The sequence below is a fragment of the Bubalus bubalis genome, chromosome 16 (assembly GCF_019923935.1).
Source record: "Bubalus bubalis isolate 160015118507 breed Murrah chromosome 16, NDDB_SH_1, whole genome shotgun sequence".
Classification (NCBI taxonomy): domain Eukaryota; kingdom Metazoa; phylum Chordata; class Mammalia; order Artiodactyla; family Bovidae; genus Bubalus; species Bubalus bubalis.
In genome coordinates, this window is record NC_059172.1 from 27,498,827 (window position 1) to 27,564,023 (window position 65,197).

Genomic DNA, 65,197 nt, shown 5'->3' on the forward strand with positions numbered 1-65,197 from the left:
AAGTTCTATTTTAATGCCTAGAAACCTGAAACAAACAAGATCCCTTCTGTTTTTGCTTATTTAACAAAAGGAAGCTCATAATAGATCTTGCTGGTGGTTCTCCCATTTGTCATTCTAAAATGAGAAGTTATATGGTATCTAAGGATATTCAGCTAAGGAACTTGATCCTCACGCTCAATTTCCCTTCTAACTACATATTCACTTTAAAAGTTCTACTTGTTTACTGCAAGTGTGTGATGCCATTAGTCTGTTTTAATATTAAATGATGATCTCTGCTGGACTCTGAAATTTGCCTCTTAAAGTTGCAAGTCACCATTTTTCAAAATTGTTAAGTGTAAGTAGGATGAATGAATAAAATTTTAACGACTGTCAAATTTAGCTGTAAAGAATTTTGAGAATCTGATAGAATGAAATATAAATTTCAGTTTTTATTTAGATGGGAAAATGTGTTTTGGAGGTAGATAAATATTTCAACTTTTTAAAAAATAGTCTTGGAAATTTTTCTTTTAGTTTCCCTTTTTAATCAGTAAAACATAGATTATAACAATGAAAGAAACCCCTAGAATTCACATAATTTAATTTGTTGAGTGTATACTATGGGACAGAAACTTATAGGTACTAAGAGTAACATAGAGAACAAAATAGAAAAAGTTCTTTATGGAGCTTATATTCTACTAGGGGGATATTGACACTTAAAATATTATATGATATATTAGTAGGAGATACATTTTATGGAGAATAAAGAAAGTAGAGATTGAATATGTAGCTGTTTACAGTGTAAGAAGGTTGTCTGGTCCAGGAAGGTAACATTTGAGCAGGCTTGAAAAGGTAATTTAGTTACTTAAATTAGTCTAATTATCTAATTATTATTAAATATGATATAGCATTTTCAAATAGGTAGCTAAGAACAGAGACAATAATAATGTGTCCAATATTACAAGATGGCTGAGTGAGAGGCTGGAGAAAGAGACTTGGTCCTTGTTGCAGATTAAGGATGGAATGTAAAAGTAGGAAGTCAAGAAACACCTGGAGTAACAGGCAAATTTGGCCTTGGAATACGCAATGAAGCAGGGCAAAGACTAACAGAGTTTTGCCAAGAAAATGCACTGGTCATAACAAACACCCTCTTCCAACAACACAAGAGAAGACTCTACACATGGACATCACCAGATGGTCAACACAGAAATCAGATTGATTATATTCTTTGCAGCCAAAGATGGAGAAGCTCTATATAGTCAGCAAAAACAAGACCAGGAGCTGACTGTGGCTCAGACCATGAACTCCTTATTGCCAAATTCAGACTTAAATTGAAGAAAGTAGGGAAAACCACTAGACCATTCAGGTATGACCTAAATCAAATCCCTTATGATTATACAGTGGAAGTGAGAAATAGATTTAAGAGCCTAGATCTGATAGATAGAGTGCCTGATGAACTATGGAATGAGGTTCATGACATTGTACAGGAGACAGGGATCAAGACCATCCCCATGGAAAAGAAATGCAAAAAAGCAAAATGGCTGTCTGGGGAGGCCTTACAAATAGCTGTGAAAAGAGGAGAAGCGAAAAGCAAAGGAGAAAAGGAAAGATATAAACATCTGAATGCAGAGTTCCAAAGAATAGCAAGAAGAGATAAGAAAGCCTTCTTCAGCGATCAATGCAAAGAAATAGAGGAAAACAACAGAATGGGAAAGACTAGAGATCTCTTCAAGAAAATCAGAGATACCAAAGGAAAATTTCATGCAAAGATGGGCTCGATAAAGGACAGAAATGGTATGGACCTAACAGAAGCAGAAGATATTAAGAAGAGGTGGCAAGAATACACAGAAGAACTGTACAAAAAAGATCTTCATGACCCAGATAATCACGATGGTGTGATCACTGACCTAGAGCCAGACATCCTGGAATGTGAAGTCAAGTGGGCCTTAGAAAGCATCACTATGAACAAAGCTAGTGGAGGTGATGGAATTCCAGTTGAGCTATTTCAAATCCTGAAAGATGATGCTGTGAAAGTGCTGCACTCAATATGCCAGCAAATTTGGAAAACTCAGCAGTGGCCACAAGACTGGAAAAGGTCAGTTTTCATTCCAATCCCAAAGAAAGGCAATGCCAAAGAATGCTCAAACTACCTCACAATTGCACTCATCTCACACGCTAGTAAAGTAATGCTCAAAATTCTCCAAGCCAGGCTTCAGCAATATGTGAACCGTGAACTTCCTGATGTTCAAGCTGGTTTTAGAAAAGGCAGAGAAACCAGAGATCAAATTGCCAACATCCGCTGGATCATGGAAAAAGCAAGAGAGTTCCAGAAAAACATCTATTTCTGCTTTATTGACTATGCCAAAGCCTTTGACTGTGTGGATCACAATAAACTGTGGACAATTTTTCAAGAGATGGGAATACCAGACCACCTGATCCGCCTCTTGAGAAATTTGTATGCAGGTCAGGAAGCAACAGTTAGAACTGGACATGGAACAACAGACTGGTTCCAAATAGGAAAAGGAGTACGTCAAGGCTGTATATTGTCACCCTGTTTATTTAACTTATATGCAGAGTACAGCATGGGAAATGCTGGACTGGAAGAAACACAAGCTGGAATCAAGATTGCCGGGAGAAATATCAATAACCTCAGATATGCAGATGACACCACCCTTATGGCAGAAAGTGAAGAGGAACTAAAAAGCCTCTTGATGAAAGTGAAAGTGGAGAGTGAAAAAGTTGGCTTAAAGCTCAACATTCAGAAAACGAAGATCATGGCATCCGGTCCCATCACTTCATGGGAAATAGATGGGGAAACAGTGGAAACAGTGTCAGACTATTTTTCTGGGCTCCAAAATCACTGCAGATGGTGATTGCAGCCATGAAATTAAAAGACGCTTACTCCTTGGAAGGAAAGTTATGACCAACCTAGATAGCATATTCAAAAGCAGAGACATTACTTTGCCAACAAAGGTTCGTCTAGTCAAGGCTATGGTTTTTCCAGTGGTCATGTATGGATGTGAGAGTTGGACTGTGAAGAAGGCTGAGCACCGAAGGATTGATGCTTTTGAACTGTGGTGTTGGAGAAGACTCTTGAGAATCCCTTGGACTGCAAGGAGATCCAACCAGTCCATTCTGAAGGAGATCAGTCCTGGGATTTCTTTGGAAGGAATGATGTTCAAGCTGAAACTCCAGTACTTTGGCCACCTCATGCGAAGAGTTGACTCATTGGAAAAGACTCTGATGCTGGGAGGGATTGGGGGCAGGAGGAGAAGGGGACGACAGAGGATGAGATGGCTGGATGGCATCACTGACTCGATGGACGTGAGTCTGAGTGAACTCCGGGAGTTGGTGATGGACAGGGAGGCCCAGTGTGCTGCGATTCATGGGGTCGCAAAGAGTCGGACACGAATGAGGGACTATCTGATCTGATCTGATCCACTATAGTACAATATCAAAATGGCCAAGTCTCGTTCATGTCTGTTTTCCTCCTTTCTCTCCTAGGCTAACATTAACCTTGTGTGCATAGCCTGCTGTTAAGAATATTGCAGCATTTGTGTCTTGTCCTTGGATGTCCTGTCCTTCCAGTTCTTTACTCCTTTCCCCATTCCCCACCTTGGTTAACATTCAACGTCCTCCAACTCTTTTCCATTATAAGTGCTCTATGCCAGGTGCAAAACAATTTCATAGCACAGAACTATTAATGATCACAACTTCAAATATAACCTACTAGGCAAGGGGGTAATTGAATAGTTGGGCTTTGTTAAGGGAGTGTGTGTGTGTGTGTGTGTGTGTGTGCATGTGGGTGAAGGGTGGCAGTGTTTAGTATTTACATTCTAATAAAGGTCTTAGTTTTACACTAAAGAAATAAAATAGAGATGGTGCCCTTGGAGGCCTCTGTAAGAGGATACAGGAAATACTGTGGTTTCTTTCGGTCAAAGCAGCACATTTTCCTTTGTTCTCCCCCCATGTTAATATTTCTGACATAGGGATGTACTTTCTAACTGATATAATCACTGAATGTGTTGGCTTTTTGTTTTCCCCCAAAAGTTATGAATAAACAAGTGTTCTATACTATAATCAATATGAACCTTGCATAGAGTGAGTTTTAATGGGATAGAGGGAGAGGGTTTGAAGACTGAAGGCTATCAAAGGAAGAAAGTGTAAAGAAATAGAAAATAACTAAGAATTAAATCAATATATTAATGTTGTGCCTTATAATCAGTAAAAGTTGAAAGTGAGGACTGCCAATACTGTTTCTTGACAAAGGTTAACTGAAATCACTCATCAATTCTTTATCTACAAGCTTCTGGTATTTAACCTTGGAAATGTATTGATATAATAGTGTTTTGAATTAATATTCACAAGGCTTGTACAAATTGTCCTCATGTCTTATGGATTGAACATTAACACTTAGATGTTAATATTAAAGCATAGAATAGCCAAAACTCTGAAAGCTGGAGCTCTGATTTTCTGCTGAGACAGCTACCAACAAAAACCTGTTATATAATTAGAATATCTCATGATAAAAATTAGTAAAACTCAATGTTAAGGCAAAAAAATTAAAGAACTATTTTTTTTCATTAATGCTGATATCGACTCTGTAAATTTAGAGGAGGGAATAAAGAAACAGGGCATGGGCAAATCTGGCAGAGCTTTTTCAGATTTATTCTCAACTAAAAGCATATTTCAGTCATCAAAACTTTGTGTGGTTGACTTCAAATCCATGGATCAAAGTAGGGAGTAAAAACAGTATCCAAACTAAGCAACTAATCAAGGAGTCAGTCAGCTACTCAGATGTCAAAAGCACAATTAGAGGTTCCTCTGTTTAATAGGAAGTATTTCTGGCCTTGGACATAATTTTTGTTTTTTTCTTTTGCTTTTTGGATGAGTTCTTTACTTTCTACAATTGTTGTTATTCAGTCACTAAGCTGTGTCTAGCACTTTGAGACCCCATGGACTGCAATACACCAAGCTTCCCTCTCTTTCACTATCTCATGGAGTTTGCTCAAATTCATGTCCACTGAGTAGTTATGCTATCCAACCAACTCATCCTCTGTTGCCACCTTTTTCTCCTGCCCTCAATCTTTCCCAGCATGAGGGTATTCTCCAATGAGTCAGCTCTTCACATCAGGTAGCTAGAGTATTGGAGCTTCAGCTTCAGCATCAGTTCTTTCTACATATGGATTGGGCACCCTGGACCAGATCTTGTGCCTCTGCCTTCAAAGAGTTGGTCATCTACAACCACTGAGTGACTCCTACAGATACATACATACAGAGTCTTTAAAACAGGTGAGGATATTTGCAGAGTAAAAAATGAGTACCAAGGGACCCTGCTTCCTACAGGAGTTGGGAGAGAGGGCAGTAGGAAGTATGAGTCAGAGAAGGCTCCACAGAGCAAGGTAAATATGAACTCGATCTTGTGGAACCGACTGGTTTTGTAGGGGTGGAGTGGGGGAAAACCATTGAGAAGGCAGGAGAAGCATGAATAATGTGGAGAAATTACCCCACAGAGGCTTGCTGGGGGCACTTTGGATCAATCAACAGAGTCTAAGAGCAGAATCAAGAATCTCTAACTGTTTCATAGATAAGTTCATTTGTAATATTTTTGCACATAAAAGTGTTATCATATGATATTTGTCTTTCTCTGTCTGATTTACTTCATTTAGTATGATAATCTCCAGATCCATCCAAGTTGCTGCAAATGGCATTATTTCACTCTTTTAATGAGTCAGTAATATTCCATTGTATATATTAATATATACCACATCTTTATCCATTCATCCATGGATGGATATTTAGATTGCTTCCATGTCCTGGCTATTACAAATAGTGCTGCAATGAACACTGGGGTTCATATATCTTCTGGAATTATGGTTTTCTCCAGATATATGCCCAGAAGTAGTATTAAAGGGTCACATGGTAACTCTACTTTGATCTTTTAAGGAAAGTCTATACTATTCTCCATAGTGGTTACACCAATTTACATTTCCACAACAGTGAAGGAGGGTTCCCTTTTCTCCACACCCTTTCCAGTATTTATTGTTTGTAGACTTTTTGGTGATGGCCATTCTGCCTGGTGTGAGGTAACATCTCATTGTAGTTTTGATTTGCATTTCTCTAATAGTTAGCACTGTTGAGCATCTTTTCATGTGCTTTTTGGCTGTATGTCTTCTTTGGAGAAATGTCTAGTTAATATCACAGCTCACTTATGTTTCACCAACTTGAGCAAAGGTCTCCTGACTCCTTGTTCTTTGCTCCTTTTCCTCCACACCCACTGCCTCAGGAAGTCACAGATACACACCTTCACTCTCCCTTACTTGGAAGAAAGACACCAGTGATGGTTATGTTGGCATTTTACAGATTCTGTTTAACTCATTAAAAATGCTGAGGTGGTGAACTTGAATCACTCCTATGTTTCCCAGTAATATTTAACCTTAAGTTAAAAGAAAACCTAGGAGATTAAAGAACATGTTATCTGGCAAGTGCATTTCACCCTCGGTGGTTATTAATTTCAGAATACATCTGAGTTCCTTCTCTGCAGCATATGCTTTAGCAAAGGAACAGAGAGCTCCAGGCCAGGGTCAGATTTCAAGTTCTTATCTGTTGATACCCATACCACTACCAGAGTCCTCTTTGCTGTCGACTTCTGAGATCTTTCCCAGGTGCAACTTGGTATCTGAAGTGTTACCCCAGTGCCTCTGGTCATCATTCTCTTCACACAACCTCGGCCTCCTCTCACAGAAAAGCATATACTGTACTGAACTTCGCTTTTGGAAAGACATCAGGTTGAGAGCAACTCTCTGGTGCCTATACTTCTCAGCATGGAGGTGAAGAACTTTGCAGTTTGGGATTATGTTGTCTTTGCAGCCCTCTTTATCATTTCCTCTGGAATTGGGGTGTTCTATGCGATTAAGGAGAGAAAAAAAGCAACTTCGAGGGAGTTTCTGGTCGGTGGCCGGAAAATGAAATTTGGCCCAGTGGCACTATCCCTGACAGCCAGCTTCATGTCCGCGGTCACTGTCCTGGGGACCCCTGCTGACGTCTACCGCTTTGGAGCATCCTTCGTCCTCTTCTTCATCTCGTACGCGTTAGTCATTATCCTCACATCAGAGCTCTTTCTTCCTGTGTTCTACAGATCTGGCATCACCAGCACGTATGAGGTAAAACAACTACTTGCTTCTTTTTCACTTTGGGAAGAGTTGCTGTTTCCTCTCCACTTGAACAGGTCTTTTTATGATTGCTTTTTCCCTCTATAACACATCTTATGTGTATTATGTCTTAATTATAACACATGGTGGTTGAAAAACACTTATTTGCAGGATAATTACAAATCATGGCGAAAATTTATTACAGTGTTATTGGGGAAAGCTTAAGCTTTGGACACGGACATACCTGTATGCAGAGACAGCCACAGACATCTACACCTTCCATCTGTAGAGTGAAAGGAACAAAGTCAAGCTGTGAGGCTATTTCAATGATTAAATGAGAATTTGTTGGTAAACATCTAAAGCATTGCCTAACTCATAGGAGATTCTCAATGAAAGAGAACTGAACTTGTCACTTGTTTTAATTTATTCTGAAAAGCACAAAGAACATTGTGTATTGTCACTTTTTGGCTGAGAAAACTGAGATACAGATAGATGACTTAAGATTGTACAGTAGATTGTGCACTTTTAGTAAAGTGGTTCAGTTACTTAAACCAGTTGCAAGTATGTAAATGAGGAGATTTGAGACCATACAGATAGAGGACACACAGGGATTTAGTTGAATTTAATTTACCCTTCACATTTGCCCATTACAAATTTTTTAAATTGTTGTACCCTGATACAAAGAAACTCAGATTATGTAAAGTATATATTTTGGAATAGCCTCTTTCTTTGTAAGAATTGGCAGTGTCAGGGGTGGGGAACAGGGCAGAAAGGATAATTAGAGAGTTTGGGACCAACATGTACACACTGCTATATTTAAAATGGTTAACCATCTGTACAGCAGAGGGAACCCTGCTCTATGTTATGTGGCAGCCTGGAGGGGAGGGGAGTTTGGGGAGAATGGATACATGTATATGTATGGCTCAATCCCTTTGCTGTCCACCTGAAACTGTCACAACATTGTTAGTTGGCTATACTCCAATATAAAATAAAAAGTTTAAGAGAGAGAGAGGAAAGCATTGGCAGTGTGGCATATGAGTTAAAGGCATGAGCTCTAGACTCAAAAGAGTCTAGAGTTACTTGGTTTTGATTACTAGCCCTGCCACTTAACTAGCTGCATAGCTTTGGGGAAATGACTCACTTCTGTATCTGATTTTAACACACATAAAATAAGAATAATAAAAGGGTCTATCTTAAAGAATATCTGTGAGGAGTAAATGAGGCAATTTATTATAGGCAAATACTCTTAACAGAGCCTGGCAAATGGTAAATACAGAGGAAGAGTTTGTATTATTATAATTATTATTCTTGTTGTTGCTACTGTCTCCAAATTTATAGTCTCACTATAGAGGCTTTAATTTATGTTTATTTGTTCATCCTCCATTTCTTGCTACCTATCTATGGATATTCTTACCAGGTTTTTTAAAGTAGAAAGGACTGAAAGGGGAGAGTTTATTTCCCCATCTCTTGAATCCGGGATGGCCTTGCGACTTGCTTTGGCCAATAGAATGTGGCAGAAGTGATGTGTGAATTTGGAGCCGAAGTCCCTTGGGCTTTTAACTGCTGCCTTTGCCTTCTTGGAATGCTGTCCTGATACAGCTATCTCAGGAAGTGGATCTAGCTGGTCTCATTTCTGGAAGATGAATGGACACATAGAGGAGAACAGAGGCAGCCTGGCTAGCAGCCAACACCAATCACCAGACTTGTGAGTGAAGCCATCTTGGACTTTCTCCCCCAGCTTATCTTCCCATTGATTGCAGCCCCATGAGAACCTTGGACAAACAAGTAGAGCAATCGCCCACCCAGTCCTAAAAACTGAGAAATAAGCCAATGACTTTTGGGGCTGGCAATAACCAACTGATTTAAATGCTTTAATATGCAGAGAGATTTCAAGACTAATCTATGAATCTGGGCTACGTTGTCACTATTCTCTCCCATGTCAAAGCATAAGGAATTGTTCTCACCCTCAAGTTGTAACTCAGGCTCAGCTCATTTGCAATAGTGTGCATTTTCATTATCTCCACTCACGCAGTTTATAATTAGTCTCACCATATTGTCTCCACTTCAGTTAGAGTTATTTTCTTCTTTCTGTTATCAAATATTAATAGATCCAGTCTGTTATAATTTACCCTTAACACTAGCTTGTGGGCTACCTACTTTCTCATTTTTCTTAGTCTTCTTCTTCCTCTTTTAATTTAAAGTACAAACTTGTTATACTTATTTTATTTTATTTTTTGGCTCCATTAGGTCTTAGTTGTGACACATGGGCTGGCAAACAGGTTTAGTTGCCCCACAGCATGTGGGATTAAACTCATGTTCCCTGCATTAGAAAGTGGATTCCCAACCATTGGACCACCTGGGAAGTCCTTTCTTGTACTTCTTAACTAAACAGTTTCTGAACTACTTACTTCTCTCTAATCCAGATTTTTCATTATAATGCCAAGGCCACTACTTCTCTATGTCTTCTTCCATAGTGTTGTCTAAGCATTATAGATTATATATACTCTTTATTTATAAATTGCTTTCCTTTTACTTCTCCTTTAAATTACATTTGTGGCATTTTAGTAATTATAGTTAAAAGTTGAGAAATTAGATGTGTATGATATCATTCAGTTCAGTTCAGTCTCTCAGTCGTGTCCGACTCTTTGCGATCCCATGAATGGCAGCACGCCTCTCTGTCCATCACCAACTCCCGGAGTTCACTCAGACTCACGTCCATCGAGTCAGTGATGCCATCCAGCCATCTCATCCTCTGTCGTCCCCTTCTCCTCTTGCCCCCAATCCCTCCCAGCATCAGAGTCTTTTCCAATGAGTCAACTCTTCGCATGAGGTGGCCAAAGTACTGGAGTTTCAGCTTTAGCATCAGTCCTTCCAAAGAAATCCCAGGGCTGCTCTCCTTCAGAATGGACTGGTTGGATCTCCTTGCAGTCCAAGGGACTCTCAAGAGTCTTCTCCAACACCACAGTTCAAAAGCATCAATTCTTTGGTGCTCAGCCTTCTTCACAGTCCAACTCTCACATCCATACATGACCACTGGAAGAACCATAGCTTTGACTAGACAGACCTTTGTTTATTGATATCATTATTGAGTATATGATATCATTATTGAGTATTATGTCAGTAAAGTAAATATTGTGACCAAATATTTGTTGTAAAATGGATGTTTAGTGTGTGATAGGGTCTGAACCACTGTTGTGAGACCTTTTAGACCATTTTAAGGATTGGTTTTTACTCTCAGTGAGATAGGTCATTACAGTGTTTGAGCAGGACAGTGATTTGTATTTCAAGAATATTCCTCTAGCAGGATATTATTGCTGTAGCAGGGGGTCTAGTTAGGAGGCTACTGCCATAATCTAGGCAAGAGATGACAGTATTAGTGTGGAGACAGAGGGGATGACACAAGTGGAATTCTGAAAGTGGGGGGAGAAGGTGCCAGGATTCTTTTATGAATTGCATGTTGGGAGTGAGACAAAAAAGAGGAGTCAAGGATGGCTTCATGTTACTTGGGCTTGAACCCACATGAAAAGTGGACTAGATCAGATTTGGGGTTTGGAAATAATCCATCATAATGGTAAATGTTACCTGTGCTATTTTTAGAAGCAAGCATGATGTGTGCAATTTTTCTGCTGAACTTCCATTTTTACTTTTGACCATACCCCATATTCTTGCCTGGAAAATTCCATGGACAAAGGAGCCTGGTGAGCCTCAGTCCATGGGGTTGCGAACAGTCAGACAAAACTGAGCAACTGAACATGTCAGGAGCCGCATTAAGCATTACTGACAAAATGGAGGCATGGTCCCCAGCCCCCTCTCCTCATTCCGCAGGCACAGATCCTGGGGTGAAGGAGTTAGGCCTTGTAATTCTGACTTCTCTTTTCCTCTCCTCAGCTGAGTTGACTGAAAAGGAATATTAAGGTGCTTATTGTTCTTAAGAGGAGCATGAGAAGGCATAAAGCCTTCTGCAGTTGTGTTCAGAAAATAATTCATAAAGTTAATCATTGACATTTGTTCAAGGACTTTTACAAAAGAGTGTTCCAGGATGAGCACATTGGCTGTAGCTTGAGGCCATGGGAGGGATTGATATCTGAAGCCTATTTGTGAGGAGAATGTTTATGGCAAAGGAGTTTACTGAATTTAGGGCTTAGAAATAATGAAAATAGTTAGAAGTTAAAGATTTAAGGAATGTTGTAAAGTTAGCATATTTTACTATAGCTTATAGAAGTTAGGAATTTTTAGAGACACTATAGCTAGAAGCCTTGTTAAGAGATAGTGAGCTCAGGATGTTAGGGGCAAACAGGATTTAGGAAGATAAGTAGTAAACTGAGGAATGTAGCATGAATTACAATGTAATCACAAGTTAACTATAGGACACATTAGAAGAGGTAGATAATAGATGATAAGGCTGATATCAAGAGAATCACTGAAGCAGGAACTCTGTTTGAAGAGCAACGATGATTTATGGAGATAATAAATCTGGGAGGGGGGAACTGAAAATGACAAACCTCTGGCCTAATGTTTTTGTAAAATTATAAAAGAGAATCTTAAACTTGAAATAAACAGGCAGTCCATAGAAAAATGAGAGGCTGTCTCATCGCTGACACCATTCACCTCTTCAAGTTGAATCCCTGGTTGCTGGAGTTGGACTCCGGCAGAACATGCTTGCTTGCAAAGCTATACATCTACAAAGATGACCACTGGATGAGTAAATACAATCTTTCAGATGGAAAATTATGCAGTTTGAATAGTCTCTTATTATGGAGTGAGATAGTGGTAAAGCTCAAATTAGAATTCGAGGAGTCTTACTTCATATATATATATATATTTTTTTTTTTTTCTTAATACTTTCTCTCTAGTTTGACCAAATTGACTGAATTTAGAGGAACTAAACTGAGTTGGATGTTAAAACCAATGACTTTTTCTAGATTCCTATAGCAGTTTCCTTACCCTGTCTCCATTTTTCAGTAACAATTTTCTGTTTGCTTTCCTAGACTTCATATGCTATCCAGCCAATACCATGTATTTTGGGTTTTGTTACATTTCTCAACTTCTGACATCACTTTTATGTCAATTATCTATTGATGTGTGATATACCATCCCAAAATAAATTTCTTAAAACAACAATTATATCTGTTCACAATTCAGTGGATCAGTAATCTGATCTGAGCTCAAGAAGTTCTAATAAGACAGTCAAGTTCTTCTTCTGGTTTTCCTTGGGGCCATCTATCCAGATGTTCAAGATGGTTTTAGAAAAGGCAGAGGAACCAGAGATCAAATTGCCAACATCCTCTGGATCATCGAAAAAGCAAGAAAGTTCCAGAAATACATCTATTTCTGCTTTATTGACTATGCCAAAGCCTTTGACTGTGTGGATCACAATACACTGTGGAAAATTCTGAAACAGATGGGAATACCAGAACACCTGACCTGCCTCTTGAGAAATCTGTATGCAGGTCAGGAAGCAACAGTTACAACTGGACATGGAACAACAGACTGGTTCCAAATAGGAAAAGGAGTACGTCAAGGCTGTATATTGTCACCCTGCTTATTTAACTTGTATGCAGAGTACATCATGAGAAACGCTGGGCTGGAAGAAACACAAGCTGGAATCAAGATTGCCGGGAGAAATATCAATAACATCAGATATGCAGATGACACCACCCTTATGGCAGAAAGTGAAGAGGAGCTAAATAGCCTCTTGATGAAAGTGAAAGAGGAGAGTGAAAAAATTGGCTTAAAGCTCAACATTCAGAAAACTAAGATCATAGCATCCGGTCCCATCACTTCATGGGAAATAGATGGGGAAACAGTGGAAACAGTGTCAGACTTTATTTTTGGGGGCTCCAAAATCACTGCAGATGGTGACTGCAGCCATGAAATTAAAAGATGCTTATAACAAAGGTCCATCTAGTCAAGGCTATGGTTCTTCCAGTGGTCATGTATGGATGTGAGAGTTGGACTGTGAAGAAGGCTGAGCACCAAAGAACTGATGCTTTTGAAGTGTGGTGTTGGAGAAGACTCTTGAGAGTCCCTTGGACTGCATGGAGGTCCAACCAGTCCATCCTAAAGGAGATCATTCCTGGGTGTTCATTGGAAGGACTGATGCTGAAGCTGAAACTCCAATACTTTGGCCACCTCATGTGAAGAGTTGACTCATTGGAAAATACCCTGATACTGGGAAGATTGAGGGCAGGAGGTGAAGGGGATGACAGAAGATGAGATGGTTGGATGGCACCACTGACTCAGTGGACATGGGTTTGGGTGGACTCCGGGAATTGGTGATGGGCAGAGAGGCCTGGCGTGCTGCGATTCATAGGGCTGCAAAGAATCAGACACCACTGCATGACTGAACTGCACTGACGGATGTGACTGTCATCAGCTAGTGCTTTGGCTCATTGGTCTAGGCAAACTCAGATGGGACAACTTGTTTAATAGCATATCAGACTTGGTCTCATCTTACATAGGCTATCCTTGACTCTTAATGTTATGGGAGAAGAATCTCTGTCAACAAGAAGGTACAGCTTATCACACAAGCAATTCTGCAGTCTCCACTTGAATCATATTTGTTATTAATTAAAAAATCACTGTAAGTTGCATTCTCCCAGAAGCAAATCCTGAGACAAGGAGTTATATGCAAGTCATTTTTTTGGGAAATGATTTAATTAAACTCTCAGTAGGCCAGTGGCAAGTAAGACATGGGAAAAAAAGCCAATGTTTTTGAGCAGGTTGTTAGCCATGAGCAACTGAGGTTCCATCTCACTGGGGATCTCAAGGAGACAGTATAGGTCACATATCAGGGTTGGCCTCACTGAAATGGAAATTACCAGGATTTTGGGGGTCTAACTTCCTTTTATCATTGGCTTTCAGCAGTTCCAGTCTGTCCTGGGGAAGGGCTGAGATAAAGCCCTCAAGCAGATAATCACAGAACACTTAGATGCCATCAGGGTGTACTGGGACAGAGAATGGCAATAAACTACAGGGATCACACCCACGACAGCTACTACGGTCACTAAGATCCCATATATTCCTGTCCCTGCACTTGGTGTTATCGTCCAGTGTGTCGTTAGGTCATACAAGTGTCAATTTTAGAAAGAGGGATCCATGGTTTAGTGCAATAATCTAATCTTTCCAAGAACATGTAATCTGAACCCAAGTTGTCTTCAACATAAAAGTTTTGTTCTGTTTTTTTATCCTGTGATAGCTGAGACTTTCAGATCCTTCCTCAGTGACTTCTTTACTTCTTTAAAAATATTTTCCTTGTACATGGTGCCCTCATTCACACATCCACCTGACTCATAGTGTACTGAATGCATCGTCTATAGAAAGATGGGCTGAAAATAAGGCAGTTCTTTCTTAGGGGGAAGGGTTGAGCAGGTAAGTTGGGAGATGTGGATTAGTGTGAAATCAAGTGATAGTTCTGCCAAGAGGAGTCTTTTCTAGGGTTTTAAAGAAGGTCCCACCTTAAGGCATCAAACAACTCTTACTTATGTATTATTTCTAGGAGAAAGGAGTGGTTAACTCCTGGTTTAATCAAAATTATTTTTCTTAAATTAGATAACTATTACCAATTAAAAATTACTACCAAGAATTACTATTAAGATATTAAATCCTCAACTATTTGCTACTTTTAACATTTATTTTGTTCACTCAACGCATATTTATTATGCACTGGAATTCAAATACTAGTGCCTTCTAGAGTAGGAATTCTAGGAATTCAGGGATACTTTTGTTGACCCCCAACAGTAAATCAGATACATCTATTTAGTTTGTTCACAGCTCCCTGTAGCTTTTCTTCTAGTACATACCATCACTGTAACCTTACTATAATAAATTTAGTAGTCTCCTCCTCTCATCGGTAAAGTCCTTTGGGTCATGAACTATATAATATTTGCTATCATTGTAGGTCAGAATGCAATATGCAAAACAAGGGATAAATATTTGTTAAATAAATAAATGAAAGATGAAGATAAAAAGAAAAAATTGGACACTGTTTACATGCACCAGGGAATATAAGTGGTAGACTGGAAGATGCATACACCTCCCTCCAAAAATGGTCCTCCCAGTGCTCAGTGGTAAAGAAGCCACCTGCCAAGCAGAAGATACCGATTCTATTGTTGGGTCTGGACTATTCCCCGGAGGAGCAAATAGCAACCCACTCCAGTATTCTTGCCTGTGAAATCCCATGAACCAAGGAACCTGGCAGGCTACAGTCCATGCTGTCACAAAGAATCAGACACAATTTAGCAACTAAACTACCACTACCACTCTCCAAGAGGGATAATAAATGTCCTAATGCCAGGAATCTGTAACTATTACCTTATATGGTTTTAAAAAAGAGATCCTTGCAAAACTGATTAAATTAAGAATCTTGAGATAGAGGGATTATCCTGATTTAACCAGGCAAGCCTTACGTACAATCATATTTATAAGAGGGAGGCAGAGGAACACTTGTCAGACAAAGAGAAAGCAATGTGACCACTGGAGTGATGACGTTAGAAGTTAAGGAATGCCCGCAGCCACCAAAAACTCCTAAGATGCAAGTAGATTCTTCCCTAAGACCTCCAGAGGGAGCAGAGCCCAGCCAACACCTTGATTTTGGTCCAGTGAAATTGATTTTGAATTTCTGACTTCCAGAACTGTAAGAAAACACATTTCTGTTGTTTAAAGTCACCAAATTTGTGATAGTTTGTTACAGTGGCTGTAGGAAATGAATACTGTAAAATATGTGATGTGTGCATGCATGCGTGCTCAATCAAGTCCAACTCTTTGCAACCCATGGACCATAGTCACTCAGGCTCCTCCATCCATGGGATTTTCCAGGCAAGGATATTGAAGTGAGTTGCCATTTCCTATTCTAGAGGTTTTCCCAACCCAGGGATCGAACCCACATCTCTTGCATCTCCTGTATTGGCAGGTGGATTCTTTACCACTGTGCCACCTGGGAAGCCTATAAAATATGTGAATCCAACACTAAAATATAAGGTAGCTGGTTATCACGTGCTAAAGAAGTTTAGTATAATTGCCTTAAGAGTTCGGAGGGGAAAGTATGAGTAGGAACAGGAATGGCAATCAGGCTCTCATTTTTGAAAGATGACTAATAATTGGTGAATTTTGAGGGCTGGGGGTGAGGGGAGGCTCTTTTGCACTGAAAAATCTTCCTACACAGAAGAGAAATCTACATAGTACAAAGCATGCTGGCTGAACAATACAGAGTGATTTTATGTACAGTAAATCAGGTGAGGGCTAGTGATGTTAAGAGGGGAAGGGTGTGAATCAGATAGTAGAGGGTTTAGAATGGAAAACCTGGATGTGCATTTTGTTTTGTCAGTGATAGAGAATCACTGAAACCTTTGAGGAAAAGTATGATGTGACCAGTGTTCTGCTTTAGGAGAATCAATGTGGCAGGTGTGTGGTTGGTGGAATGGGTGGCTACAATTTGGAGAGAGTTTAGAGAGCTCAGATAGAGGGTTACTGCATTGATCTGGGCAAGAGGTAAGGAAGGCCTGAGCTGAATCTGGGGGCAGTGTGGCCAAAAAAGAAAATAATGGCTTTAGTATATCTAGTAGGAAGAGCCCTGGGGAGAGAGCCAGAAGACCTTTTAACTGAAGCAATAATAATTTAGAAATTAAAAAAAGTATTTATCTTCTCTGACCATCATGTGAAGTTTGAGCAAAAACTGAGCTTTAATACATCTTTGACTTTAAACAATCCAAATTTCTTTCCCTTTCTTTCAAGTTCAAATAGGGTAAAATCATGTTATAAAGCTAAGCATTAAACTCAGAGAAATACCAAGAAAAAGCAAACCTTCTTAGCAGCCTTTAAATAAAAGTTGCTGATTTTTTGCATGTCCGTCTCTGTTCTTTCTAGTACTTACAACTACGATTCAACAAACCAGTTCGCTATGCAGCCACAGTCATCTACATCGTGCAAACGGTAAGGATGAAGGGCTGCTGCGGAGGCGGGTTGTGGGGTGGAGGGAATGGGTTCGTTTATTTCAAGAAGCAATTAACACAGTTAAAGGAAAGATTCAACACTAAGAAGAAACTACTGTCTTCCAAGGATAGCACTTTCAAAATATGTGATTTTATAGAGGGATTTCCACATTTCATAGACTTCATATGTCTGTATAAATAATACCAAATACATATCATAAACCACCAAGGGGGCAAAAAAGCATTTTCTTAAATTTATTGTGAACTCTTATTTAACTGGTACAAGTTGCTTTTGATATGAAATGGTCTGGTAACTGTTTTTTGTTTTGTTTTGTTTTTGTTTTTTGCTAGTTTAGCTGTGTTGAACCAGAAATGCTCATTTCTGGTTCAACACAGAAATGAGTTAGTTTCTGAAAATTAGTTTAAAATTATACTCTCAAACCAATACTCCCACATCCCCTTTTGGACTCTTCTCCTACCTCCTTGGTTCTAGGATATCCTCTTGCTGCCCACAGCTGCCTGTGGGATAGCTTTGATGCATTTCAATGACTCACCATGAACTTTCTACTATAAGAAAACCTTCTTCCATTTCTAAATTAAAACTTCCATCAGTGACTGAAGGATTTAAGAGCAAGAAAAAGGGGAAAACAATGCTCCTTAACCTGTCCATGGTCACTTGCCTTTTAAAACTCTCACATGGATCTCTAAATGGTGAAATTCCATTTAAAACTATATGGGACCAGACCCACTTCTGTATGTGTAGTGGCCTCCAGTTCTGGGAGTTTGAAAGTATCCCCATAAAGGAGGTCGCCCATGTAGCTAGTTTTCCCTGCAAGGTGCTCTCCTCATAGATTATTCCATCTCCACTTTAAAGTCTATGTTTCAGCAAACTGCTAAAATGTGTTTGTGTCATGGTGATATGTGTATGACGGGGCAGTGGAAGGGTGAGTCAAAAACTGAACCGTATTTTCATATCCTTCAGAAATGCACCAGCTGTAGCCATAAAATCTCAAAATGTATAGCCATTTTAAAAGTCCAACAGCCTTCCTCTATCTCATGCTTATTATCCTTTTTTGCAAATTAGTTACAGTGGCCAAGGACTTCAAAATGAGAGTGTGAGGGAATGAAATGTTTGGAATAAGTTGAAGGAAATGTAGCACTAAGGCCGTAAGGAAATTTTTAGGAAGGTTTCCTTTCCATGTCGCTCTTCTCACTGTTCACCTGATTCTTGTCTCTCCACCAGATTCTCTACACGGGAGTGGTGGTGTACGCTCCTGCTCTGGCCCTCAATCAAGGTGAGTTAGCCACACTCCCTTGTGCTTTCCACCATTTTTATACCTGCGTTGTCACCTTGAGAAATGTATGCACAAAATCTTGTTGGGAAGACATTCCTGTGGTTAGAATACTATGCATTACCGTAGTTGTAACAACATAAAGCTCAAAAAATTGAACATTGAACATAATGCGAATAACTAGTTACTTGACTTTATCCACGTGGTTTCAAACATCCAATTTGATTGTCATTCGTTTTCTAATCACTAAAGTAATGACACATTTTTTTGAGGTTTGGTTGATTTACAATATTGTAAAGATTAGATTTTTTATTGTATTAGATTCAGGTATACATCAAAGTGATTCAGTTTTATGTATATTTTTCAAGTTATTTTCCATTATAGGTTATTATAAGATATAGAATATGGTTCCCTGTGCTAAATCTTTGTTGTTTATCTTTTTCACGTATAACAGTTTAGAAATAGTATTAGAAATCCTGTGTGTGTGTGTGTTAGTCACTCAGTCGTGCCCTGCTCTTTGTGACCCCATGGACTGTAGCTCACCATGCTCCTCTATCCATGGGATTCTCCAGTCAAGAATACTGGAATGGATTGCCACTCCCTTCTCCAGGGAATCTTCCCAACCCAAGGATCAAACCTGGGTCTCCTGCATTGCAGGCAGATTCTTTCCCATCTGAGCTACCATTTATCCCTACTTCCTCTCTTTCCCCTTTGGTAACCATAAGTTGATAGTTTTGTGTTGTATACACACAACCTAAATAAGGTCATCTATAACATATGGTCCTTTCTGAGTAATCTCATGAAAAGGATATTCTGAATACATGAGTAAAATGTGTTTGTAGTAATTATTTTAAGACTTACACTTGACCTTGTTGAAAGAATAGAATCCCAGGGGGAAAAAGGGAAAGAAAAACCAAAAGCAAAAGAAATTTCATAATGATATGTATAATATTAGAAGTCCTCAATATTCAATTTAATGGTGCTATGTGCTTATACTGAAAAATATTTATTCACAGTCATTGTTGAGGTGGTTTCAAAGTATGCAGACTTTGTTAAGAAAAGCAAACAAATAATGAAATGTTTGGTGCAGAAATTGGACTAATTAACTTTTTTAAGGAAAACAAACAAATAAACAAACAATTGGTACAGAGATTGGGAACTCCAGAATCTTAAGAGAAAACATTTGGCTTATAACATTACATGAAAACTATGGACCGGGTTGCTGCTGCTCAGTCATTTTAGTCGTGTCTGATTCTGCAACCCTATGGACTGTAGCCCACCAGGCTCCTCTGTCTTTGGGAATCCCCAGGCAAGAACACTAGAGTGGGTTGCCATGCCTGCCTCCAGGGAGTCTCCCCAACCCAGGAATGGAATCCATGTCTCCTGTGTCTCCTACACTGCAGGTGGATTGTTTACTGCTGAACCACTGGGGAAGTCTCATGGACTGGATTGAGTTATAATAATATAATAAAATAATCTCTATCAGATGTGATAAAATTTAATTTAATTTTGAACCTCTAATTTGATTTTCATTTGCCCACAAAGAATACAGACAAGAATATTGTGATTTTTTCCTCATAAAGTTTGTTCTTTTACTGTTCTTAAAGGAACTTCTTTCAATATTTTTGTCTCCTTTTGTAGTGACTGGGTTTGATCTCTGGGGCTCTGTGTTTGCAACGGGAATTGTTTGCACATTCTACTGTACCCTGGTATGTATCTAGCTGTGAAAAAGTATTTAGCATTACCTCCTAATACGGGATAACGGCAAATTTTCAACAACAAGGCACTAAGTATAGCAGAAATTGCTATTTCTCAATTAAATAGAAATATGCTGCTTATCTGTAACAGTTTTCTGAGGAAGGTGCTGTTGTTTTATTTAAAATCCTTTTCCATATCAAACATTAGTAGAATTTGAGCTCTGGCCTCATTTGAGAGAGCCATGAGTAAAAGAAGATTTAATGACAGAAATATCTCCCTGCTTGAAGGTGAGGTGGCCATATGCAACTACTGAGGAAAAAAAAAAAAAATGTGCTCATTAACAGTGATTATAAGCCTTAGGTAACATTTATATTGGGTTGGCCAAAAAGGTCATTTGGGTTTTTCTGTAACATCTTATGGAAAAGCTGAACAAACTTTTTGACCAACCAGTACTTCATTGACTACTGGTTGCTGCTGCTAAGTCACTTCAGTTGTGTCCAACTCTGTGCAACCCCATAGACGGCAGCCCACCAGGCTCCCCCATCCCTGGGATTCTCCAGGCAAGAACACTGGAGTGGGTTGCCATTTCCTTCTCCAATGCATGAAAGTGAAAAGTGAAAAGTGAAAGTGAAGTCGTTCAGTCGTGTCTGACTCTCAGGAACCCCATGGACTGCAGCCTTCCAGGCTCCTCCATCCATGGGATTTTCCAGGCAAGAGTACTGGAGTGGGGTGCCATTGCCTTCTCCATGACTACTGGCTAAGGAATACAAAATGTACCAATGAACAATCAATGATTGCTGGTATTTTGGAAACTTGAGGATTCCACACCTTGATTTTGTCTCTTATTGATGGATAAGCTTGGATTACATTTAACATTTGGCTTTACATATGCTTAGTTTTAACCAAGGAACTTGGGTAGTATTGGAAATTATATTTATGAAATTATTACAATTAGTTTAGTTCAACAAATATTCATTGAGCACCTATCATTTGTCGTGCCCTATAATAGGAATCTTTATTCTTCTGAGCCATTGATACTATGCTTGCTAAGTCACGACAGTTGTGTCCGACTCTTTGTGACCCCATGAACTGTAGCCTGCCAGGCTCCACTGTCCATGGGATTCTCTAGGCAAGAATACTAGAATGGGTTGCCATACCCTCCTCTAGGGGATCGTCCCGACCCAGGGATGGAACCCAAGTCTGCATTGCAGGCAGATTCTTTATCATCTGATACACCAGGGAAGCCCTATTGGTACTATCAGTTCAGTTCAGTTCAGGTGCTCAGTTGTGACCGACTCTTGGCAACCCCAACTGCAGCATACCAGACCTCCCTGTCCATCACCAACTCCCGGAGTTTACTCAAACTCATGTCCATTGAGTCAATGATACCATCCGTCCATCTCATCCTCTGTCGTCCCCTTCTCCTCCTGCCCTCAATCTTTCCCAGCATCAGGGTCTTTTCCAATGAGTCAGTTCTTCACATCAGGTGGCCAAAGTATTGGAGTTTCAGCTTTAACATCAGTCCTTCCAATGAATATTCAGGACTGATTTCCTTTAGGATGGACTGGTTGGATCTCCTTTTATTGGTCCTATATATGGAGCCTATAAGTAACTAGTTAAGAATATGGCAATGGTTCCCAGATAGTCAGATTGTCTTTCCCCCTTTATAGAGAAAAATAAAATAATTGATAAATTATTACATAGTATTTTGATATAGCATACTGTCCATGAATTTTGGCCTTGTGTGCAAATCACCTACTTTTTTTTAACATATGTTATGATAAAATACAATTTTAAAATGTTCTTATCTCTCTTTTCATACTTATAAATCCCATCTTTTCTTTACACGGCAAAGCTTCATCTTATTTTTTTTTTCTATTCCATTCTCACTACCATGCTTCTGTTCCAGACACACATCTCCTTTTGTTGTTGTTCAGTCCCTAAGTCATTTCTAACTCTGTGAATCCATAGAGCACAGCACAGCAGGCTCCCTTTTCCTTCACTATCTCCTGGAGTTTGCTCAAATTCACATCCATTGAGATGGCGATGCCATCTAACTATCTCATCCTGGACTTCCCAGGTGGTGCAGTGGTGAAGTGTCCACCTACCAAGCAGGAGACAGTTTCCATCCCTGGGTTGAGAAGATCCCCTGGAGAAGGAAATGGCAATCCATTCCAATATTCTTGCCCAGAAAATCCCAGGACAGAGGAGCCTGGAGGGCTACACTCCATGAGGCTGCAAAAAGTTAGACATGACTGAGCATACACACATCTCCTACCTAAATTAAAAATGGGCTTCTACTTCATACATGTCTGGCCATACGTAACAGATTAGTGGCTTCAAAGTATTTGCCTGTAGGAAGATAACTAGATGCATTGCCAGGGACATGAAAGGCAGACTTCTTAGCAACAGTAATGGAAGCCAGAACAGTGAAACAATATCTTCAAAGCATTGAAAGAAACAATTGTCAATTATAATTGTGTACTCAGCAAAACTATCTTTCAGCAAAACTATCAACTGTCAAGAACTAAGAGAAATTACTATTAACATATCTTCCCCAGAGAATAACCTAAAGGAAGTATTGTGGGAAGAAATAAAATTCTCTAGATTTTGATGGAAAAAATGACAAAAATATAATAATGAACAGTTAGTAAGTCTAGTCAAACAATTTTTGGTGCTTAATCACAATAATTTTATAGTGTGGTATAATTTATATAATGTTAAATAATATAATTTATAATATTAATATGTAATAACAATAATTATATGTGATTTAGGGATTAAAAAGAATAATTTCATTTAGACCTCAATAGCATGTAAATCAGGGAGAGAGTACTTAGATTTAAAGATGTTTTAATCCTTGAATTGTTGGAGATTAAGACATTTTAAAAATTTAGACTTTAAATGAAAAATTCATGGCACAATTTCAAGGGGACCCATTTAAATAAAAGTCAAAGTAGAAAAAGGGAATTAAAACAAAGTGGAAAAAAAAAAATCACCCTCAACTGATTTAAGCAAAAGGAAAAAAAAAATATATAGAAAAAGTAGAACAAATAGCAAAAAGATGTCAGAAACAAGTCTGGATATTTTAAAAATCACAATAAACAAAAATGAGCTAAATGTACTACCTCTTAATTGATTTCAGTGCTTCCCTCCAGCCTGCATACCTCTGTCAGCCTAATCTTCTTCAAATATGCATCTCTTCATGCCACTCGACTGATCTAATTCTCTCTCTGCTTGCATTGTTCACAGGATAAAGTGTAAGCTTCTTAGACTAGTGTTGAAAATCTTTCTGTCTGTGAGTCAGTCCGCCCAATTTGATCCCTCCTCACCACACCTCTATTCCATCCTCTCTGGCCAGGCTGCAGGCTTCAATGTCTCACCAAAACAATGGCTCATCTAGCTAACACTTGCTCATATTGCAGTCTCTTACTCTGATAATCCCATGGACGTATAGCATAGCTAAGATAATCAGTGGACAGTGGAAGAGATTTTAAAAATAAGAAGAAATAATTCCTGCCATTCAGGAGTTTGCAACCTAGTGAGATAAACAGTCAGCAACACAAAACAACACAGACTGATTAAATACCTAAGTGACACTCTAGATACAATCAGGATTATATATGAGTGGTGTGTGGGTAGGTGTGGTTCTTGCTATATGAAGGAGTCATAAAAATCAGAGAAGTTTTCATGCTAGCTATAATCTGCCTTTTGATGCACGTTTGATAAAGTGGTTTGTTCTCTTGCCCCAGGTCTAGCTTAAGTTCAGGTTTATACATACTTTTGCATAACCCATGCCAAATAGCCTCTGAAAGGATGTCTTTGGCATTGGTCTTTGTATCACCAAAATCTGATATTTTGATTTGGATTTGGAAGGGTTTTATCGCCTTTAAAGAAAATCAAAATACCACTACTTAGGAGGGAAAAGTAAGAGATTGAATATCTTTCCAATCAGAAATTGAACAGAATATGCAAATACAATGCATCTGGAAGAGACTTTTATGTCTATTTTTTAAACTCATTTTAATTTTAATTACACAAGAAATGATGAGACAAATCCAATGTCTTCTTTCTTCTCAAGATAAAGATGAAGCCTGTCATCTTATATAGAAGTTCTTGACACTCTGGAGGAGTAACTGAGGATAATAATTCTATTTTTCAGAGTTAAAAATATCGCATCCTTTCATTCCCATAGTGCTTATTCATTTTCAAAGTACTTTTAAAATATATCACTTCATTTAATCTTTCCTAGTTTGCGCATTCCACCTTCGCCATGGTCCTAAGAGATTCCCCAGCAGCCTCTTTCTTTCATCCTTTCTTCTTGCCCACATAGTTCCAACTAGAATTTTACATTGGAGTCACCTGGGGGGCTTTCAGAAACATTTAGAACTGCCCCAACCCAGACCTCATTTTATTCTGAATTCCTGGGAATGGGGTTCAGACATTGTTTTTTGTTTGTGTGCTTTTAAATTCCCCAAGTGACTCTGAAGAGGATCCAGATTTGATAACAACTACTCTAACTACTTGCTTAATCACCCTCTCCTGAAATCTACTGTTAGATCCACCCTCCTGACACTCTGGTTTGCTCATCTCACTATTTGATCTTCCTCCAGCTCTTAAAATGCTTTTCGCCATGAATATATGGAATCTATCATTCCTTCCTAGTTCTTTTCTTTTTTTCAGTAGCCTACCATCTCAGTTTCCCCAAATTTATTCACTAAATTTACAAAAATAAATCTCAAGTTGTACAAGCCAGACCCAGATGATTATCCCCAATAAACTTGGCAGATAAAAGGTGTTCAGTGACTGTGAAAGGAAGGGAGAAGGAAAGAATGAAAAAAAGGAAGGGAGAAAGGGAAGAAAAAGACAGAAAGGATGATATCTAGCAGATAGGAAAGAGGCTGTGCAGAAATGGAAGAGTTTGAGTCTTCACTTTAAGAACTCACATCCATTCTCTTCATTTCAGGGAGGATTAAAAGCAGTAGTGTGGACAGATGCATTTCAGATGGTTGTCATGATCGTGGGCTTCTTAACGGTTCTCATTCAAGGATCAACCCATGCTGGTGGATTACACAGTGTATTAGAACAAGCAGAAAATGGATCTCGATTAAATATATTTGAGTATGTCCAATGCTACTTTTTCTTGTTTTATAAAGATTTAGCTGTATGACCTCATCACCTAAAATAATATTTGGGCATCAAAGGAATGTGTTTGCTCACTCATTTCTCTCTGCTTCATAGCTTTGATGTAGATCCTCTCAGGAGGCACACTTTTTGGACAATCTCAGTGGGAGGAACTTTTACATGGCTTGGGATCTATGGAGTTAATCAGTCGACCATCCAGCGATGCATCTCTTGCAAAACAGAAAAGCATGCGAAGCTGTAAGTTATTAATAAACATTTTTGTGTTTTCTTCTCTGCCATTCTTGGGTATTTATATGCTTTGAATGTGTATGCTGCTGCTGCTGCTAAGTCGCTTCAGTCGTGTCTGACTCTGTGCGACCCCATAGACCGCAGCCCACTAGGCTCCTCTGTCCCTGGGATTCTCCAGGCAAGAGAGTGGGTTGCCATTTCCTTCTCCAATGCATGAAAGTGAAAAGTAAAATTGAAGTCGCTCAGTCGTGTCCGACTCTTAGCGACCCCATGGACAGTAGCCTACCAGGCTCCTCCGCCCATGGGATTTTCCAGGCAAGAGTACTAGAGTGGGGTGCGATTGCCTTCTCCGTTGAGTGTATATATATATGTGTAAAAGAGAGAAAGAAGTGAAGGTTCGTTTAACCTTTTCAATAATTTTTTGAGGCAGGCATGACTATTCCCTTCTCTATGAGGAAGTGGCAGTGCTGGGATTTGAACTTGTTTTTGTTTGCCTTTGCTCACTATCACTTGTTGCTTTCATTTTTTGAGCAATTAATAGGTTAAATTAGGTGCTGTGGGAGACAATGCAAAGATAAAGAGCACCTATGTCTTACCTACAGTTTTGGTGATGAGTTGGTTCTCATCATTATTTCCATTCACCATGTGGTCTCTTCAACTAGCATCTTCATTTTGATGGATTTACCATAAAAGTTTCCAAGGAGGTTAAGAGAATAAAACACAAGGTAATGAGTCAGTCATAACAGGACTTTAGTGGCTCCAACTCCTGCCAGGATAATCAGTAACCAGTCTTACCAGGCCACTTACTCTGAAGAACACCACAGAGTCACAACTTGTTAAGCCTTTTTTAAACCATGCAAGTCATCCCGCTCTCCAGAGTGGAGACCAAATGAAGTTATACACTGTTTTGTTTTGTTTTGTTTTTTTGCAAAGCTGGAATAAATAAGCTAGAATTGCATTGAAAATAGGCATTTCATCCTCATTGCTGCTATCCAAAGTTCCAGCCTCTGCAGACTTGTCAGGATGCCCTTAACTTCTTTTGGAATGAGAAACAGTCTCTATAAATATTTCCTCAGCTGATCATAAAGACTTTAAGTGCATAGTTTCTTATTTAGATGGAATAAAAGATACAAGTAAATGGACATGGTTCAACATTTTGTGACTTGAATTACAAAAGGGAATATGTTACTTATATAGTTCACATACCCTCAGAAGGAAGAAGTGAATATGTTGTTTACTATTCTATCATTTCATATCTTATTACAATAAATAATATTAAACTCTCTACGCATGTGATCATCACTTTATCAAATAGTTGAATTGCTTAAAATGTATTCAAGATCAAATGTAATTTTGATCTTAAAAATAATATGAAATTAGAATGTATTTAAAATTCTGCATTAAAATAAACTAGAGGATATCTGATAGGGGAAGAATCCTTAGGTGAAATAAATAATAATTCTCTGTTAGAGCAAGGGTTTTTTTGGTCTTATGTGCTTGTGTTATACCATTTATTCTTGTGAACATGACCAATTTCTTCCTATTACTATAATAGTACCTAAAAGTTAGGAAATGTACTTTTTTCATCATATTCCCCACATGTCCAAGAATGATGCTTTGTGCTCATTAAATATTTATTACTTATTTAACAAAGCAATGCTTCAAGAAGGTGATGCTTATATATGTGAGTGTATAAGCATATAAATTGATACATATATACATAGGAATTTTTATGTATGTGTATGTGTGTCTGTGTAGGAGTGTGTGTGTGTAGGAGTGTTTGTGTATACTCCTGCAAGTGTACTTGTGTTTGTGTATCTTTCAGTCTCATTTAGTGGGTTGGTTTAAATTAAGCAACCCATTCATAATAATTTCTTGGAATTTGTTACATTAGTATTTGATGCATATGAAAACTGTCAGAAAAGGAGAGATACTCATAAAGGAAGAAATATGTATAATTTCCTAAGCATTTAAGATCGCCATTCTTGGTTTGACTCATCCCCACTCCCATGGAGAGACCAGAACTATGGTAGGAATTTTGTTAGAATAAGGAAAGATGAAAAAATGAAAACTGTCTTTAGAAAATATTTACCTGTAAGAGTCTAAGTTAATTTCATTGATATCATCAAGAAGTGAGAAATCAGCCCAAGTGGTCAGTACAGTTAAAGTGCCCATAGCTGGAGGGGAGATTGCTAGAGTAGAGATCTACTGGGACCCTCATTTGTCACAGAACTTGAGCATCAAGGCCAGCAGACCTGAATGCCACTCAGAGCCAGCTGCCAGCAGACTCTGACCTAGAAGGCTCTACAGAATGTTGATCACAAGTACCACTTCCATTCAATTATCTGATGTGATTAAAACAGTCCATCAGGGCTAAACCTATGCATCATTGGTAGGCAAAAATACATCCAGAAAGTTCATACTGAATGTGGCTGTAAGTGAAAACCAAAAGTGACCCATTATAAATGAATTTAATTGCATGGTCAGAATTCTGATTACTTATAAAAGACACCTTCATCTTAAGCTAAATCTTCACACCTAGGAATAGTATCACTTACTGTCATCTTAGATGTGCTCCCTGGAAACTTCCTTGGACTCTTGTTTCTAGACATCCATTTACATTTCAGGACTGCTGGTGGGAGATAGTGCTGTGAGGGCAGGAGAAGCTGGTGCAGGTTATCAGGTCCTTCCCACCACCACTCATCTCTCAGCTAAGATGAGCACGTCCACATGCAGTCACTTTTGTTCCATTCTCATTGCCTTTGTTTATTTTCTTTGTATCTCTTACCATATATAAAAACACCTTGTTTATTTTGCTTTGGTGATTATTATCTGCCTCCAGTGGGTTCTGGGTTGCCCACTGCTATGTCCTCAGTACCTAGAAGAACCTGGTACATAATGATGCCTAATAAGTATTTTCTGAATGAATCAACAAAATGGCTTAGGTTTCAAATAGGAGAATTAGCCTTGCAGGGAGTTAAAGTATATCGCTAATGAAAAAATGGGTTTCCCAGGTAGTGCAGAGGTAAGGAATCCACCCGCCCATTGCTGAAGACGCAGGAGACACAGGTTCAGTGCCTGGGTTCAGGATCAGGCAAGATCCCCTGGAGAAGGGCATGACAATCCACTCCAGTATTCTTGCCTGGAGAATCCTATGGACAGAAGAGCCTGGCTACAGTCCATGGGATCACAAAGAGTCGGACATGACTGAGCACGCACACACACCTAGATCCGGTGTGAGGCCAGCCAGATTTCAAATCTTCCCTGATGTCATGGTCTTGTGCAAGTTGGAAAAGAATTTCCAGACATGAAGCAGAATGAGAGGAGAATAGTTTATTAGAGCAGAAAACACTGTTAGAGCAGTGGGCCGGCTCAAGGGAGAGTTGAGGCTTTTGTGGATAGTAGCCAATTTTTAGAGCTTCAAGATAAAGAAAACTCCTGCTGGAAGGGTGGCATTAGATTATTTGTTAGGGTGCTATAGAGTAGGTATTTTTACCTAATATGGGATCAGGGAGTTGGCAGATTTAGATTAGGGCTGCTCATGGCAATGGCTGCTATGGCGTCTAGTCAGTTCCAGAGTTGACCTTAGCGCAGGTCCCACGTCTGTGGCCTTGGTACAAGGCCTTACACCTATGTCCTGGGCATATGGATCCACACCTGAGATTTAGAAAATGTGTAATATTTTGACTTTCAAAGGACAGTATGAATACAACATAGCCATAGGATACTACAAATGCATTCAAACTGAAGTTAAGCAGAATTTTGTAGAAGTTAAAAGAATAAAAAAGAATTGCTTCAAAGAAATAGGGAAAATGACTTTAGGTTTGTCATACTTTATATTGCCTTTTAAAAAACTGAACTTTAAATTTCATCTGACTTAATCCCTAAAGTGAATATTGCCAAAATGTGTCTACTTCTACATTTATCTCATCATCCCTCTGGGGGAAAAAAAAGATGTTAAAACATAAGTTGGCTTTTTGACAGTTTCATGAATTGAGAGAGGGGAAATTATTTGAAGTTATATAATATGAGTTATTGATACATAAAATTTCACCCAAGGAATTAGACCTGACCCCATATTTAAGGCTTCGCAGAAAATCTCTCAATTTCAAAAGCTTTACAGAAAAACTCTCAAATTAAAAAACCCATTAAAAATCTACCTCATTTAAATTTCATAATCAGTCTAAAAATGTAACATTCCCAAATAAAAATGAAAAAATACAAAATGTAATGATTTTTTAAAATTGAAATATAATCAACATAATATTATGGGGCTTCCCTGGTGGAACAGTGGTAAAAAATCTGCCTTCAATGCAGGAGCCACAGGAGATGCAGGTTCAATCCCTGGATTGGGAAGATCATCTGGAAGAGGACATGGCAACCCACTCCAATGTTCTTGCCTGGAGAATCCCATGGACAGAGGAGCCTGGTGGCCTACAGTCCATAGCGTTTCAGAGTCGGACACGACTGAAGTGACTTAGGACGCACATAATATTATATTCGTTTCAGGTATATAACTTGATATCAGAATATACAGATTTCTGAAGGCTAGAGAATTTTATTTTATAGCAAAAAGGCCCTCCAAATTTTGTCTTGATTCTTTGGTAATGACCTTGTTGACTTAGAAAAATGCACAATGTGACAGATGCAAGTTAAATTTTATTTGGGGCAAAAAATGAGAACTGAAGCCCAGAAGATAGCTGATGATTTTGGTGAAGAAAGAATACATGCAGTCAAGCACATGTTTTTCCAGAAGATTTCTAACTAGTCTGGTGAAGCTTTTGCTAGTCACTAGGAACAGTCATCACCGTGAAGAATTTTAATGCTTTTCTAGATATAAGGAGATATAAAAATTGAGCTCATAAAATTAGCTGCTTGAAATATCTAACTATCTGAAGACCTGTCCTGCCAGTTTTTCCTGAACACAAAGTGCCTCATTTCTGCTCTCCAACCTAAACTCCTTTCAGGATGTGTTGAAAATCAGCAGCTACAGCAGCTCATGATTTAATGCCATGCTGCTGCTGCTGCTAAGTCACTTCAGTCCTGTCCAACTCTGTGTGACCCTATAGACGGCAGCCACCAGGCTCCCCCATCCCTGGGATTTTCCAGGCAAGAACACTGTAGTGGGTTGCCATTTCCTTCTCCAATGCATTAAAGTGAAAAGTGAAAGTGAAGTCGCTCAGTCGTGTCCGACTCTTCGAGACCCCATGGACTGCAGCCAACCAGGCCCCTCTGTCCATGGGATTTTCCAGGCAAAGTACTGGAGTGGGGTGTCATTGCCTTCTCTGATTTAATGCCATGACAAGTGCCAAATTGTAGTTGACAACCTCACCACATTGTAGTATGACATAGAGTCTACCGTGTGTTCTTTTCTAGAGCCTTGTACTTCAATTTGCTAGGTCTCTGGATCATTCTGCTATGTGCAGTCTTTTCTGGTTTAACCATGTACGCACACTTCAAAGACTGTGATCCTTGGACTTCGGGCATCATCTCAGCCCCAGACCAGGTATGTGCTCCCTTGGGGCCAGCTGAAATGAGTGTGTTTCTGGCCATCACTAGATAATGTTGAGCCTTTCTCTTTTTCTACCTGGACCTCTAGCTATTTCCCAAACCCCACGATTTGATTTCTTTCCTCTCCTCTTGGATGATATTGTCACAGACCAGGGTCTATAGTCTTCACTCTCTCCTCCTACATGTTAAACTGTGCCACTGTGTCCTGTGGGAGCTCCTCTCCCACAAATCTGGCTCCAGAGTAGAACCATAATACCTAGACTCCCTGAAGACCTGTTTTAAGCACTTGTTTTTATAGCTTGGTTTCTATCATAAAGTAAACAGGCAAGAAAATGGCACACATTGAAAACATTAAAAAAAATTAAAGGTTTCTGAACATTCTAAAGTTCATACAGTGGGTTTTCCTAATATGACTGTCTGCTTCCTACCCCTTCTTCTACCCTACAGCTGGACCTCAGGTCCATGGAAATTGGATGGATCATAACTTGATTTGCTGGCATTTAAAAACCATAGTCAATGAAAACTTCTTTATAATTACTTTCTTTTTTTCCCCACCTTCTTTTGCTAAAAAGCTACAATACGTGCTCAGATGCTTAGTCTTATTCAACTATTTATGACCCCATGGACTGTCAGCCACCAGTCTTCTCTGTCCATGGGATTCACGCAGCAAGAATACTGGAGTGATGTACTATTTCCCCCTCCAGAGGATCTTCCCACTCCAGGGATGGCATTCATGTCTCTTACATCTCCTGCATTGGCATGCAGGTTCTTTACCACTAGTGCCGCACAGGAAGCCCCCCAAATCCCACATTTCAGACACTGCTGATGAGACCACTCACCTGTCCCATCTCGTCTTGCCTCCTCTTCAGCTGATGCCATACTTCGTCATGGAGTTATTTTCCACGATGCCTGGACTTCCAGGACTTTTCGTGGCTTGTGCCTTCAGTGGAACTTTGAGGTTAGTGTATTGATAACACTTGTCAATAGTGTTCTGATAATGAGGATGGTAATAACAAAGCAACAAGGATAACAAGAGTATTAGTGGTACTCACCACCAGTATCACTGAGTTCTCACTGTGTATTAGCTGCCTTCTGAATGCTTTATATGTATCTGTTCATCTCATATACATATATGTATCTCAGATACATATATGTATATGAGACTGAAACTACTCATTATCCTCTGCTGACAGATAAGGAAACTGAGATTTAGCAAGGTAGATAACTTACCCACGGTAAGAGAGTAAACTGCAGAAGTGGTATGTAAACCTAGGCCTGCTCTTGCACTACATCTCTCTGTTTATTTTCTCAACCTCTTCTGGAGCTCACTGCCCCCATGGTTTCACATCACTTGCCCACAAGGCAGCTCTGTTTGCTGGCATTTCTCATTCAGCTGCAGTAGATTCTTCCAGATCTCTTCTTTGCAATCCATTCTCTACATCTTCAGTAACACACTCAGGCAGCTAAGAACATCCATTTCCAAAATGTAGGCATTATTATAAATTCAAAATTATTCACACATTTACTCTGACAGATATGTTAAAAGGCTTATACTATGCCAGGCACAGCTGGTGACCTTGCGGATGCTGCAGACAAGATTGGCGTAAATGTTGCCCTTAAATAGAGTTTGCATTCTAGTAAACATGGGAGATGGACAATATATAACTAAACAGTAACAAAAAACAAGATATTGTTTGATGATGACAAATAGCATAAAGGAAATGACAGAGTGATAGCATAGAGAGAGGTTAGGTTGGGAGCTCTGTTTTTGAGAGGGTCTTTAGTGAACTTCTATTTAAGTGTATGACATTTGTGTTGAGATCTAAAGGGTGTGAAGATCACAAACAGGAATTTTTGCAGGCAGCAAGGAGGGCAAATACCAAAGCCCCAAGGACATAATCTGTATGAAACAGTTCAAGATCAATGAGAAGAGCTGAAGCTTAAGGAATGAAGAGGAGAGCAAATGAGGAGAAATTGGAAGAGGCAAGCAAGCATCAGATCAGGAAAGCTTTTGTGAAAGACTGAAGAGCTTTCATTGCATATTAAATAGGAAGGCATTGGAAAATTTGAAGCAGGGAAGTTTGAGTGAGTGATGTCATACAGCTGAAGACTCTGTCTTCTTTGTGAAGGGAAGGGGCTATCACAAAAGAAGGAGTGGTGAGAGCAAATGACTATAAAGGAGACTTTTGCCTTAACCCAGGTGAGACATGACAGTCATGGGGAGAATGGTGGGGGCAAGAGTATTGAGAAAAATGGACTAAAACAATAAGACAGTATCACTTTTTTAGATTCCACATATAAGTGATACCATATGGTATTTGTCTTTGTCTGACTTAATTCATTTAGTATAATACAAATTGCCTTGAGCAGAAGTGGGTTTGGCTATCTTTCCATATCTTCACTAGCCATTTGTATTTCTTTCTCTGTGAAATGCCAGTTCATGTTCGCTGTTACTTTTTTGTTTGCTTTTGAGTTTTCTTCCATATATATATATGGGAAAGGATTATTGATATATATCTCATTTTTTCTCATTTGTCCTATGTATATTTGCTTTATTAATATTTTTTAATATATGGAACAGCTATATCATATTAATTAATTTTTTACATTATGATTTCTAGGTTTATATCATTCTTATGAAGGCTTCTCCACTCCATGCTTACAAATAATCATTCAGATATCATTCTAGTATATTTATTGTCTTATTAAATGTTAAAATTATTAAATCATCTAGACTATACATGGGGTATAGTATATACATGGGGTATAGTATAGAAAAGAAGTGGAGTTCCTGACTTATTTTTCTGCTAAGATAGTAGCAAGTTACCTCATTATTTTTAATGAAAAGTCACCTTTTCATCACTGATTTGAAATGCTACTTTTATTACATCCTACCTTCTTTCATATTTTTGGAACTTTTCCTGGATTTTCTGTTATATTCCTTTGATCTATTTGTGTACAGCTATAATGATACTAATAATTTTAATGACTAAGCTTTAAAGTACATTATGAGAAATGCTGGTCTGGAAGAAGCACAGGCTGGAATCAAGATTGCCAGGAGAAATATCAATAACATCAGATATGCAGATGACACCATCCTTAGGGCAGAAAGTGAAGAGGAACTAAAAAGCCTCTTGATGAAAGTGAGAGAGGAGAGTGAAAAAGTTGGCTTAAAGCTCAACATTCAGAAAATGAAGATCATGGCATCTGGTCCCATCATTTCATGGGAAATTGATGGGGAAACAGTGGAAACAGTGGCTGACTTTATTTTTTGGGGCTCCAAAATCATTGCAGATGGTGATTGCAGCCATGAAATTAAAAGATGCTTACTCCTTGGAAGGAAAGTTATGATCAACCTAGATAGCATATTCAAAAGCAGAGACATTCCTTTGCCAACAAAGGTCCGTCTAGTCAAGGCTATGGTTTTTCCAGTGTCATGTATGGATGTGAGAGTTGGACTGTGAAGAAAGCTGAGCACTGAAGAATTGATGCTTTTGAACTGTGGTGTTGGAGAAGACTCATGAGAGTCCCTTGGACTGCAAGGAGATCCAACCAGTCCATCCTAAAGGAGATCATTCCTGGGTGTTCATTGGAAAGACTGATGTTGAAGCTGAAACTCCAGTACTTTGGCCACCTCATGGGAAGAGTTGACTCATTGGAAAAGGCTCTGATGCTGAAAGAGATTGAGGGCAGGAGGAGAAGGGGATGACAGAGGATGAGATGGCTGGATGGCATTACCGACTTGATGGACATGAGTTTGAATGAACTCTGGGAGTTGGTGATGGACAGAGAGGCCTGGTGTGCTGCAATTCATGGGGTCACAAAGAGTCGGACACAACTGAGCGACTGGACTGAACTGAACTGAAGCTTTAAAGAATGATTTTAAATATGTTAGCTTAGTATATAGTATTTATTCATTACTTTTACAGAATTTCCCTTGATATCATTTTTTTCTAATTGTTTTCAGTCCATTCTATAGAACTTGAATGTACTCAAGTCATAATATTTGCAAATACTTTTGAGTTCTTCTTTCCTAATAGCTACACTTCTATGTTCACTCTCATATAATTATGCTTTGAGAACAATGATAGGAAAATTGAGGGATTACAGAAATCTTTGTTTTGTTATATGCTTTAAAGGGAATGGTTCCTGGATATTACCAGTAAATATGATACCAGGTTTTGGTTTGAATGATATTATTTATTTACATTTAATATACTTATATAAAACTAATAAAATCATAAATAAGAACAATAATGCCTATATTTATTCTACTTTTAGGAAATATTTTTATCAGGGAGATATATGAAATTGTGATTACTATTGGCATTTTTGAAATGACTATTGTTTTCTTTTCTAGCTTTTGACATGTCAATATTAGTATGCTTATGTATTTCCAAAATAGCAATATCTATGAATTCACATAATGATTTTAGCTTGCTTATGGTGTAATTTTAATTTAGTGTTCTGCTGAATTATTTTTGCTACTGTACTTCATAGGATTTTGCATCAGTAGTACAAATGATGTTGTTCTGTGGTGTTAGTATCGGCATCTCAGGGAAACTAAGGAAGAAATAAAGAACAGTAGAGGATCAAACACAAACAGGGATGACACATTAGCTTTCATTTGGTCCCTCCCTACAGAGCTTGATTTATTTATTCAATTTTCCTAAAGCTGACTCCTCCATAATGGATAAATATAGCTGTCAACAGATTGATTCTCTCTTAAAAGAATAGTTGATTCTTTTGATCTCAAATCAAAAAATTCCAAGAAAGAGATATACTGAACAGTGCATACTATAGAGAGATTTCTTTTGCTGTAAGGTTAAGGAGGATGTCAGGTTAGAGAATGGGGAAGACAAGGGAAAGGGTAGAATAAAGAGATAGTGGTTTAACGCTAGGAAAGAAAAAAAGATTTTCACCATCTTGTACCAGTTTTAGAATCTGAGAAATTGACATATAGATAATATATCTGACTGCAAAAGCAGTCCAGCAGAAGTTCTGCAAATCTGATCCTTCTGGGGAAAAACAGCTTTCTGTCGCCTCCCTCCCAGTGGGTTCAAGGGTAGAAAATAAACCCTAAAACTTAAAGCTTTCAAATGATGGATTTTGAGCCATATATGTAGGGAGCATGGAAGCTTATTTTATTCGATCCTCTCCTTTCTTTATTTGACTTGCATGGAGCTGCAGATAGAAGAGGAGTCTTCTAGGGGACATACACTGTGCCTTGATTCTCAGGAAAAGGAGAAAGCTAAGCTGAAGTACTTGGAATTTCAATTTCTAAAAATGGGTCACAGAAAGTTTCTACTAACTGTATCTGTCATTAGGGAAAGAACTTTAAAATTTTGCACTAGATGGACCTGGAACCATCCCAACTGAAGTAAACTACAGCTAATGAATTAATAATAATAATATTATCTTGCATTACAGAAAAAAGGTAAAGTTTGAATTTTCTTCCATGCTGTTGCCATAGCTATAGCTTGTCTTCAAATGAGCATTGGAGGATAACAAAACAATTAGCAAATGGATAGCAATGGAAAAGGAAAGCATTGGAGAAGGAAATGGCAACCCACTCCAGTGTTCTTGCCTGGAGAATCCCAGGGACAGGGGAGCCTGGTGGGCGGCCGTTTATGGGGTCGCACAGAGTGGGACACAACTGAAGCGACTTAGCAGCAGCAGAAGCAATGGAAAATTTACAAACAGCTGGCCAGGCTTTGTTCATTTGTTTGTTTCTTTTCCAGAGCTTTTGTTTGTGCTTGTGATTTTGCATAACATGAATTTAATAAATACATCTATCCTACTAGCTAAAATATTCCTGGTCTGGATGAGAAATGGACGGAGGTGCCTGGTGGGCTGCAGTCCATGGGGTCGGACACGACTAGGAGCAACTTCACTTTATTTTTTCACTTTCATGCATTGGAGAAGGAAATGGCAACCCCCTCCAGTGTTCTTGCTTGGAGAAACCCAGGGACGGGGGAGCCTGGTGGGCTGCCGTCTATGGGGTCGCACACGACTGAAGCGACTTAGCAGCAGCAGTAGCAGCATGTTGTTCTACAAAGGAAACTCCAATTTTTTGATTTTTATGTCCATTAAGCAAATTTTGGGCTGTAAGACTGAACTCTGTTTGGAAAGTTAGAGAGAGAATACCAGAGCTTTTATGTGCTTTTGATCTTTGCCTACTTCCTAGTATTTTCTTTGTCTCTTTCTCTCTTATTAATTACATGCTAGTCACACTGGTGCTTCCTGTTGTTGGATGAAACAAGTTTTCCATCTTCAGGCATTTACTTAAAATTTTCTCTTTGTTCTAAAACATCTTATTCTGAATTTGCAAGGGTCCTTTCAGTACCTATCTTAACCACCACTGTCCATGGAATTCTCCAGGCAAGAGTTCTAGGGTGGGTTGCTATTCCCTTCTTCAGGGGATCTTCCCAACCTAGGGATCAAACCTGGGTCTCCCGCATTGCAGGCAGACATTTCACTATCTGAGCCACTGGGGAAGCCCTTCCTTAGAAAAGAATCCTAGCTTCATTTCAGTTTAGGTCTCTGCAAGATATGCTTTCTTAACTCTTTGTTATTTTTCTTCATAACAGTGTAGTCAGTTGAATAATTGGTTGTTAAATATCTATGTCACAACTAAAGTGTAAGCTCTATGTCTTTCTGGTTCACCATTATATGCCTAGTACTCAGAATGAACAGATGTATAAATGGTATGAATGAATGAATGAATGACATATTGTAGTGATTTCTGAATTAGAATAGTCACTACTTCCTGCCTCAAGTTTAACCTACACACACACACACACACACACACACATAACTTCTCTGCTACTGCATGTTAGCTCATTTAAAGTCTAGGGAAACCAGTGGGAGTTAGAGAATGAAAGCTTAGCTTCTTCACTGGAATTAGAGGAAGAAAGTGAAGAGCATTAAACACAGAAGCAGCTTTGGAGAGTGAGGCCCTGTAGTTCCCCTGGAGATCCAGAATAAAGACATACGTCTATTTTGTCTAGAGCCTTGCCTTGTTTATTTACCCTGGATGCCAGGGCAGGCCGGTTGGCTTTATTTAGTTTGGGCTATGTTCTCGCTTTTGTCTCCCTATAGCACCGTGGCTGCCAGCATCAATGCCTTAGCAACAGTGACCTTTGAGGATTTTGTCAAGAGCTGTTTTCCTCGTCTCTCTGACAAGCTGAGCACCTGGATCAGTAAAGGCTTATGTAGGTATAGCCAGTGGATCTTCTATTCCATATCATGAAATGTATATGTGGTACATGTCAAAATCCTGTACACTCTATTCAGTGCGTGCTGACAGGCACAAGTGCACATGGAGATACATGAGTAATCTCACATATAAATTCTTTTTTAAATTGGGGTGTAGTTGCTTTACAATATTGTGTTAGTTTCTGTGGCACAACAAAGTGAATCACTATATGTATACATATATCCCGTCCCTCTTGGACTTCCCATCCACCCCCCGCCCATCATCCCACCCATTTAGGTCACCGTAGAGCACTGAGCTGAGCTCCCTGTGCTATACAGGAGGTTCCCACTAGCTATCTATTTTGCACATGGTACTGTATATATGGGCTTCCCAGGTGGCACAGTGGTGAAGTATCTGCCTGCCAATGCAGGGAAAGAAGAGATGCAGTTTGATCCCTGGGTCAAGAAGATCCCCTAGAATAGGAAATGGCAATCCACTCCAGTGTTCTTGCCTGGAACATTCCATGGACAGAGGATCCTGATGGGCTACACAGTCCATGGGGTTGCAAAGAGTCAGACAAGACTAAGTGACCGAACAACATATATATGTCAATCCCAATCTCCCAATTCATCCCACCTTTCCATTCCCACTCTCCCCACTATGCAACCTTCTAAGACTGAACCAGGAGGAAATAGAAAATATAAACAGATCAATCACAAGCAATAAAATTGAAACTGTGATTAAAAATCTTACAATGTACAAAAGTCCAGGACCGGATGACTTCACAGGTGAGTTCTATCATTCATTTAGAGAAGAGATACCACCCATCCTTCTCAAACTGTTCCAAACAATCATAGAGAAAGGAGCACTCCCAAGGTCTTTTTATGAGGCCAAGATCACCCTAATACCAAAATCAGACAATGATATCACAAAAAAAGAAAGTTGCAGACTGATAGAACTGATGAACATAGATGCTAAAATTCTCAAGAAATGCTAGCAAACAGAATCACATATAAGTTCTTACACTTCCAAAGATCCCAGGAAACCAGGAGGGTATCAAGAAAGAATGATTGGCTAGCTTAGCTTTCACCAGTCTTATATTTGACATTCTCCTGTGTTCATCCTACACTCTAGATTCATCACATCAACACCTCTTGATTATGCCATATATTGATCCTATTTGTTCCGACAAAGACAAAGACATTTAGGTCACTGAGGCCAGTCAGCTTGTCTAATAAAGTCAAATTGTTTTCTAAAGAATCCTTTATTACCAAACTCCCGGTAACCTTAACTCAAAAGATAATTGCTCTTTGCTTAATCATATAATCACATTTTATATTTATAATCACTGTAGCACTTATATTGAATTATAGTTTTACAAAATTTACTTCTTTTTAAGTATAAACAAATTATACACCTACTTACTATAGGAAATGTAGGTAATTTGGGAAAGTATATGTGCTTTTAAAATAAAATTATGTATAATTTTGTTCCTGGTTATTTTTTTTTTCTAGTATGCTATACTGAGCACCTTCCTGTGCCATTTAATGTATTATTTGAGAGCATGATTTTGAGTGATTGCTTAGTGTTTTACAAAATGACTCATTTTTATGCTGTTAGTTTGAAGTTTTTTTTTTTTTTTTTTGGTAACACTGTGATGAAATCCATATGCATAATTTTTTATCGTATCTTTAATTTTTTTCCTTAGTCAGGAACTCCAAAAGAAAATGACCAGGTTGAATAAAATGCTATAGTTTTTGTTTTCATTTGTTTTGTAAAGCACACATGTGGCCATTGGCACAACTCTTGTTTATCCCCAAAATTTTAATTGATTTTCTAGTAAGTATGGTTATTACCTTCAAATATTGATGATTTTATGGTATCCTCATTCTTAAATGTTTCTCTAATCTGTGGTTTGTGTTGTCCATATTCTTCACTTTCTCTTATTTTCATAATTTTTTCCTCTCCCTCTGTGTATTTGAAGGGCTCAGATTTTTTCTGTGTTATTGTAAGTATTCCACAAAATAAATTTCTTAATAATAGTGATTTGAATTCTGCTATAGTATTTTGTTCCTCACATTTTACTATTAAAAATACAATCACACAGCAAAGTTTAAAGACATTTATCATGATCTCCTGTATATATACCACCAAGATTCTCCATTAATGTTTTATTGAACTTGATTTTTCACATATCCATCTAACTCTCTATCCATCTATTAATCCATCATATATTTGATATATTTAAAAGTAAATCCAGACATCAGTACACTTCCCTCTAATTATTTTAGCATATTATTAACTAGAATTCAATAATTGTTTAAAGTTTCTTAAGTGTAAAATTTATCCACAATGACGTGGAGAAATGTTAAGTAAGCATTTGCTGAGTTTTGAAAAATGCATACTCCTGTGTGACTTAGCCACTAAAGTTATAAATTATTACCATCACCCTCGAAAGTTCTCTCTTGGTTATTCTGGTCAATTCCTACTCCCACTTCGTTCCAGAGGCAGTACTTATGATATTTTTCATCATAGGTTAGTTTTAACTCTTCTAGAATTTTAGGTTGGAGGAGGGAATGGCACCCCACTCCAGTACTCTTGCCTCGAAAATCCCATGGATGGAGGAGCCTGGTAGGCTGCAGTCCATGGGGTTGCTAAGAGTCGGACACGACTGAGCAACTTCACTTTCACTTTTCACTTTCATGCATTGGAGAAGGAAATGGCAACCCACTCCAGTGTTCTTGCCTGGAGAATCCCAGGGATGGGGGAGCCTGGTGGGCTGCCGTCTATGGGGTCGCACAGAGTCGGACACGACTGAAGCGATTTAGCAGCAGCAGCAGCAGCAGCAGAATTTTAGGTAAATAGAATCACACAGTACACATTTGTTTTTGTAAGACTCCTTTCACTCAGCATAATATGTTTGAGATACATTCATAGTGTTTTGTGTATCAGTATTTCATCCCTTTTTATGGCTGAGTAGTATGACATTGTATAGATACACTGGTTTTGTTTTGTTTTTAACTTCTATTGATGTACCTGGATTATTTAAGTCTGAAGTTCTTTTGATACAGCTGCTATGGATATTCTTGTACAAGTCTTTTGTGAACATGTTTTCATTTCTCTTTAGTAAATACCAAGGAGTAGAAGTGCTTGGTTAACTACCATAGTTTTCAATTTCCTTGTAGTCCTTTCTGATCATACCTGGATTCATCCTCACCTAAACTACAGGTGTTTACCCTATCCTGCTGTTTTTTTCTTGCCATTTGTTTTCTGTTGACCTGCACTTTTCACTTCATTGAGTCCACATGTTTTTGCATAGTATTGAAATTACCAGATAGTTTTTAAATACTTTTTATGGTTCTTAAGGTAAATTATTTCCAGAAAACATACTCTGTATTTGAGCTTTTAAGTTAATATATTCATTTCCTTTTTGGCAACATTTTGGCATGGATCCTATCTTTTTTCTTTTCATTTATGTTTGAACAAGAGATTGGTGCTGACCAATATTTGTTAACTGGGTAATTGAATTGCCTTGATTTTTTTTTTTTTACTATCTTGCATAATGAGTTACATACAGCTCATAGCAGGTGGATGAGCATCACTTCTTGTGCAATTCCCAGTTTCTAGCAGATATTCAAGAACATGCTGGGTAGAAGTTTCTGCTATGCTCACGGTTTATTGTCTGATCCTCCAAGCTGTTGTAACTCTGGGAAAATCCATAGGATTTGCTGAAACTGTGGTGCTTTCTCTCTCTCGCACATTTACTGCTTTGTCTGTGGATCCATACACTCTAGGTCTCCATGGAACACCACCAATTTTCCCTAAGCCCCTTGCCTTGAAAGTTGCTATTGATTGTGATTTGGTGGATGTATAAAGATTTGGGGGAGAGGGGGCCTGAATCAATTCTCTAGTCAGCACAGAAAAGTAGAACCCTTGGATTGAGGGGTGGTTTCCTAGAATCCCATTTGAAACAGATAAGTGTTGGCTCAGCAAGAAGATAATTAATAGTTGAGAAAATATGTCTTTTAAATTTTCTTCAGGCAGGTGAAATTCTCCTTATTCATGAAGTGATACAGAATTAGGGCAAACATTTATTTCTGATGTCTAATCTATCATCTTTAAAAATAGTGGGAGCAATTTTATAATTCTGAAAGGTGTTTATTGGTCAAACTTGGTTTTATTGTTATTGTGTAGGTTTCCTTGTTTTTCTATGTTTTATTGAGAAATTGGAAAATACAGCTTTAAAGTTGCTACTCTGATTTCATCCTAAAAGTGAATTCCTGATAATAAATATTATGGATATCACATACCAAATCTAATATAATAATAATAATAATAACAAGCATATAGTACTTGCTATATAACAGGTACTCTTGGATAAATTAATTTAGATGTCATCCCTTCCTAGAATATGAGACCTTTGGGGGAAGTGGTATTTATAGCATTGGCATTTAGAAAGTGTTTGACATACTCAGTGAAATTAATGGTGACATTGGGAACTGAGCCAAATATTTACCTGAGAGAGAATTTCAAATAAAATGAGAAAAATAATTTTCTCTATTTTTGCCACTGTGTCTCTATATCTATCTCCATCTCCTTGTCTCTCACCCTTTCTCATTTAGTCTATAGGTTTTAATGGGAACTGAATAGTTTTAAGGTAGTTTTTAAACAAAGATGTATGAAAACAATTGTTTTTTAAAATATGGCTTAGAAAAAGATATCACCTTTAAAAGATAACCAAGATATGCTGATTCATCCAGCAAGATCCTATGATGCTAGAGGCACACTGTGTAAGATGCTTCAGAGCCTGGTACCCTGATGACCCTCATGGTGCTCCAACACAGCCATGTAAACAAAGAAATCCTTATGCAATATACTGAGGGCCATAAGGAGGTTATGAATAAAACATGAAAAGACAAGAAAAAATTTCCAGATTTTCAAAATCTGCGAGGTAAAGTGTATAGATATTTAGCCATTTTAAAGATGAAAAACTACATATATCCCAGAGAAGTTAGTAATTACTTCAGCTGATTATAGGTAAGTGGTTGAAATGGACTTAGTTCTCACTAATTTAGTCTGGATTAGTCTGTAGACCAATGATCTTTCTGCTTCTTCATGTTGCTTCAACATGACAGTTTTCTTCTTAAATCCTGGAGAGAAGCCTCCTCAAGGCTGGATTCCAGCTCATTTGCCTGACCGAGGAAAGCATGTGTTGTGGGAGAAAGTCTCGTCAGTGCCCTTCTTGGGGTTTGTGATAGCTACGTGGGGTAGACAATCCTTCCCGAGACCCCTTCCAATATGGCTTGCATGAGAGAAGACCCTGAGTAGGAGCTCAAGAAATCCCTCAAAGCAAGTTGGATGACAGTCATGCATTTTCTTTCTTCAGGTCTTTTATTTGGCGTGATATGTACCTCCACAGCTGTGGCTGCATCCCTCATGGGTGGTGTCATACAGGTAATGACAGATCTGAGAATTTATTATCCTTAAATAAAAACTAGGATAATCATATTAGTAAAATCAATAATTATAACAGACATTTATAGAATGCTTATTATGGTCTAGCTGCAGTCTCGAATGTATTACCTCATTTGATCCTCATCACTTCCCTAAGATGTAGTATGAGTAATGTACTAATGTCACAGGTGATGAAACTAAGAAGTAGAGAGGTGAAGAACTGTTCCAAATTCATATAACTAAAGCATGATAGACCTTGGAAATGAGCCCACCTCTACCTATTAACAATGCTGAAAGTGAAAGAAAGTGAAGTTGTTCAGTCATTTCCGAGTCTTTGCGACCCATTGGACTGCAGCCTACCAGGCTTCTCCATCCATGGGATTTTCCAGGCAAGAATACTGGAGTGGGTTGCCATTTCCTTCTCCGGGAGATCTTCTCAACCCAGGGATTGAACCCGGGTCTCCTGCATTGTAGGCAGACGCTTTACCATCTGAGCCACCAGGGAAGTCAATGCTGAAGTACCTCCCCCAGTTCAGCTTATGTCAAAACTAGAAAGTGCTGATAATCTGTTTCAACATTTATTTTGTAGATGATACAGAAAAAAATGAAAATATCCTGCTCAAGTTCTCCCAGCTAGTTAGTGGTTAAACCATGTTTATGACCCAAGTCTTCTAAGCTCCCCCTTTTCCTTCCTCAAATTGCCCAACTCCCAAAACATCATCAGATAAGCAATCTTCATAGTCTACATCAACCATCTTAATCCTATCACATCTTTGTTTAATTTGAACATCCTGTATATTTTCTTGGCATGGTTTAGGTTTTTAAAACATGCTGCTTAAATGTAGAAATGAGTGAAAGTGAGTGAATAGTCATCACTGACTTTTATAGGATGTGTTTTAGTTTCCAGAGCAGTAGATCTTGCTTGATCCTTCCAATAATTCTTTACATAGGTTCCATTATTTCCTTTTTGAAGTACAGGAAACTGAGTTGGGTAGTTTAGTACCGTAACAACCATTTCATCCTCTGTCTTTATAAGAGAAGTTGTGGGACTGGAAACGTCCTGTCCTCTGTGCTAAGTACGAGCTTTATTTAATGACAGTTACTTGCTGATCTCTTTACAACTTTTGAGGACTTTAATATCTCCCCCTCCACACAGCAGAACTGACGTGTTCATGAAGTTGTCTTTAGTGACCTCAACAGCATTTTTTAAGGTTTGCGTGCTTAGTCGCTAAGTCATGTCTGACTCTTTATGACACTATGGACTATAGCCCTCCAGGCTCCTCTGTCCATGGGGGTTCTTCAGGCAAGAATACTGGAGTGGGCTGCCATTTCCTTCTCCAGGGGATCTTCTTGACCCAGGGATCAAACCCAACATCTCCTTTGTCTCCTGCGATGCAGGTAGATTCTTTACCCAGTGAACCATTGGGGAAGCCCCCTTTTATGGTTTATTTCCCCCCATTTCCAAGTTACCTCTGATGCTTTGTGCCCCTTTGATTTCTCCCCTTTATACAATCATTATTTACTCTTTTTTCTGTCTATTTTTTATTGGCATATAGTTGATTAACAATGTTGTTTTAAGGATGTATCACCATGTCCAATTTGGTGAGAATTTGAAACAATGAATTGTTTTCTTCCAGAGATATTTCCATGTTAAGCTTATTTGCCATTGAGGCATGAAAGGCTCCAGAATAGATAAGGTCTCTTGCAACACTGGTGTAACACGTCAAGCTTACCATGAAGAGGGAGCTGTGAGGAATGCTTGTCCTTATTCAAATAAGTATGCTAGGCTTGCTTCCTTTCCTGATTGGTTAAAATGTGTGTCACAAAGTTCACACAGTTTAGGGGATGCCATTGGGCAAGAAATGAACACATTGATGTGTTGTTTCCTAGGAGAGAGATTTGTGTCTAAAATGCTCTCCTTGCTTCTCTGAAGACATCTGATTTGACAGGTACAGAAAGACAACTATAATATACCATTTAATTTTCCAATGCATTACCTTTTCAGAAAACTACAGCACACAGTACCATAGCAAAGGCTCTGGGAAAACCTAATAAGCTGTTTCATTTTAAATATGTGAACATAGAATCATGTACAGGGAGGGAAGATAGTAGGAGGGGCAGGTAGCATCAGTCAGTTCAGTCGCTCAGTCATGTCCAACTCTTTGCAATCCCATGGACTGCAGCACACCAGGCCTCCCTGTCCATCACCAACTCCTGGAGCTTACTCAAGCTCATGTCCTTAGAGTCAGTGATGCCATCCAACCAGTTCATCCTCTGTCATCCCCTTCTCCTCCTGCTTTCAATCTTTCCCAGCATCAGGGTCTTTTCAAATGAGTCAGTTCTTCACAATAGGTGGCCAAAGAACTGGAGTTTCATCTTCAGTGTCAGTCCTACCAATGAATATTGAGGACTGATTTCCTTTAGGATGGACTGGTTGGATCTCCTTACAGTCCAAGGAACTCTCAAGAGTCTTCTCCAACAACACAGTTCAAAAGCATCAATCCTTCAGCACTCAGCTTTCTTTATAGTCCAACTCTCACATCCATACATGACTACTGGAAAAACTGTAGCTTTGACTAGACAGACCTTTGTCAGCCACATCAGTAGAGTAACCAATGGAGATCTGGTAAGTAATGATTTGTGGAGTTCCCTCTGGGAAAAGCCATTCTATTATCAGTCCAGTTCAGTTCAGTCACTCAGTCGTGTCCGACTCTTTGAGACCCCATGAACCGCAGCACACCAGGTCTCCCTGTCCATCACCAACTCCCGGAGTCTACCCAAATCCATGTACATTGAGTCGGTAATGCCATTCAACCATCTCATCCTCTGTCATCCCCTTCTCCTCCTGCCCTCAATCTTTTCTAGCATCAGGGTCTTTTCAAAGGGTCTATCTATTATGCTGCTGTCTTAGTGGCCATCAGCTACTGGGTTGGTCAAAAAGTTCATTTAGGATCTTAAAGAAAACCGGAATGTACTTTCTGGCCAACTCAATAGTTCTGCTGAGGGCTGCGATGATCTCTGTTATTGTTGTTCAGTTGCTAAGTCATGTCTGACTGTTTGCAACCCCACGGACTGCAGCACTCCAGGCTTCCCATGCATACCACGATCTCTAGACTTGTTTTTTTCCCCAATTTAAGAAAGTGCTTTGTTTGTTTTCTGTGGGAGTGGGTGGTGATCTTTCTTTCTTTCAAAGTATAAAAAGAAGTACATTCTAGATTTCAAAACAGTCCATCAAATGACACACCTCAGGGATTAGAGAGCTCACCAACAGGGGAGGTAAGAAGATAATAGTAAGATGATAATAATGGTGGATAATATTTCGGGGGTGATTATCATGTGCTCCAGAGTGCCGGTTCTATTTAGATTCTATTGGATTCCACATTGAATACTCTCAAACAGGCACACACACACAAATCCTAGGAAGCAGGTATTAGAAGCAGTTATTTTGATCCCCATTTGTCATCTGAGAAGGCTAGGACACCCCGTACTGAAACACATTTCTTTAGCTGCAATCCTCTCCTTGCAGCAGGGGCTTAAATGAGATTTGGCCATTGGGGTAGGGGCTATTAAATGAGCTCTGTCTTCCTTCAATAAAACATACTTAATGACAAAAAGAAAGACAAGAAATTGAAGTTGGTTTTGTATATTACAGAAATATGCATTTTTAAAATCCAGAAACTCTTTGATTTATTTCTCTTTTATCACATGAAGACTTCCCCCTTACCTGGAGCATATTGGCTAAGGACTTTGTAAGAGATTGATCATTATTTTTCTCCTACAAGGGAAATAAACATTTATCCTAATTTATTGAGTCTCCCATATAATAGCTAGTAAGTTAGCTTCCAAATTCAGCAACCATAGCAACTAGAAATTAATACTATCAATCAGCAGAGAAAATGTGAAGACTATTAAGTATTGACTTTGGGGAAAAGTATCTACTGTAATTTTATCTATCTCCATCTTGTCAAAGATCTATCTGTGGCATTGATTTCTCTAAAAATTATCCTGGAAAAGCAATCATAACAGTGCATTGTAGCTCATTTTTCTGGACAAAAGAATTTATATTATAGCTGGATTGGACTTGAAGTCCCTTTGGTCCTACTTCTATTTTATTTTATTAGAGAAAGAAGACTCTCTGAAGTAAAATAAATCTGAATTAATAACTGAAGTTTCACCAGATCATATTTACATGTGGCAGAGTCAAAATGAGAATCTAAATATTCTCTTAGTGATGAGCTCCTTCAAAGAACTTTTTCCCCTTAAACAGAAAAAAGGAGACCATGATGGTTGTCCATGCTTTTGTCTTTTTTTAGGTGGGACTTGCTTTTAGAAGAGAAAATATGGGTTTTAGAGCCAAACAAAACTGACTTCAGACTTTAAATCTCACCTCTGCAACATTCTAACTGAGAGTATACATTGAATATGCTTTCTTTCAGTCCAAATTTCTCATCTGTAAAATCCAGTTAGTGCTATCAACTAAGCAGGGTAATTGTGGGGATGAAATGAGATCATTTGTTTAGAGTGCCAAAGTAGTTCATCTCTATTATCTGACACATAAGACATGGAGCCGGTGCCTGACAAACAGAAAAGATGTATAAAATGTTTAGAGCATTCTTATTACAGCCCCTTGATCTAAGAGCCCTGCAGTTGTATGGATAGAACTAGGGTTGCATTGCAGAATAGCTTTGCAGAGTAGCTTTGTGTATGTGTGTGTGTGTGTGTGTGTGTGTGTGTGTCTGTGTGCATGAACATACATACTTAAGTACATGCTCCCTTCCAGGTTTATCAGTGCCTGTGTATGCTCAAGACTTTCAAAAAGCTATGGTACAAAACTATATAGGTTCATAGAAAACTTGTTTAATTAAAACCCATTGCCAATTCACTGGGTTCAACAACTTAATGGCTAAGAGAGATGGAAATGCATTTGCCAAACTATATCCAAAGGAGACACAACCATAACAATGGTATGTAGGATACGGAGTATCCAATGGCCTCCCCACCATGTTCCAAATTAATGCTGCAACATCCTTGAGGTATTCTGGTGAGATAGCAAGAGTGGGTTAATAATTATTGTCAAAATAATAGAGTTGTTCAAACTAAATTAAAACAACTGGATCAACTGCATAAGATATGCAACCAAGTTATAGATGTATTTATTAAATACATTATTAAAAAAGCCTTCTTTTAAAAAACTGTGTTATAATCCCCTTAGCATGTTGTGTTAGTTTCTGCTGTACAATGAAGCAAGTCAGTCATATGTATACATATATCCCTTCCCACTTGGACCTCTCTCCCACCCCCCTACAAAAGCTTTTTGACAAGATTGAAAATATAAACAAATCAGTAATTTCCAGCTTGCGGGAAAACTTATTCTACAAAATCCAAATTGTCTGTGTTCACACACACACACACAAGTGTGTTTATAGATATTTTTGTTTTTTTTACATAATGCTTACCAATGAGCCCAGAAGGGAGAAATGATTTTGAGAAAGCACATGATTAATAAGTGACACGGTCAGGACTAGGACTGTACTTCATCACATGTCCAAGAAAGGGAGTTGGTCCTGGGTGGGCCACAGATTCAGGGGAATATAGTTTGTTGATCTGATCTGCTTTGCTCCATAGGCTGCCCTCAGCATCCACGGCATGTGTGGGGGGCCGATGCTGGGCTTGTTCTCTCTGGGAATTCTGTTCCCTTTTGTGAACTGGAAGGTAAGTCTTCCACACCCTTCTGCACACTTCCAGCTGAGACTGGGCCCAGCCACTCTTCCCTCAGTCCTCCTTGGAAAGGCCATTTGTCTTTGCCAGAAAAAAATGAGGTCTTCTTTCCATAGTAGATCTAAATAGAGCCCTAGCCCTCCAATCTCTTAATCTGTGAGTCTGTATTAAGAGCACAAAACAAAGTAAAAGCCAGTCATGAAATATCATATTTTATGGCATCAATGCTAACTCTTTAGGGTTTAAGTTGTCTTCTCTAAATTAAGACCCCACAAAATGAAATATAAAACAGATACTAAGATCAGAAATAGTTTAGTTAAAACCCAACTTTGAAAACTTTAAAAGTGTAAATTTTCTTTTCTATATTTAGTTACTCCAAATTATAAGTAACTTAATTAAGCTAATTAACTAATTGAAGAAGGAGAGAGGAGGCCAGCCTACATATTTTAATATCTGGGTATTCTTGGTTTTGACAAAGGTACAAATAATAGATACCATACAAGCTAATGTGTGTGCATGAGTGCTAAGTCACTTCAGTCGTGTCCAGCTCTTTGTGACATTATGGACTATAGCCCGCCAGGCTCCTATGTTCATGGGATTCTCCAGGAAAGAATACCAGAGTGGGTTTCCATGCCCTCCTCCAGGGAATCTTCCCAACCCAGGGATCAAACCCACATCTCTTATGTCTCCTGCATTGGCAGGCAGTTTATTCTTTACCACGTAGCCTCACTGGGGAAGCCCCAGTACAAGCTAATGGTATGTCCTTAAGTAAATATTGGTTGGATGACTGTGTAGTAAAAATAACTCAAAAGGCACACTTGTTGGAAATATAATACAATGCTCAGTTGTTGCAAATACTTTTCTGATCATTCATTTATAGCATCTGGTGGCACTAGTGACAAAGAATCCACCTGCCAGCACAGGAGACGCAAGAGATGTGGGTTCGATCCCTGGGTCTGGAAGATCACTGAAGGAGGAAATGGCAACCCACCCCAGTATTCTTGCCAGGAAGAGACTATGGACAGAGGAGCCCGTTAGGCTACAGTCCACAGTGCTGCAGAGTCAGACGTGACAGCAAACGTGTGGTGTAGTCCAAGGGCTCCAGTAGTCAAGTCACATTCATTGCTTTAGTTTCCCTAAACAATAACAAACAGAACATTCTGGTGCTGTAACTGAAGAGACGTTTTTATGAATAAATAGAGAAACCAACAAGTTGTTTTCTATCACAGAGAAAGATCAGCTATCTGGCAGAGACCAGCAAGATTCAGTTTTACTTTTCGGTGGTCCTGATCCCTGCTGGGTTATTCTATTTCCTTGGAAGGAGAAGTGAGTGACTCACTGACTTTTAACTTTTTATCGAGAAGTATGACCCTTAACTGACATGACTAACATTAGACTCAAACCAAAAACTCCAAACTTGGAGTCCAAGGACATGACCAGCATCACCTGGGAAGAGATATGGGAATAAAAATTTCTATATCACAACCTACAATGGATGTCAGGGGAAAATGACCCCAGTGTCTCCATTATCTGAGGTTTTCCTGAATTTCTGAAACTCTTCTTCTGGGAACTGAGGTTCAACAAGTATTTTTTAGTGATAGGAAGGAGAAGCCAAAAGGAGAAAAAAAAAAATCCTGCTAAAATTTACATAAAATGACCACAATAAAATCCTCCAATGTCTTCATTTAAGGAACAATGTATTCCTAAATAAAGCTCACTGTGGGAGTTTGAAGGCAGGCAGTGTGCTGTTTTGAGCACAAGTGGCCAGGATTGGGAGTAGAAAGCCAGAATGTCTGAGACATAAGGCTTTTCATCTCATTATTCTTTTTTTTTTTTTTTTTCAATGGCTTTGATCTTTCAATGGTCAGATCTCTCATTAACTTTTGCTTTTCTTTTCAAGGGTGCCCTAGCAGGCCTTCTGACCGGAATCCTCTTGTCATTTTGGGTGGCCATCGGGGCCTTCATTTACCCTGCACCAGCCTCTAAGACATGGCCTTTGCCTTTGTCGACTGACCAGTGTGGCCTATCAAACGTGACGGAATCGGTGCCTCCGGTGCTGTCCAGCAGGTATTCTCACCTTAAAGATGGCGTCAGGTCCCAGAGAGACGGTCACCAAGTTAGAGAAAGGTGCATACTTCATGCTAAGTCTGAGGAGACCATCTTGCTCTCCTAAGAGAGAGCTGTTCTGGACGGTACCCAGCAATAAAGAGTGCCCCAGAGTTCCAGCTTTACGTAAATATGCATTCCTCTGCATCCCGGTGCCCAAGAGTATGCATTCCTCTGCATCCTGGTGCCCAAGGATGAACTTGGCAAGAGTGTTAATTGGAAGTCTCAGTTCTCAGGTCCACTACGCTATTGCTTCCTTCCTCCTGTGCTTATTCTATATTTTTTCTTGGAATGCTGAATCCTGGCTCTAACAAACTTTTTTTTTTTTTTTTTTTTTTGCTTGAATAACAGCTAAGTATTTTTTAAAACGGAGAAGGCAATGGCAACCCACTCCACTACTCTTGCCTGGAAACTCCCATGGACGGAGGAGCCTGGTAGGCTGCAGTCCATGGGGTCGCTAAGAGTCAGACATGACTGAGCTACTTCACTTTCACTTTTCACTTTCATGCATTGGAGAAGAAAATGGCAACCCACCCCAGCGTTCTTGCCTGGAGAATCCCAAGGATGGAGGAGCCTGGTAGGCTACCGTCTATGGGGTTGCACAGAGTCAGACATGACTGAAGAGACTTAGCAGCAGCAGCAGCATTTTTTAAAAACAAGCTGAGGCATCATCTCACATATCAGCCTGGGTTTAACACTCTTTCTGAATATTTTCCAAATCCTTTGTTGTTCTTCTACGAAGGCGTGCTGGTCTATTTTATGATCGTTAACTCTTATATGTAGACTTTGTGGCTTACTTATCTTTAATCTCCAGTGTCTGTCACAATTTCTGACATTAAATCTGGGCTTAGTAAATGTCTGAAATGGAAAGCATGGTCCTTATTTCCATTGTGGTGTAGTAGTAGGACTTGTAATGCAGGAATGGATTGAGTTGAGTGAAATATAAAACACAACCACTCCACAGTCAGTTATTTAAAAAAAAATGATCAAATGGCAAAAAGATAAGCTTTGGGGTTTTGAGAGATTGTTGTTTAGTTGCTCAGTCATGTCCAACTGTTTGTGACCCCATAGACTGTAGCCTGCCAGATTCCTCTGTCCTCGGGATTTCCTAGGCAAGAATACTGGAGTGGGTTGCCATTTTCTCCTCCAGGGGATCTTCCCAATCAGGGATCATACCTGGTTGATCATTGGCTCATCACCACTGAGCCGCCAGGGAAGACCATTTTAAGAAATGCCGAGCCCTCAGCCATCCTCTTAGTCACTGTGAATCATGACTTCACACTCAGAACTGAGGATATGCTGCTGTTCTTCACAGACCCGCCATCGCTGAGACCTGGTATGCCCTCTCCTACCTGCACTACAGCACTGTGGGCTGCCTGGGATGCATAGCTGCTGGGGTAATCATCAGCTTCCTAACAGGTCAGTTACATACTTTCCTCTTCTTGGGGCCAAGGAAGACATGGGCTAGTCTTATGCATTGCCAAATGAGGTACCCATCTTACAGGCATGATTTGGGGTTCACCACAAAAAGACTGACCTAGTTCTCAAATGGACAATCCTTAAAGGAACTCTTGGAAGCGTGCAACACCTAATCCATTTTTCCTTTTATTATTAGGTCTCCAAAAGGGCAAAGATATTCCACCACTGCTAATTAGACCAGTCTGCAATTTATTTTGCTTTTGGTCTAAGAAATACAAAACACTGTGCTGGTGTGGAGTTCAGCATGACAGTGGAACAGAGCAGGTAAGCTGATGTTTGAGCTTCTGAACAATGTGAATTGGCTCAAAAGGATTCCGTTTCTGCCCATTTAAACCATGTACAAGGCCGGGAGTTGGGAGGATAGCTGGTGGATATGACAATCTGAAAGAATCTGTGTTTCCACTTCAGTCACCTCAGCTAAATTCCCTGGTAGCTCGGCTGGTAAAGAATCCACTTACAATGCAGAGGAGGAGACCCTGGATAGATTCCTTGGTCAGGAAGATCCTGGGGAAATCCTTGGAGAAGGGATAGGCTACCCACTCCAGTATTCTTAGGCTTCCCTGGTGGCTCAGCTGAATCTGCCTGCAAGATGAGAGACGTGGATTTGATTCCTGGGTTGGGAAGATCCCCTGGAGCAGGGAACAGCTAGCCACTCCAGTATTCTGGCCTGGAGAATTCCATGGACTGTATAGTCCATGGGGTTGCAAAGAGTAGGACATGACTGAGCAACTTTCACACTTTTGGAACTTCAGCTTTTATCTGAGAACAAAGGGGAGACCATGCAGTGTGACCTGGACATGAACATGTCTGGTATGTCACGGAGTGTAAATATAAAGTAAGATTTATTGGTGGAACTTCTCAGATAGAGATACAGCAGGATACATACTATCTCCCAGCTCTCCTCTTATCCTTCCAAGAATCATGTTTAGGCCACACAGGGTGAGGGAAATTGTCCCATTGCTATTAAGGTCTAGAGATACTGTCCAAGTATGATTAAGGTCACATCAGCCCATGACCATAACAGCCTGAAGTCAGACCAGATTGGACTTACTGACTTGATATAGGAAGCAGGGCCGGGACACCCCAGGGGAGCCAGGGAGTGCCACCCTCAACAAAAGGGTAAGGTTGCTGTTTCTGCTGGAGGATTCTAAGAGCGGTCTAAGTAAGGGAAGAGGGACTGGAGACAAAGCAATCTGTGGCAGCTTTGGTGGAACAGCAGTAATCACTCAGAGTTACTATGGCATCTGATAACGCCAGGACCTTGACAGAAGCAATGATTCCTGTTGGGTTTGCAGCTGCTTTTATCTGTGTCTGTCCTCTCAGTCAGATTACAGGCAGGAATTTTTTTCCCTTAAAGTGAAGGCTTATTATCTTTCTTTCAAACCCAGATATTTCACTCTTTCAGTACTCTAGGAGAGGGACTCTTTTCCCTTATCACAGCTCTTAAGCTGTCATCTGCTTCCCCCCTACCCAAAGCCCATAATAACATGTATGTGAAGTAAAGCTGAGTTTCATAGTTTTTGCTAAGGAGAGCACCTTCTTGACAGGGGCTTGGAATGGGAAGGCAGCCTATTTGCTGACAAGGCAGCTGGCTAAGCAGTGTATTGTTTGGATAAATGGAGCTTGAGGAAGTTCTAGAAAAAAAAAGAATAATGTTATTTACTGCTTTACAGACTTATCATCCTGGGCACAAATTTCCTGAGATAAATGGGAAATCTTGGTGATGCAGGCAGCTTCTGTTCTCAAGGCTGAGTCTAGAGTGGGAGGGAACACTTAGTTGTCACTACTGGGCTCCTTTGCCAAGAAATAACACTGAGCAGCCTTCTGCAGAGTCCTCATACAGGGCCCCTGTTGTGACCAGAAGACCTGCTGTTCATGGAAAGGAAGAGGGTGACCACCTTCTGAGACTCAAATTTGTCTCTCCTAAGCAAGTAATACTACTGCCTCACAGGACTATTGTACTAGAGACATAAATGTCTTCACTCCATGCATTGATATATTGTGCGATGCAATTACTGGCTCAGTTGTGTTCGACTCTTTGTGACCCCATGGACTGTAGCCCATCAGGATCCTCTGTCCATGGGATTTTCTAGGCAAGAATACTGGAGTGGGTAGCCATTCCCTTCTCCAAGGGCTCTTCCCAACCTAGGGATCGAACCTGGGTCTCCTGCATTGCAGGCAGATTCTTTACTGTCTGAGCCACCAGCTCACTAAACTGCTCTGTTATTATTATTATTATTATTATCATCATCATCATTAGAAATGGCACCTACATGGATTGAGGCATCAAAGCTATCAATTAGGAAGTGCCCTGGGTCAGAGTTATTTGTGCTGCTTTCATATTTATCTATCTTTTTTTCTTTTTCAAAAGGGAAGGTGTGAGCAAGATTACCTCAGTTTAATTTTGGGATACATTAAGACTTTCCCACTAATATGTGTCTCTCTATTTTCCTCAGGAAAACCTTGAGAATGGCAGTACCTGGAAACAAGGAGCTGAATCTGTCTTACAAAACGGCCTCAAGCAAGAAAGCCTGGTTCCAGGCTATGATCCCAAGGACAAAAGCTACGACAACATGGCTTTAGAGAAGATTACCCATTTCTAAGGCAACACACACACATGATACACAGATACACACAGTCCACATACTTCTTTCCTAATGTTTAGTGGGCTTCCCTGGTGGCTCAGACAGTAAAGAATCTGCCTGCAATGCGGGAGACTTGAGTTCAATCCCTGGGTTGGGAAGATTCCCTGGAGGAGGGCATGGAAACCCACTCCAGCATTCTTGCCTAGAGAATCCTCATGGACAGAGGAGCCTGGTGGGCTATAGTCCATGGGGTCAGACATGACTGAGCAACTAAGCACATTGGTTAGTAGACTTCGTAGTTGCCACTACTAGAAGACAGGGTTGTCTGAAGGAGATCAGCCCTGGGATTTCTTTGGAAGGAATGATGCTAAAGCTGAAACTGCAGTACTTTGGCCACCTCATGCGAAGAGTTGACTCATTGGAAAAGACTCTGATGCTGGGAGGGATTGGGGGCAGGAGGAGAAGGGGACAATAGAGTATGAAATGGCTGGATGGCATCACTGACTCGATGGGCGTGAGTCTGAGTGAACTCTGGGAGTTGGTGATGGACAGGGAGGCCTGGCGTGGTGTGATTCATGGGGTCGCAAAGAGTCCGACACAACTCAGCGACTGAACTGAACTGAACTGATGACCACAAATAAAATGAATGTTCCCCAGAATATTCTGAAGATTATTCTTTGGAAGATCCCACTTTCAGGTGAGAAAAAATAAACAAGCCTTAAGAGCCCAAGCAACTTTCTTTTTTAATAAATTTGGGCTTGACTTCATCAGAGTGCAAGAATCAGTCTCTTTGCTTTGTGTTATATAAAGTTCCAGGGACTATGTGTGTTTGTTTGTTGGCTGGGTATTTTTTTTTTTTTTTTTTGTAGTTTTTTGTTTTGTTTTGTTTTGTTTTTTTAGCCATCAAATATCTTGGAGTTTGAGCTTCCCTGGTAGCTTAACTGGTAAAGAAACTGCCTGCAATGCAGGAGACCCCAGTTCGATTCCTGGGTCAGGAAGATGCCCTGGAGAAGGGATAGGCTACCCACTCCAGTACTCTTGGGCTTCCCTGGTGGCTCAGCTGGTAAAGAATGTGCCTGCAGTGTGGGAGACCTGGGTTCAATCCCTGGGTTGGGAAGATCTCCTGGAGAAGGAAACAGCTACCCACTCCAGTCTTCTTGCCTGAGAATCCCCATGGACAGAGGAGCCTGAGGGTGCTGCATTCCATGGGGTCTCAAAGAGTTGGACAGGACTGAGCGACTAAGCACACACAGCACATACATGTTGGAGTTTGCAGGAGGAGAGATGCATATTAAATGCTTCCCTGACACTGCTCATAAAACAAGGGAATGACGTCCACCCCACCCCCATACCTTACACAGATGCAGACATGTTGCATCCCTTCATCCTTCAGGTGCAGTGGGAACACAATTGCTCTTAATCCCTCCCCCAACCCACCCACACACCTTTAAGTCCTCTTCCAGTCATTCCTGCTATTACAGCTGTCCTGATCAAGCCTTCAAATTAATTTTGCTCAACACAAGAGGACACACTGGTATGTCTGGTAAATGGGAACAATTATAACTAAATACTCTGCTCCCTTTATGTTCTTAGTGTAGTATTTCTTCTTCTCTTCTATCACCTTACAGTGAAAAATTCACACTGTGCTAAATAAGAAGTCTGGAGTCTTTTTCTGTGCATGCATGAGTGCTCAGTTGCTCAGTCATGTCTGACTCTTTGTGACCCTATGGACTGTAGTCTTTCAGGCTTCTCTTTCCATGGAAGTTTTCAGGCAAGAATACTGGAGTGGGTTGCCATTTCCTACTGCAGGGGATCTTTCTGACCCAGGGATCGAACCTATGTCTCTGTTGTCTCCTGCATTCCAGCATCTCCTGCACTGGCAGGAGGATTCTTTACTACTGAGCCGGGTAAAGAGCAAAGGCCCCCAATAGGAAGCGAATTAGGACAGTATTGTGCAAAAGAAACTTACAGATAGCTTACCAACCCACAGGGGATTTCAGTAGCCCTAGAGTCTTCTTTGGTACCAAGTGCCTCGTCCACAGGATTCCTACTTTGTTCCTTCAGCTCATATCTGCAAGCTCACTGTGATCCATCAGGTTAAGGAGATGGAAGTAAAGACCCTAGTTGTTGAATTCTAGAAAATAATCGTTAAAGTTCTGGAGTGAGAGGAGACTATAGATCAAAAAGTGAATTAACAAATGGAGAGTCAGTCAAAGCTTTTTGGAAGAAGCAAAGAAATCAAATCCTCAAAGGGTTAAAAAGAGCCAGTGCCATAGATGCTAGATCAGAGGAAAGATAGTAGAAAACAAACTGATGTCTGTTAAGTACATTAGGTCAGGGGCCAGGTATTTATTTTGGTGGCCAGTTAAGATGAAGAGGCCTAGAAGAAGTATGTCAGCAAAGTAAGGAGAAATGGTCCAAATAAGTAGGGATAAGGAGTCCCAAGGCTGTGTTTTGTCAATGTTACCCAAGAGGAGAAAACTTTAAAAGAAGCAGGAGATGTGGGGGAGGTTATGTAAATAGTGTTTATTAACAGGGAGATAAACTAGAAAGAAGGGAAAACAATCAATAGAGGAATTTAAAATATAGCTGGAGTTTATAAGTCATAGTCCATTGCTTGCCTTCTCTTCTCCAATTTCAAACAGGAGGGGAAATAATGGGAGAGGAAGAAAAAATTGGGCTATGGTATACAATAGAGATTTAAAAAATTACATTTTGAAAAGAGGAGGAAAGAAGGGAAAGGGAGTACATTGGAGAAAATAATATGAAAATGAGAAGGAAAAGAATTACTAAAAACATTTTTGAGGTACAGCATGTTAATGAAGGTGTTGATCTAAGGATTTGTAAACTGAGAATTGCAACTATTTTCCAAATGATTTAGTGGTTAAGACACTCTTATCAATTAGAACTTGAAAAATACATTAGGTGAATGTTGAAATCTGGGCCAAACCTCATTGGCTCAGTTAATGGGATAGAGAAGGAAAAAAAATCTGAGGATAAGAATTAGATTAACAGTAGCTCTATCTATAAAGAGATATCACTGTTGGCTCAGTGGTAAAGAATCCACCTGCCAATGCAGGAGCCATAGGAGATGTGAGTTCTATTCCTGGGTGGGGAAGATCCTCTGGAGGAGGAAATGGCAACCCACTCCAGTATTCTTGCCTGGAAAATGCCATGGACAAAGGAGTTTGGCAGGCTACAGTCCATGGGGTCCCAAAAAGTTAGACACAACTGAGCATGCACACTATAAATATATAGATGTATGTATATATATACATACATATATATAGTAGCTATATATATATGAAATTCAGAACTTCACTTGGAATTCTGCAAAACTAAAAGGTACCCTATATTTTTCCATTTTACTCACAAATTCTCTCACAAAGTTTACTCACAAATTCTCCTACAGAAATTTCACTAGCTTACTACTTTCCCAGAAAGTTTTTGGATCCTTTTTCTTTTTCAGTCACTAATTCTTTGACCTGGAGTGTTACCAAAATATAAAATGACTTACTTGCACATTGAAAATAATATTTATTATAAAAATATCTCTGTCTTCTCTCATGTGATTGAACCTATGGCATTCTGAAGTCACATTTCAAGAAATTTTAGAGGTCAATATAGGGATCACACCTAATTCTCCCCAAAAGAACAGGTGAAAAATCCAAGAGCAGATGGGGATCCACAGGAAAGCCACCTTCCACAGTGCACAGAAACCACATGTGCTGTGCAGTGAAGCAGACGGGCCCTACAAGGGCAAGGTCAACAGATTCGCCTAGTTAGTCATAGCACACCTCTGCTGCCTCACTACTCCCTAAGGAATGCCAGCTCAGAGTCATGTCAAGGCTGCTGGGGAGGTATAAAATCTGCCCAGGGCTAAGTTCAAAGCCATAAAAATGGGTTAAACTTGTGGTTGGGTTTGCCACAGAATGAACAGGGATATTTTCAATAACAGGGCAATGAATGATGAGCTCTTAGGATGGCCTAAAATGTTCTAAATTTGATTCCAGTCTCTTAATCTGTTAAACATACCCACAGATACTGGCAAAACTGGAATAGAATGTCCTCAATGCCTCTTTCACTCATATGGAATGAATTCGTTTTGATGACTGACATTTTCTTTGTCACCATTTGGAGCAAGGAGTACAGCTGCTTGATTGAGGTGAGGGATTGGAGTCAAAGGGCTTCAGGTATAAATGTAAGTTCCAGCAAAAATTATCTTGGTAATCTTGGGCAAGACTTTCTAAACTTTATTTACAAATTAAAAGGAGCAAAACTGTCCCTACTTAATAGAATTGCTGCAAGGATTTACAGAGGTAAATCATCTAAAGTAGTTAGCACAGTGACTGACCTGTGTGTAACATTCAATGCCTGTTAGTCTGCAGTGCGTGAAGAAAATGGTATCCATTCCACTATTCCTTTTAAATTAAACTGGTTTACTGTTTCCCTTTAGGATTTTCAAGACACACAATGCTGAGTTCAATTAAAATATGATCTTCCAGAAAGTAACTTTCCTAAAGGTCCTAAATTCTTAAAAACAGAAAAAAAAAAAATACTGTTCTAAAGACAGACAAGTTTTGTTATTGAAAAGTATAACATTCATATCTATAATTTAAGTAACACATTTATAAGGATAAACTTTGACAAGTAAACAGCATTTCAACCCGTTTGCCATTTAATGCACAGTTAATAGCAAATGTAGTTCTCTAATCAAAGTAACAGTTAAAACTGGACATGAAACATCAGAGTGGTTCCAAATAGGAAAAGGAATACGTCAAGGCTGTATATTGTCACCCTGCTTATTTAACTTATATGCAGAGTACCTTATGAGAAACGCTGGGCTGGAGGAAGCACAAGCTGGAATCAAGATTGCCGGGAGAAATATCAATAACCTCAGATATGCAGATGACATCACTGTATGGCAGAAAGTGAAGAGCTGAAGAGCCTCTTGATGAAAGTGAAAGAGGAGAGTGAAAAGTTGGCTTAAAGCTCAACATTCAGAAAACTAAGATCATGGCATCCAGTCCCATCACTTCATGGCAAATAGATGGGGAAACAGTGGCTGACTATTTTTCTGGGCTCCAAAATCACTGGAGATTGTGATTGCAGCCATGAAATTAAAAGACGCTTACTCCTTGGAAGGAAAGCTATAACCCACCTAGACAGCATATTAAAAAGCAGAGACATCACTTTGCCAACAAAGGTCCGTCTAGTCAAGGCTATGGTTTTTCCTGTGGTCATGTATGGATGTGAGAGTTGGACTATAAAGAAAGCTGAGCACTGAAGAATTGATGCTTTTGAACTGTGGTGCTGGAGAAGACTCTTGCGAATCCCTTGGACTGCAAGGAGATCCAACCAGTCCATCCTAAAGGAAATCAGTCCTGGGTGTTCATTGGAAGGACTGATGTTGAAGCTGAAACTCCAATACTTTGGCCACCTGATGCAAAGAACTGACTCATTTGAAAAGACCCTGATGCTGGGAAAGATTGAAGGCAGGAGGAGAAGGGAACAACAGAGGATGAGATGGTTGGATGGCATCACCGACTCAATGGACATGGGTTTGGATGGACTCCAGGAGTTGGTGATGGATAGGGAGGCCTGGCATACTGCGGTTCATAGGGTCGCAAAGAGTCAGACACCACTGAGCGACTGAACTGACGTGAAGTGAAACAACAGTGGAAAGCGGGAGGACTTTTCCTTTTGTTTAATTCAAATAAATTTTTCTTTAGTATAAATTTCATTATCTTGTGATTTTATAGTGTTATACCATTTCTTTTTAAAATAAAAAGAAATAAATCACAGACCAGGGAGCTTGCAACCAGTATTTCAAAGATAGTATTATTGAAATCTTCTTATGGTAATTTCAATCTTAATCAAGCATTATTACAAAGATCAGATCAACAAATAAAAAACATAGGGGCATCTCCCTTTAATTGTTCTTTTAGAAATAAATTGCTTTAAAATTAGTAATAGACATTTTAGCTCTTTCTATGTACATTTTAATATTAAAAAATCTAATGTGCTCAGTCTCAGTTTTGTAGCAACTAGGTTTCCTATAGAGTTAACCTCTTTTATCCAGTATTCATAACCTTGAAGTAAAATCTATTTTCAAACAAAATTTAATTGATATTACAAATGATGTATATTAAAATGATGTAAAACTTTTAATTAAGCAAGAGTAACTAGTAATCAATTGTAATCACCTAATGGTTATTTTTATTTGCAATTCTTGGAAAGAGTTAATGCCATTATTTTCTCCTCCATTCCAATCTTTTGACCCATCTAATCTAGATTTGCAAACACTTATATGAGTAACAAACACTCATAAGCCCACTTTTCTTTTACTGTACCTTTGGTATTTGAAATATAAAGTTATCTTCACAAGACAGACATAAGGTTATAAATATTTGGCTACTTAATACAAAATGGCCCTCACATGGGATTTCAGGGTATCAGTGGCCTTTCTTATTGGACTCTAATGACAAATTAGAAAAATAATCCTACTCTATAATGGAAACTGTTGGTTAATAATAATGCTTCTGTATCTCAACAGGAAATTTAAGATGATATTTTTATATTTCCAAAAGTGTACGTAGCTTTTTGATAGAGCCTTGGAATACCACTCAATTTAATGCCATTTGTATAACTAATTTTAGGGGGGAAATGCCTATAGAATAAGAATAGATATACATAATGAAAATACATAATTATTTTAATTATATCTTCTAAATATAAGTGCAGATTGAAGTTCATTCAAACTTCCAGATGTTCAAGCTGGTTTTAGAAAAGGCAGACGAACCAGAGATCAAATTGCCAACATCCACTGGATCATCGAAAAAGCAAGAGTTCCAGAAAAACATCTATTTCTGCTTTATTGACTATGCCAAAACCTTTGACTGTGTGGATCACAATAAACTGTGGAAAATTCTGAAAGAGATAGGCATACCAGACCACTTGACCTGCCTCTTGAGAAACCTGTATACAGGTTAGGAAGCAACAATTAGAACTGGACATGGAACAACAGACTGGTTCCAAATAGGAAAAGGAGTACATCAAGGCTGTATATTGTCACCCTGCTTATTTAACTTCTATGCAGAGTACATCATGAGAAACGCTGGGCTGGAAGAAGCACAAGCTGGAATCAAGATTGCTGGGAGAAATATCAATAACCTCAGATATGCAGATGACACCACCCTTATGGCAGAAAGTGAAGAAGAACTAAAGGGCCTGTTGATGAAAGTGAAAGAGGAAAGTGAAAAAGTTGGCTTAAAGCTCAACATTCAGAAAACTAAGATCATGCCATCCGGTCCCATCACTTCTTGGCAAATAGATGGGGAAACAGTGGAAACAGTGGCTGACTTTATTTTTCTGGGCTCCAAAATCACTGCAGATGGTGATTGCAGCCATGAAATTAAAAGATGCTTGCTCCTTGGAAGGAAAGTTATGACCAACCTAGATAGCATATTCAAAAGCAGAGACATCACTTTGTCAACAAAGGTCTATCTAGTGAAGGCTATGGTTTTTCCAGTGGTCATGTATGGATGTGAGAGTTGGACTAGAAAGAAAGCTGAGTGTTGAAGAGTTGATGCTTTTGAACCGTGGTGTTGGAGAAGACTCCTGAGAGTCCCTTGGACTGCAAAGAGATCCAAGCAGTCCATCCTAAAGGAAATCAGTCCTGGGTGTTCATTGGAAGTACTGATGTTGAAGCTGAAACTCCAATACTTTGGCCACCTGATGTGAAGAGCTGACTCATTTGAAAAGACCCTGCTTCTGGGAAAGATTGAGGGCAGGAAGAGAAGGGGAAGACAGAGGATGAAATTGTTTGGCATCACCCACTCAATGGACATGGGTCTGGTTGGACTCCGGGGGTTGGTGATGGATAGGGAGGCCTGGCTTGCTGCGGTTCATGGGGGTCGCAAAGAGTCGGACACGACTGAGCAACTGAAATGACTGACTAGGGTCAGGAGTGGGATGAAAATAGTTATCTTCTCTAAAATCTTCTATTTAAACAACATAGTATGGGAGGTCAACCAAGTGAGCAAGCAAACATATGTCAAAATAAGATCTGACATATTGTTATAAAACATGACTTCTTTTTTAGTGTTTTGGATAATGCTTGTAACATCTGGGCTACCCAGGGCTACATATACACATACACACACACATACAGACAGAGAAATAAACATTAAGGGGATTTTATGACAATAAAGTTGGTTACTGTAAATAAAGAAAAACAAATATAATGATGGTAGCATTTATGGACATGACTTTTTTGTCCTCAGGAATTTCTATAAGCAACAATTCATCTCTTTTTTAAAAATCTTAAAGCAAGTGTCTACTCAGGTATTCACAACACACAGTTCCCAATTATAGAGTCTGCTTCGACACATTTGAAAAGCTAAGAATAAATTTCATGTAGCGTATTGCTCTCATACCAATGTAACTGCCATGTAAGAAAATAAATAAGCAATCCCCAAATTGCTTATGTGTAGCAGTATAATATAGTCAGGCAGAATTTGTAGAGAACTGAGCAATCAGACAATGTTGTTGACCGATTCAGAATCTACATTATAAAAACTTATGAATCTTTATTGTTGACTTTCTTCAATAATGTCAACCTTCTTTCAGTAATGGTATCTTTGGGAAGATACCATCTAAAAAACTTATTCTATCTCAACAGAACAAAGAATTCCTTAATTGGCTTTAAAATTTCTTATGAAAGTTTGGAATGTTTAAAGATTAATAATCACCATTGTTAAGATTCATACTTTAAGATTTTTTTGCATTTTCAGAGCAAAAGTTGAAAGTCAAAAGAAAAAAATTGATATTTATAAGCATCAGGCTAAATATATGCCTGCAATGCAACTCTCATATTGAGAACAAAAATGTGTGGAGAAATCCAGTCTTTCTCTTCTGGCCGTCCCCAAATCCCCTCAATTACAGGACGCTAATAGTTCTTTCCTACTTGAAAATTACACTATAGAGGCCAACCAGCATTCCAGGAAGATAAAATTTTGCACTTAAGTTCATTTTCATCTTCAACATTGAAAACTGAGACAATTATTCTTTAACTAGAGTTGTCACTGAAATCTAAGCTTCCTAGATTTAGCTTCATGTCTTAAAATAGAAAAGAAAAAAAAGGAAAACAAGACCATAAACCCTCCATTTCTTCTTCATATTAAAAGATGAACTAAACTGAAATAGTTTTTCAGTCAGAAAGAAGGCAGGGTGTACTGACAGCAAATATTGAATCAGGATCTGCAAAATAGCCATTTTTGCTTTTGTAGGAAAGTCCCCTTGTACCTGTGCTCACCATTCTCAGAACACTGCTTCCATAATTATCTTTGCTATCAAAGTCTACTGATCATTCAATTCTCCCTTCTCTCACTTACAGAACAGCATCCAAAAAAAGTATAATATGTCAAAATCAGTGAGACAATCTGCTCATATTTTTGTTAGAAAAGATATTAAATTTGGTCTGAAGTGTTTACCTGGCAGCATTGAGGGGTATTGACAAAATAATTATAAAAATTTGCAGGCAGCTTAAATACCACAGGGGGTTAGCTATCCACATGACAATCATTTTCGTGGGGAATCATCGAAATGGATCTCATTAAGTTTTGTTTTCAGCTAATAACTTTAGGAAATGTTGTTTTCTGAAAAACAGAGCAAAGATAATGCTTTTCCCACAGAGAGAGAACTGAGAGCGAACAAATATCCTGAA

The 65,197-nt window shown here is 39.2% G+C and overlaps 1 protein-coding gene across 1 annotated transcript; it reads left to right on the forward strand.

Annotated features, from left to right (window-relative positions):
* Window positions 1-6,472: 6,472 nt before the first annotated feature.
* Window positions 6,473-55,614, forward strand: SLC5A12 (solute carrier family 5 member 12). The gene is made up of 15 exons (XM_006072817.4): window positions 6,473-7,139; window positions 16,992-17,057; window positions 18,300-18,351; window positions 19,990-20,057; window positions 25,013-25,167; window positions 25,288-25,428; window positions 30,796-30,925; window positions 31,800-31,888; window positions 38,032-38,144; window positions 43,515-43,582; window positions 49,208-49,294; window positions 51,201-51,367; window positions 52,722-52,825; window positions 53,022-53,149; window positions 55,342-55,614. Exons 1-15 carry the CDS (start codon window positions 6,801-6,803, stop codon window positions 55,486-55,488), a joined length of 1,854 nt encoding a protein of 617 aa, XP_006072879.2. The 5' UTR covers window positions 6,473-6,800; the 3' UTR covers window positions 55,489-55,614.
* Window positions 55,615-65,197: the final 9,583 nt, after the last annotated feature.

Excerpts from the sequence above, each read along its gene's own strand:
- SLC5A12 (XM_006072817.4), top strand. The coding sequence starts at position 6,801 with ATGGAGGTGAAGAACTTTGCAGTTTGGGATTATGTTGTCTTTGCAGCC. Across the intron at positions 25,168-25,287 it reads TCTCGATTAAATATATTTGA|CTTTGATGTAGATCCTCTCA; the intron begins GTATGTCCAATG and ends TCTGCTTCATAG. Across the intron at positions 25,429-30,795 it reads ACAGAAAAGCATGCGAAGCT|AGCCTTGTACTTCAATTTGC; the intron begins GTAAGTTATTAA and ends GTTCTTTTCTAG.